The sequence below is a fragment of the Gossypium hirsutum genome, chromosome A10 (assembly GCF_007990345.1).
Source record: "Gossypium hirsutum isolate 1008001.06 chromosome A10, Gossypium_hirsutum_v2.1, whole genome shotgun sequence".
Taxonomy (NCBI): domain Eukaryota; kingdom Viridiplantae; phylum Streptophyta; class Magnoliopsida; order Malvales; family Malvaceae; genus Gossypium; species Gossypium hirsutum.
Window position 1 is genome coordinate 109,281,098 of NC_053433.1, and position 72,089 is coordinate 109,353,186.

The window sequence follows — 72,089 nt, forward strand, 5'->3', positions numbered from 1 at the left end:
GAATTAGAGGGTGAATGATATATGGAATTAAAGCTTGTTGAGTATATTTTCATGGAAAAATAACGGTGTAGAAAAAGGAAATTTATATTTTAAGATATGTGAATTTTAGTAAGATAGGGTCAGAACTGTTTTTGGAGTCCCCTGTTCTGAGTTTAGAAAATAATTACAAATTGTACAAAAATGGTTATGAGTTGAAATTTACATGCTTAGATTCCTTAATGAGTCTATTTTCTGTAGAAACAAGTAAGAACTTCATATGAAAATCCTACAGTGAGAAAACTTATTTTTAGTGACTAGAGGTCAGGGCAGTCAGGTGGTGACACAGGGGAGACTTTAACTAATAAACTGTACTAATTTGCTGAACCGAAAATTCTAAAAATTTTATGGTGAGTATATATATGAGTCTAGTTTCAGGGAAAATTTACAGAATTAAATTTCAAGTTCTGTAGCTCAAGTTATAATTAATTTAGTAATTGCTGCGCGATTGGACAGATTTGCTGCGAATAATGAAATAAATTTTCAAACCTAGTTTTTATGCTCCGAATTGGTAAGATAAGCTAAGTAATGCCTCGTGCTCGACTCCGGAAACGGTCTCGGGTAAGGGGTGTTACATAATGAATATAATCTTCTATCTTTGAAACTCACACATCTAGAATTATTTGACGCATACGCATTTGGGACCTTTATATCCTTCAACACCATGCAGAAAACTTCTTTCTCTTTCTTTGACATTGAAAAAATAGAAGGCGGCAACCGATATTTCCCATTCGGAAGTACTTGAGGATGAAGATCACGCTGGATTCTCATGTCAACTAAATCAAGTCGGCTCTGAAGATTGTCTTTAGATTTTCCATCGACATTTAAAATTGTCCCAATTATGTTCTCGCAGACATTCTTCTCAATATGCATGACATCAAGATTGTGGCGTAAAATGTTGTGCTCCCAATAAGGCAACTAAAAAAAATACTCATTTTCTTCCACAACTCCGCCTCATTAGGATCATCCTCTTCGTCAGATTCATCATCAGATTCATCCCTCGATCTTCTCCTTGTTTGCGTGATAGGTGGTTGATTCATCTTCCCGTAACTAAAGTTGATATCTTTTAACATAAACAAGATTTCAGATCCAACGGTCTGCTCAGGAGCTCCTCTGTACTCTTCAGTACCGTCAAATAGAGTCCTCTGAAATCTAAATTTATGATTTTCATCTAACCACCGACGATGGCCCATGTAAGAGAACTTCTTCCCATTATACAACCACTTCGAACAACTTTGCGCAGCACAACAAGGACAGGCATAACGTCCTTTGGTACTCCAACCCGATAAATTAGCATAAGCCGGGAAATCATTAATTGTCCACAATAAAGCTGCACGTAAATTAAAGTTCTCCTTTCTCGATACATCATATGTCTCAACACCCGACCATAATTGTTTTAACTCTTCAATAAGTGGCTGCAAATAGATGTCAATATCATTTTCGGGACCTTTCTCTCCAGGGATAATCATTGATAAAATAAATGAAGATTGCTTCATGCAAATCCATGGAGGCAAATTGTAAGGAACAAGCACTACAGGCCAAGTACTGTACGAAGTACTCATGATTTTAAATGGATTAAAGCCATCAGCTGCTAGCCCAAGCCTCACATTCCGAGGATCGCTTGCAAAGCTTGGAAATTTACTGTCAAATGATTTCCAAGCTAAAGAATCCGCAGGATGTCTTAATAATCCATCATCTGTCTGTTGATCATTATGCCACGTCATAGATTCGGCTGTCTTTGAGGACATGAAAAGCCTTTGAAGTCTTGGTATCAGGGGAAAATATCGCAAGACCTTGACTGGCTTCTTTCTTAATTGTGCCCCACCTTTATCCGTATTCACATCTTCTGTATTACTATTCATCCAACGAGACTTACTGCAAACATGACAAGATTGTTGGTTTTTCTGATCACCCCAGTACAACATGCAGTCATTTGGGCAACTATGAATTTTATCGTACCCAAGGCCCAAATCTTTTATTGGTCTCTTCATATCTTGACAAGACTGGGGAATTTTTGCAAATGGAAACATCTCTCTTAGAAACTCTAGCAGCATTGTAAAAGAGTTTCCGGTCCACCCTCCCAAACATTTTAAGTGAAATAGACGAATGCAGAAGGACAATTTCGAATATTTTGATCCGTCGTAAAGTTCTTCATTCATTTCATTAAGTAAATTGTAAAACTTAGCCGCTTCTTCATTTGGCTCCTCATTAGGTGCACTTGTTCCCGTTTCGTCAAAAACATTTCCACCAATATTACAATCATCGGATGCAATAAAGTCAGGTGGAAACGATTTCTCACCATGACTGTGCATATTAAATGCATCCCGCAACATGCCTTCCATGTCATCTTGTCTAACATACTGATGGTAATCAGTATCAGGATAAGTCGGATTAATTGTTGAAGAAGTTCCACTAGATGTACACTGTCCATGGAAAATCCATTTTTTATACCCCCGAATAAAGCCATCAACAATTAGATGTTCGTAGACAACTTCACGAGTATGCCAGTAGATGTTGCCACACTTCTTACACGGGCAAAGAATCATATTCTCTTGGCTTGCATTTTGAAATGCAAAATTTAGAAAAGTTTGTACTCCATTTTGATAGGCATTGCTTACCCTTGACAATTTCATCCAACTCCTATCCATTTTGTAGTTCTTGAAATCTAAAGTTCACAACATATTACAGTTACTTAAATGTTCTCAATTGAGAACTTCTTCCCATTATACTAAATATCAGGTCTCTAATGGGTATAAACTAATTCAGGCAAGTTGCGAGATTTTCAACTATAGATTTATGTATTATGTAAGTTAAGTAAATTTCGTAAACTAGTTATGTATGATATGATATATATTTAAGTATTATGTAAGTTATGTAAGTTATGATATGATATATATTTATGTAAATTATATATTTATCTAAGTTATATAAGTTATGTAAGTTATGTAAATTATGATATAAAATATATTTAAGTATTATGTAAGTTATGTAAGTTATATATTTATCTAAGTTATATAAGTTATGTACGTCTTGTAAGTTATATAAATTATGATATCAAATATATTTATGTATTATGTAAGTTTTTTATTTCACGATGTGGAAAATCACATGGATAATACATATCAAGTATCAAGTATCTACAGGTAAGTAGCAGGATTAAATAATATTTAATTAAATAATATTTATAAAAATTATTTTAATTAAGTGATATACATGTCGTTCGTTTTTATTTGACAAATCACATGTGCAGTTAAAATAGTCCACACTTAATTTAATTTATGTTTTACAAGTCATCTTTTCTTAAGTACATATTAATATAAAAAAAGAATCGTAATAAAAAAATCAAACATTATTAATATAAAAAAATAGTAATTTGAATATAATAATATAAAAAAGAATCGTAAATATTAAAATCAAACATTATTAATATAAAATAATAGTAATTTGAATATAATAATATAAAAAAAGAATCGTAGTTTAATTTTTATAAGTAAATTGGAAATAAATATTCAATAGTAAATGAGCTCGATAGAACTATTTTCAAGTCTTTTTGAATTTTTTAAGATTCATCATACGTGGCGTTGTTACACCTAGGGAGGATCCATTATATCTTGCAGCTCGATATAAGGCAACCTGTCAGGTTTCCAGCCTATATACTTTGAATCTTTAAATATTTAAATATTAAAATCAAACATTATTAATATAAAAAAATAGTAATTTGAATATAATAATATAAAAAAGAATCGTAGTTTAATTTTTATAAGTAAATTGGAAATAAATATTCAATAGTAAATGAGCTCGATAGAACTATTTTCAAGTCTTTTTGAATTTTTTAAGATTCATCATACGTGGCGTTGTTACACCTAGGGAGGATCCATTATATCTTGCAGCTCGATATAAGGCAACCCGTCAGGTTTCCAGCCTATATACTTTGAATCTTTAAAATATTTAAATATTAAAATCAAACATTATTAATATAAAAAAATAGTAATTTGAATATAATAATATAAAAAAAGAATCGTAGTTTAATTTTTATAAGTAAATTGGAAATAAATATTCAATAGTAAATGAGCTCGATAGAACTATTTTCAAGTCTTTTTGAATTTTTTAAGATTCATCATACGTGGCGTTGTTACACCTAGGGAGGATCCATTATATCTTGCAGCTCGATATAAGGCAACCCGTCAGGTTTCCAGCCTATATACTTTGAATCTTTAAAATATTTAAATATTAAAATCAAACATTATTAATATAAAAAAATAGTAATTTGAATATAATAATATAAAAAAAGAATCGTAGTTTAATTTTTATAAGTAAATTGGAAATAAATATTCAATAGTAAATGAGCTCGATAGAACTATTTTCAAGTCTTTTTGAATTTTTTAAGATTCATCATACGTGGCGTTGTTACACCTAGGGAGAATCCATTATATCTTGTAGCTCGATATAAGGCAACCCGTCAGGTTTCCAGCCTATATACTTTGAATCTTTAAAATATTTAAAATAAGGTTGGAGAGAAGGTCAGCCATTGTTGTAATTTTAATGGACAAGCAAGCTACACGGTAATAAAATTAATTCATACTTATTCATACTTAAGCTGAATCAAATAATAAATAAGTTGAACCAAATATTTAAAATTAATTTGGTAACAAAATAGTTTTGCTCCAAACAGAACCAGCAATTAAATCTTTACAAAATCGCAACCCCAAAATATTAATTTTTCCAAAATCATCATGATAAAACTATTATTGATTAGAATTTTGAAATAAAACGTACCTTAATAAAACGTACCTGGTCTACTCCACTCTCACCAGCAAACAGAGGCTGGAGTCAAAAAAGTAATATTTGTTAAGTGATTTAAAGTGAAAATACATAGAAATAAGGAAAAAATTTAGCAACGAAACCTATACGTACCTAGAACAAATGTCAATGGCTGTGGTGTATTTAGTTGCACCAAATATTAATTCAGGTGCTCGATAGTACCTAGAACAGATGTAAGATTATAAGAGTAGCACCAAATATATTTCAGTTTAAGCAAATATAAAAACTTTATCTATATCAGTACCAAATATTAATTCGAAGATTAAATGGCAGCTTCAGTTGAACCAATAGTTGCAGGAGGAGCAGGAATCAGTAACTGAAATACATACAACATTAATTCACTAATACAGACACATGTAAGATTATAAGAGTAGCACCAAATATATTTCAGTTTAAGCAAATATGAAAACTTTATCTATATCAGTACCAAATATTAATTCGAAGATTAAATGGCAGCTTCAGTTGAACCAATAGTTGCAGGAGGAGCAGGAAGCAGTAACTGAAACATATACAACATTAATTCACTAATATAGACACATGGAACTATATCCTAAAAGTCAAAACACAAGGAATTAAAGTATATGTACCATATTTAGTATACAATATAATTTTACTTCATATATATTACTTCATATAGCTATTATAGTAATAATTAAATTTATTAACAATCGTCATAGTACAAAAATAGGGAAGAAAAAATTAGGTGTTGGTTAAAAGCAGTCAAAAAATATTTTTGTACAAAATTAATTCAAATACTAAGTAAATCTTGACAGAATAACCCAAACAAGAAGGAATTATATAACCAACCTGCAGTGTACAAGAAGTAACAGATAGGCATTTGATACTTGATAAGGATGCTAACAAACTGATACAAAAATTATCAATCTGAATGGCTGATCATTTTTTCAATTGCTCCCTGGAATGCATTGATTTATCAAATTAGATTCAATACACAGAACATAAATGTAAAATTAATTAATAATAAAACTTACTTGCGTCTCAGAAACAGATACAGAAGAATGACCCTGAAAAAGTTTAAAAATTAAATGTCAACAAAATCCAACTAATTTGTACCAAAATAGATCATCTTCAAACTACAACCATCTAAATTGAAAATTGATATAAGGCATAATGTGAGTAATCCTTAGTAAAACTTCATGTCAGTTTTGCGATATAATTTAGTCAAAATAAACTTCTCAGCCCAAAAATATGCAGCAGTTGTTGCAAATGTTTTTACATTACATATATTTATAATCCAGTCAAAATAAACTTCATGTCAGTTTTCCTAGATATACAAAAAGGGATAGAAATGACATCCATATTTAGACATAAGTAAAAGTTTACAAGCTGCAGTGTTTGCAAAAGCTAATCATGAAAATATTGGTCAACAGATTGTTGCAGCACATCAAAATCTTGTTGTAAAAGATTGTTGATATTAGCAAGAAGTAAACTTTGGCCTCTAGCCTTAACAAGTAATGTGATAAGAGAAGTTTCCAACCTAAGTTAAGTGTTAAAAATATATATATAATAGGAAAAAGAAAATGGGGGAAGCAAATGTTTTAGTCGTTCACATCTGAGCCTAAGAATCAAAAGAAGTTTATAAGAAGAAACTCATTGAAAGACATTACAGACAATAGGCTAAAAACAAACAGATCTGATAATATGGGTCAAACCATCTAGCCAATGGAACTGATTGGCCAAGAAATTTTCATTAGACGTTTCTAACTTTATAAACTTTGAACAATGGATGAGGACCAGCATTTGCAACCCCATGACACCATGATATTTTACCATTAAAATGGGGTTTAAAATTTTAATCAATATCTTGTTAAGTGCATTGATTCAATTATGTTAACCATTGTATCAAATATCTACTACATGAATGAACTAATCCACCTAGTACTAACAAGAAAAATGAAAATAGATTTAATTATTTTAAATATATTTTCATCAAACATTGATAATCATATATATTTATATGTTTAAATATTTTGAATTTGGTATTTTTATTTCAATTCAGGGTTGATTTTGAGGTAACTTGGGTAATTTTTTAAAGTATGTTATGTTAATGTTAAAAGTAACTTTTTGTTATTAAACTGTGTACAAACTTTGAATCTATTCATATATATATCCCACATTCCTAATCATTACATAGTAAAAAAGAAAAAAGAAATTCTATTCCCAATAAACACATTTACTTAATTTTATTGAAATAAATAAAATAATTAAATCTATTTTTACACGAGTATACAAAAAGTAAAATATATATACATATGATTTCCAGTAAATTTAATTTGATGTTAGAGTTGCTTTGTAGCTTCTTCAAGTATCCCTTTAGATCTTATACTAATAGAAAGTTGAATCAGAACTTTTTTCCACATCTGCCCAGTTATGCTTATGTTAATATGTGAAATTCAGATGATACTAATGTCTTACAAGTTGTATCCCATGATGCATGATGCTATTTATATCATAAAACACATGGTGTCACTTCATCCAAATAGCTGCTTCTTAAACTAGGTTTGCATGCAGTTAGTGAATAAACAGCAAATTATTGAGGGAAGAAGAATAGTATCTCTTTAAATGCCATAGCATAAAGAATGGGCACATCAAGAAACAATACCATGAAACCAACATTTGAAGAATCACGTTTAAATCTAAGCCTCACTGACACACAAGTATACCGTACTAGATTTAACCAATTTTTTTAAATCACAACAATACGAATACAAATATGTCTTAATAATCACAAAGTTTAGAATCAAATTTTTACAGTGCAGCACAAACAAACTAAAAACTGGAATAATCTAAATTACAACTGAGTAATTGAACTAAAACTTGCAACTCATAGTGGGATTCAGATACCCTATATACTGAATTTTGAATCTCGATACTTAAAACTCAAACCTCCTCTCTTACTAACTATGCTAAGACTTTCATTAATGGAGATTTAACAACTGACATCAAAATTTATATAAAACAATTAATTAATATTACACAACCAAAACATGACTACCTAGACGATGAGTAGATCAAGGGGGCAAAAACAAAAGAAAGCATCTCAAAACTAGAAGCACCATTGACATAGTTAATTAAACAAGCATTTAGCAAGTTAGAAACATTCAAGTACCATCAGGCCGCATTAATCTTTTCCTTAACAATGGGTTGTGGTCCTGTTCAAAACAATAATAAAATATCAGAAATATACAAGCTTGATAAGGTTTTGCCTATGTTAGCAAAATAAAACAAGGAGAGAAAGGAAGATTGAAACAAGAAAAGCAGAAAGACCCAGAAAGCAGGAAGACGTTAAAACATACCTTGTAAAATTTGGGTGTCATTGGGAATCCATGGAAAAAGCTAAATCCAAGAAGATGCCCCCACTCATCTATAGAGACAGTTGATTTGTTTCCTTCTAAAACCGAGAAGATGCGCCGGATATTGGGAAACTAGGGTAAAAATTTTGGGGGAGAAGAAGTTGGGGGAAAGTTAGGGGAGAAGAAGTTGGGGGAAATCGGGGAAATTGACTTTGGCAGAGAGTAAAGCAATTTCGGGCCACACAGAAACGACGCCGTTTTAGTTAAAAAAATTAGATTTTGTGGCGTTTTTATAAAACGCCACTAATAAAATAACAACAAAGTATAAAACGACAGCATTTTGCTTCCATGGATAATTGTGGCGTTTTTCAATAAAACGCCGGTAAACTTTAATATCATTTAGCCTTTATATTTTTATAATATTATTAATTAATCAAAATACTTAATATTATTAACACTAATTAATCAAAACTCTATACCTTAAACCATTAAACTATATCCCTATAACCTTAATCCCTAAAGTATATCCCTTAAACCCTAAACTATATCCCCTAACCATAAACCACAAAATAATAACCCCTAAGCCTTAACCACAAAATTTGGGTGTCATTGGGAATCCATGGAAAAAGCTAAATCCAAGAAGATGCCCCCACTCATCTATAGAGACAGTTGATTTGTTTCCTTCTAAAACCGAGAAGATGCGCCGGATATTGGGAAACTAGGGTAAAAATTTTGGGGGAGAAGAAGTTGGGGGAAAGTTAGGGGAGAAGAAGTTGGGGGAAATCGGGGAAATTGACTTTGGCAGAGAGTAAAGCAATTTCGGGCCACACAGAAACGACGCCGTTTTAGTTAAAAAAATTTAGATTTTGTGGCGTTTTTATAAAACGCCACTAATAAAATAACAACAAAGTATAAAACGACAGCATTTTGCTTCCATGGATAATTGTGGCGTTTTTCAATAAAACGCCGGTAAACTTTAATATCATTTAGCCTTTATATTTTTATAATATTATTAATTAATCAAATACTTAATATTATTAACACTAATTAATCAAAACTCTATACCTTAAACCATTAAACTATATCCCTATAACCTTAATCCCTAAAGTATATCCCTTAAACCCTAAACTATATCCCCTAACCATAAACCACAAAATAATAACCCCTAAGCCTTAACCACAAAATGTATAGATTAATCATAACCTTAAACTATATCTCTTGATCCTTAAACCACAAAATAATAACACTAATTAATCAATACTCTGAACCTTAAACCATTAAACTATATCCCCTACTAAAGTACCGGCCTAAACTATATCCCTTAAACCTTAAACCACAAAATAAAAACCCCTAAGTATTAACCCTTAACCCCTAACCCCTAACCCCTAACCCCTAACCCCTAACCCTTAAATCATAAACCCCGACCCTTAAACCATAATACATAAACCTTAAAATAGTAACTCATAAACTTTAAACCCTTAATCATATAACCTAAATCGTAAACCCTAAACTTTTTAGCGGCATTTTACCAAAAGCGCCGCTAATGCTCTTATTTTTAGCGGTGTTTTACCAAAAGCGCCGCTAATGCTCCGATAAGCGCCGCTAATGCTCTTATTTTTAGCGGCGTTTTACCAAAAGCGCCGCTAATGCTCTTATTTTTAGTGACGTTTTACCAAAAGCGCCGCTATTGCTCTGCTTTTAGCGGCGTTTTTGGTAAAATGCCGCTATTGCTCTATGTTTTACAATTTTTTTGGCATTTTTTGAGAAAACGCCGCTAAAAACGCCTCTAAAGACCTGTTTTCCTGTAGTGCATACTATTTTTATCTTAGTACTGATACGTACTCACATATTTTGATATATCATTTAAACTTATTAATAATTTTAAATATTTTTTTACATATACATTTTTAGTCTAATTTTTAGTTTTTTTAATAAATTACATATATATATTTTTTTATTTTTTAAATAATTTTAAATGTAATTATAAAAAAAATTAAAATGATTAAGATAAAACTTTTAAAATTTGATTTAAAGTTTAAAAATGTTGTATCAATCGACATGGGCCGGTACAAATCGATATTGCTTGAAACTAGCTGAAACATACCGAAATAGCCAAAACAATCGATATTTTGATTAGAATGGAATATGAACTACTCCGTACTAGTTTAGAACTGAAATGCTACGTACCAACTAATACGACCGATACTAGTACGGTACCAGCTACCATGGATTTAACAAAAATGAGTACATCTATTAATATTTCTAATAAGCTAGTATTTAATCAACATCAATCTTTTATTAGTATTTGTATATACAATAATCAATATAGGTGGAGTGTGCCTCGCATTTCGTCTGAAACAAAGTTGATGTCCCCACAAGGAAGAGTCGACGTCTTGACGACGAGACACATGATGTCCCAATGAGAAGAACCTGTCGTCCTGACGACGTGATAACTGACGTCCCGACGAGCCGATAGGGACCTCATGATGTGGCGACATGTTCTCCACTCAACCAAGTTTCTTCTCCTAGTTAAATTCTGTTATTTTTTCCCAGTTGAACTCTAATAACTTTAGGATATTCTAATCAGGTTAATCATGAATTTTAGCCTATAAATAACACTTTTAACAATCCTAGAGAGTAAGATTTAACAACATAATTAAGAGAGCGTTTGTGGGAATTTTCGGGAGAACTTTGTATTTTTCTGGTTAGGGTTTTGTTTGTTTCTCCATCTTGTACTCCTCTTCAATTTTTTCCAGTTTAGTAAAGTTTTCTTTGCCTTTGGTTTTTTATCCTCTTCGGAAGGGTTTTCTATATAAATATTTGTGTCCAATTTTCTTATTTTTCATTCTTGTTCGTTGCATAATACGATTTTACCCCAACAAACAGGTATTAGAGTGTGGTTCGATTTCTACATACAACCTATTCAAAGATGGTAATGAGGTACGATATCGAGAAGTTCGATAGGATCACAAATTTTAGTTTGTGACAAGTTCGGATGATGACAAGTCTGGTTCAGAACGATTTGAAAAAGGTCGTTACAAGGCTAAAGCCCGCACATGCGAATCAGATAGAATGAGAGAAGCTTGATGAGAAGCAACTATCAACAATTTAGTTGTGCCTCACTAATAATGTATTGCAAGAGGTAGTTATTGAGAAAACGTGTAACACCCCAGATTTGGCAGTCAAAAGTTTTGGCATATAGCTGTAAATAGTTTGTCTGGCGTAGTGTTAACCGCTCAAATAATTGTTTTGGCATACACGTTTGGTCGTATAGCATTCGCCACATAAGAAAGTAAGAGCTTGACTTCTTGATATTTAGCTATATTAATGAGAAGTCCGTGTTAAGAGATAAATGGCAAGTATGGAATAAGTGGTCACCAAGATATAGCACGCCTGATTTGTCTGAAATACTTTGCTAATTAGATTTTAAGTAACTTGGTTAGAAATCAACGAGATAGCCAAGCTGAGTAATGATTTTTTTCAAGGTATTTATTTATACTTCTCTTGAAAACTATAGGCTATTAATAAGACAATTTTTGAAACATATGACACTTGTTAAACTCCACTAAGTAAGTTAAGTTATATATATAAGTGTGAGGGGTGAGTTTTGAAAGGATTTTTCTTTCTTCTTCTTCTTATTCTTTAAGTGGTATTTATTGAAACCTTCCTTCAATATGAATGTATCCTATTTCGATGATCTAGAGGCTATGGTTATATTATGATCAGTGATTATTCCATTCAAGGGTAAGTATTACTATTTTGCATGTTAAATTTAAAAGAGTAAGTCTGTAAAAGGTGCATGAATAGTAAGATATAAGTATAAGGCTTTGCATGGGAGTTGTTAGTGTTCGAATTGATGGTAAATTGTATACGAATGAGTCTTAATGATGTTCTTATGTTCTGAAAGTAGTGGTTGTTGTTGGTTTGAGATAGATATCTGGATCTGGAGTTTTGAACTGTAGTGAGTAAGAATCAGGTGAGTTAGATGCTGAGTCTTGCATGTATACTATTCATATTGAGAAATATTTGTAGGATATTGATTGAACTATGAATACGGAACTATGAAAAGTATAGTAAGTCTATTGGTAATGAATCTGATAAATTCAAGTATGTTATGATTGGTGTATGAGTCGTGAAACGTTGAAGTATGAGTGTATATGTATGTCTGGAATGTATGTTATGAGATGTATGTTCTGTTGGGTGTATGTTAGTAAATTAAATGTTGGGCTTAGATTGTGTCGATGCATGAAGAATTTGTATAGTGAGTCTGTGTCTAGTCACCATGATGGTATCTGATGGAGTCTGTTGGGACAGAAAACACGAACTTTGATATGAAACTCTGAAGGAAAAGTCCATGACCATGACACTCTTTGAAACTTTTATCTGGGTTTGCTTAAATTTTTAAATGCTCAACTTGATTTAATGATGAAGAACAAAAAGAGGATTTGGGTTTCCTTGAAAGGAAGTGTATTTCTTTTCTTTTTTCTTTTCCCTTTATAATTACAATCTTTATTACAACAATTATTATACATAGACCTAATAATGTGATTTAAAAAAAAATCAAAGTTTCCAATGTCATTTACAAAGGAAAAATCTATCATCAACAAAAATGGTAAAAAAGTTTATGTTAAGGAAATGTATATTTATTGGTTGTTCTTGTCTCATTCCAAGTATTCCTCGATGAGAGACTCGATTCTTTTCTTCAAATCGACTGGTTTTATCCGAAACTTAAGCCGTTGGAAAATTTGATATTTTGCATTTGTTTTACTAGTTTATTGTTGGAAAATATTTTCTTTTTTTTTATTTAACACTTGACGCACACAATTCATCATTTTCTTGAGAAAAAAACCAGAGAGAAAGTGAAGGAAAAAAGAAAACTGATATCAAAATTTAAAAATCAACCCAACACTCAATTTTCCATTTTCATTTCTTTTTCTAATTTTTATACAGTTCGAGCTTTTGAGGTAAAGGAGTTGCCTGCATCTACCAATTTTTTTTTCTTTCTTATATTTTGTCAGAAAAGAAATAGAAAAAAAAATCAACTACCCAAAAATTGAAAAAAAAAAAGAAAAAATTGTATGCAAAAATTCAAAAAAAAAAATGAACCCAAGCTCAATATATAAAACAGAGATAAACCCAAAACCTAAAAGCTAAAATGAAAGCAATATAAATAAAAGAAGAAGAAAGAAGGAAAAAAAAAACAGGAAATTAATTACATGACAAAAAAATTTGGGGGAAAATAAGTTTTTTTTAAAAAAAAATAGATTATGACATCAACAGGACATCATTTATGCCACATGTCACAATCTTATTTTGTCATCTATCTTGAACTTAATGACATTAGACTTGAGTACTAATTTAGTTGACGGAGAAAAAGTTCGGATACCAATTTTATATTTAATCCTTTAATTAAACATGACTAGCTACATAATATTATTTATAATACTATACTTAAATTTTAATTAGTATATAACTTTAATATTTTTCTATATATATTATGGTGCGGATTCTATTGAAATTAAAACTTAAATTTTACGTAAATCTTTTTATTTCTTTCAAATTACATTAACTAGTAATTGTAAATTGTTATTAATAAAAATATGAGGTATTATCATTAATAGAAACCTAACCGCTTTATATTTCGGATATCGAAATTAAAGTTATAAAAAAAAGTTGTGGTATGATATAAAATATTCCTTTTTGCATTAATTTGAAATGAACTCAAGTTCTACTTTTACTAAATTATTATTTAAATAAATATACATGCAATCAGCCTACAAAGTCCACTGAAGGCGGTTTATATTTGTTCAAAGTATAGGTTACATTAACATTCTGACAATTACTCAAATCTTAATATTTAAAAAATGTTCATCAGATGATGAAAGGCCTATCATCTGGCGCCAGAATTGCCTTATCTTGGTGCATATATAAGAAAATGTATGATGAGTAATCCATATCAAGTCACACAAACAAAAAGATTTAAAATGAAAAAAAAAATCATATACAGCCTTCCAAGAAACTTCTAGGTAGTTTATGCATGGATACTAAAACCATTGCCTGAAAAGTCAATAGGATAGAAAAGTCTGAAGTACAAAGTGTTGTAGGCCAATTTTGGCCCGTTTGCATCTAAACCCGAGTGGCCCAATTACTAAACTAAAACCCAACAAATTAAACCCAAGCCCAATACTTAAACTAACACAAACAACAAACTCAACAGAAGCCCACCTAAGCTAGCCCACCTAAGCTAGTCCAATCCCGAAACCCTAACCCTAACCACCTAGCTGAATTAGCCTCCTCACTTGCTTCTGACGACCCTGCAGCACCGGCCACCAAATCGGGTCAAATTCACAGTCCAAGCACCGCCACTTGCACCTGCAGATTAGATGAAGAAAAGACAGAAATAATAAAAGAAAAAGCTTGTATAATGGCTATATAAAGCCAATCAAAAATCTGTTGTAAAAAAAGAGATTTCGGATTGGAGAAAATACATACATTATTTTAAAAACAAAAAAAACAGTAGATCAATACCATAGATCGTTCGAATACCAAAACCAAGACCGAAAGTAAAAAAGGTGATTAAATTTTTTTTTGTTTACCGAATCTATTTCTTTTTTTTTTCTTTTTTCTTTTCTATTCAAACACATATCCATATACATATATATATCATATTATTTAACTAAAAAAAAGTTTTACCTTTTCTGGCCACCGTTGACGGTGGCCGACGACGGCGGCGCACAACGGTCCGTCGACCAGACGGCGACCGGCCTTGTGGCCGAAAATCGTCTCTCCTTCTTCCTTCTCTCCCTTTTTTTTTCTTTGCTCTGCAGAAAATGAAATTTTTTTGAAGATTTTGGCCCTTTTATAGCTTCCCAAAACGACGTCGTTTTGGGGGTTGCCCTTTAACCCCAAAACGACGTCGTTTTACCCTGGATCAGGTCGACCCGACCCTACCCACTCAGCATCCGCGTGTTTTTGCTCATAGGGGCTAATTGCGCGCGCGGTCCTTCCGCATTTTCTATATGTTTCAATCAGGTTTTTATGTATTTTAATTTGGCCTATAATTTGTTGCGCTTTCCAATTTGGTCCTCAATGCTGCTGCGCGTTTTGGTTGAAGGGATTTATTTCATTTTTAGTCCCTCCACTATTTATGCGCGTTGAAATAGGTCATTTTCTCTTCTTTTTTATTTCAGATTTCCCCCCAAACTTCATTTTTAATTCAATTTTGTCCTTTTTTTACTTTTTCTCATTATTTTATTTCAATTTTAATATTATGTATACTATTGTATTTTATTGCTATTATTATTATATTTATTATTTATTAGCATTAGTATTATTTTTACTTAATACTTATATGTATATATATTATATAGTATTATTAACAGTTTCTTTTTGTTATTATTATTTTTCTTAATATATATTCTTTTAATATATTAGGTATATTTTAAATTCTATATTACGTATATATATACATTTTTATACTATATTATGTATACATTCTTAAATATTATTAGTTATATATTTTTATATTATCATATATATATGTCTAATATTATATTACATATATACTTTAAACGCTATATCCAGTACGTATATATTAGGTACAGTTTTCTTAAATATTATATTATATATATTTAAATACTAATACTATGTATATATGTTTCCAATATATATATGTTTACGTATATATAGCGTTACTAATTTTCTTTTATTATTTTTATTTTCCCCTTACATATTGTCGTTTATGTGTTCTTATTATTACTATATCTATTATTTATTAGTATTTTACTATTACTATTATTAGTATTATTTTTTATTCAATACTTATATGTATATATTATGTTTTTTTAATACTATATTTTTAATACCATATATATATTGTGTATATTCTTAATACTAAATATTGAATGTATTTTTTAATAACTATATTATATGTATATATATTATGTACGTATCTTTCATATTATTATGTATTTTTTAATATATATATATGTGTATATTTATGTAGTATTATTAATAGTTATTTTTAATATTATTATTATTTCTAATATGTATACATTACGTATATATTTTTAATACTATGTACATACTTTTTAATACTATTATTATGTTTATATTTTAATATGTAAACGTATGTATATAGGTAACATTATTAGTTTTTTTTTTAACATCATGTTTCTGTCACTTTACGAACTATTATTATATGTATGTATATATTTATTGTTTTTATTTCGTGTTTAACACTATTATTACGTTTAATATCGCATGCATGGTTATTGTTTTAATATTATTATCATATTTATTATTTGCTTCGATGTATTTCTAATTCTTTTATTTTTTGTTTCTTACTCTCTGTATCAGCTTGCTTTTCTTATTATATTATTAGCATATCATTTTTTATTATTATTTTCTTTTTATTGTAAATATTGTTTTTATTATTATCCTAATGCTCTTATATTATATGTTAATTTTTTTATTCATTATATCATTGTTTGCACCGTTTATTTATTTATGAATTTTTATTTTAAAAATATTTTTATTCATGTTTTTTTCAACAAATAAGGCAATGTACCGATTTAACATTAAGTCTGCGATTTCATCGCTATGTTGGGTGAAATTTGTCGGCTTGTGTTAGAAACTGGACGCCCTTCAAAAGAAACTGAAATTTTAAAATTCTCGTGTTTTGATCGAATCACGATTAAAATTTAAATTGAACTCGTATTTTTGAGAATTAAGACAACGCGTGTTTAATGAGATATCAATTTTGGGCGTCGCGGGGGTGTTAATACCTTCCCTGCACGTAACCGACTCCCGAACCCTACTTTTTCTCTGGCTTTTGACGTAGACCTAAACTCGGCCTTATTTTTGTTTAAAAAAATAAATTTTCTTTTAAAAAAAGAGGATTTATTAGGTGTCCGATCAGACCCAGGAAAAAGGATTGGTGACGACTCCCTTTTTTAATAAAATCGAAAGTCGATTTTCAAATTTCCAATAAATCGCCTCAATTAGCGACCGAAAGCAAAAATCTTTAAGTCGCTACAGCTGGCGACTCCACTGGAGACCCATTTTTTAGAGTCGAGTCGAATTAAACGCGTGTTGTCAAAATTTTTGAATTTCCTTGTTCAAATTAATATTTAGTCGTGATCCTCAAATTTTGTTTTCAAAAAATCATGCATTTGCATCATGTTATAAATATTTTTCTAATTTGTTTTATCTTCTGCTTTTCATCTCTATGTTTTTATAGTTTTAGTTTCGTAGTTTTAAAATAAGATGAAAGGTTTGTGAGTTTCTCTCCACACACCGTGCACTTGCATTTTGAATGACATAAGCTCTCTACCCGGGCTCCGTCCGTTTAAGTGAAAGTAAACGCTATGCCTTCGTGAGTTAACTCGTCCCTCTGCACAGGCTAGTGAATACTTTCGAGTTACATATGACTTATGCTTTCGTGAGTTAACTTGTCCCTCCGCATATGCATAAGTAAATGTGATCCCTCGAATTGAACTCGTAAGCCTGTGATAGGCAATGACCGAGGCTTCGTACTAATCTTAGCAGATGGCAGTACGGACAATTCGAGTACCTATCTAGAACCGAAACCGCATATAGTGAACCATATGTGCTACCTAATTAGAGTCATGCCGAACCGCTGTCCGTTAATAGCCACCAAAATAAGTACATGGGAGAAACGCCTCTTACCTTTTATTTCTTTGACATTTACACTTTTTATTTGGATTTTTTATAATTTTCCTCTGTTCATATTTGTTGTACTAACCAAGGTATTTGTCTTTGTTTTTATTTTGCATCATGCATCATAGGCATCTTGATTAGGAAGGTGTTGATTAAAGATTGGTTGCCAAAAACGGGTTTCTGATAGAGGAGTTAATTACACTAGTGATCGAGAAAAATACCGTGATTCGAGACTGGTCTTTGAAGACTCAGAAAGCAAAAAGGGACAGTTTAATGGAATGATGTATCTCCAATCTTCCCGAGTAAGTAATTTCAAATGCTCGTCAGAATAATCTCGAAGATTTGACTCGGATTTGGAAATAATGGGACTCAGATACTAGGGGCATTTTCACTGAAAAGTACGGGGATATAGCTCACTTGATCGCCGTCAATGTAGACGAACAGTTGATTCAAGCCATAGTTCGATTCTAGGACCCAGCTTACCAGTGTTTTAGTTTTAATCAGGAAGATATGACTCTGACCATAGAAGAATATGTTGCTTTGCTTCGTGTTGACAATGTACAATTCAACAAGATATATGTGAAAGAGCCTAAGCCAATGACCTTCAAGAAAAAGCTAGTGAGGTTGACCGGAATGACCAATATATGGGCTGAAAAATAGATAAAGAAAAAGAATGAAGTCAGTTGTGTTTCGTGGTTTTCTCTGCGAGACTTAGTTCAAAACCATCCAGATATTGCGAAGAGAATGGATCTGTTTGCTTTGGCCATTTACGGATTGATCGTCTTCCCAAAGGTTTTGGGGCATGTAGAAGTCACGGTAGTGGATTTCTTCAAAAGGTTAGGGCAAGGGATCAACCCCGTCCCAACTATCTTGGCCAAGACTGTTAGATCTTTGAGTAGTTGTAGGAGAAAAAGGGAAGGACATTTTATCGAATGCGCGCAGTTGCTTAATGTCTGGATTCTGAGCCATTTCTAGAAAGTAGAATGCACACCTTTCCACATGTTCTCAAAAAAATTCGCCCCATTAAAGGCTTACTTTGAGAAAGATTGGTTGAAAGATGTCACCGAGCAGCACTGGGTTTCAGTTTTTCAAAACCTCCATGCTGAAGAGATAACCTAGAGAGCACCATGGATTCGTCCTTCAGTTCTGATGTATAAATGCGAAAGCCAAGATTGGGTGCCTCTACTCGAATTACGGGGAGGGGTTGGATATGCTCTATTAATGGTTCAAAGGCAGTTTGCTTCACGACAATTCATACCTGCCACCGGAGGGTTGGCACAGTCAGAGTTTGCCTTTACAGGTGAAGGTTACATGAAAAGAGTCCGGGATACTGCAAAAGCTTGGAAAGAAGTTCACTTAATGGAATTAGCTCTCTATGCTGATACTATCACTCAAGATTATGACATATGGAGAAAACGACGAGTGAATAGTCAACAAGTCTTATCGACGAATTACACTTTCCAGAATCCTTTCTCAGAAGAAATGCCATCCGAGTTGGAAGTAACAAGACACAAATTTGAATGTGAAAAGGCTAAGTTGTTACGGCATATCAGCTCTTTTCAAGAGGAAAACTACCAGCTAAAGATCGATGTTCAAATTGAAAAGTCCCAAACCGTGAAAATCCAAAGAGAAGCTGAGATCGTGAGAAATGACTTAAGGGACCTTCATTTGGAAAATAAGAAATTAAGAAGCACTATAAAAAATAGTGGGTTGGGAAAATCGTCGGCAAAATGGAAAGAAGAGCTAAGAAACATTAAAGGTGGGATGGAATTCTGGAAAGGGAAGGCGAAAAAAGAAGAGGAAAAAGCTGCGCGTGCTACGATAGAGTTAAGAAAGAAGAATGTTGAATACGAAACTATGTCTGCAGAACTAATGACTAATCAGTCTAAACATCAAGAGCTAAGAGGGAAAATACGAGATTTAGAAAATACACTGCAAGCTCATCGACAACAGTTGGATAATCTCCTAAAGGCCCTAGAAGAAAAGAATAGTCAGTACGACCAAGACACTCACACCTACGAAAGAGCTCTCCAAGAAAAAGAAATGCAACTCGACTTTTTGATCAATGAAATTCACAAGGTGGCTATGCAAGTTGTGCAATTATCAGATGAAGCCGAAACTCTCAGTTGCCAATTCCCTCCGAGTTAAAGATCAAGCATATCAGAATTTTTAGAACGAGTGAAGAAACAAGGTGATGTGGCTAGAAAATTTATGCAACTGTTAAATCAAAGATAGTGAAACATTTTGTAATAGACTCTTTTGATTAATGAAATGCCTAAGTAGGGGCTATCTTGAAATCGACACCAAATTCTTGCACATTCGTTCATGAGTAACATTCATTTGACATTCATTCATTCATTCATCCATTGCATGTACATATCTCCATAATCATTCACTGAGGCTAAAACCGTATAATTCGCAGTTGCGACACTACAAGTTTGGAATCACGCTATTCTTATAGGACGCGCCGAAAAGCTAGAATTATGGAAGCCGAGTTCAATGAGAGAATTTAAAGGATAGAAAGGACCCAAAGAGAATTGCAAGAGCAGTTGACCAAGTCACAACAAGAAGCAAGAGATCTGATGTTAAGATCTCGAGAGGAATGGCTCGAGCAAAGAGATCAGATGGCCAAAATGATGGAGACGATGACAGCTTTGGTCAAAGGAAAAGGACATATGCAGAGCCCTGACACTATGGAGCCTCAGCCAAGAACTAATCATGATCAGGATCCGCTCTATCCCCCAGGATTCACTCCACCTCATGCACATGTAACGCAAAGAGAATGTCATTGAGGAGAACCTGCAAGCTTGGAGCAACGACCCGTACTACTGGCTTATCTAGGGCAAGGTATATTCGTATCGAACCCCGAAGCTAATCCTGCTGATCCCAATGATCCAGATTTGGATGATCCGGTAGAAATAGCCAAGTTGAAAATGGGTGATCATGATTTCAGGATAAGTATAGGAGTTTGGAAGAAATACTCAAAGCGATAGAAGGTACTGAAGCCTCCTCTGCATTGAGTGCCAAAGAGCTTAGTTTGGTGCCCGATCTGGTTCTGCCTCAAAAATTTAAAGTGCCAGATTTTGAAAAATATGATGGAACGAAATGTCCAAAGGTGTATCTTGTCATGTTTTGCCGGAAGATGACTGGTTACATGAATGAAGATGAATTGTTAATACACTGTTTCCAAGACAGCTTGGTCAGATCAGCCCTTCGATGGTATAATCAACTCAGTAGAGAAAGGATTCGATCATGGAAAGACTTAGCATCAGCATTTTGTGAACAATACAAGCATGTATCCGACATGGTGCCTGATCGACTAACTCTCTAGATAATGGAAAAGAACCCAACGGAGACTTTTAGGCAATACACGCAAATGTGGAAGGATATCTCGGCTCAAGTAGAACCCCCATTGACTAAAATTGAAATAACAGTCCTCTTCATCAACACTTTGAAAGCACCGTTTTATGATAAGTTGGTAAGAAGTGCCACGAAAGACTTCGCAGATATTGTAATATCTGAGGAACTTATAGAAAATGCCATCAAAAGTGGAAGGATAGAAGGTTCCGAGAGCTCGAAAAGGGCAGCACCGGTAAAGAAAAAAGAGGTAGAAGCCCATATGGTAGGAACTGAGAGCCGCCACACTTCTAATCCTTACCCAGTCCAGCCACGACCTCGATATCGCCCACCTCCAAACTTTTATTATCCTCCTCAAAGCCCTTACTATCAAGCACCTCCTCTTTACCCCGTCTACGCCACAGATAACTAAAGACCATTTGCCATGTTCCCACCAAATACCATGCCAGCTCAAAGCCAATCCAAAAATGAACAAAGACCGACAAGATCCAATCCTGAAAAACCCTAGTTCACCCCAATTCACGTGTCATACGGAGAGCTGTACCCAAAACTGTTGAAAAAACAATTAATATCCCCACATTATATGGCACCCCTGAAGCCTCTATACCCAAAATGGTACGATCTTAATGCTAGTTGCATGTACCACACTGGAAACCAGGGGCATTCTACAGAAAATTGTTTGGCTTTTAAAAGGAGGGTTCAAGGTCTTATTGATGCAGGCATTCTACGATTTGATGGTGCTAGCAATACGGCTGAAAATCCGTTTCCTAACCACACTGAAGGGAACGTGAGCGCGGTGAAAAAAGAAGACAGGTTGCGTGCCAAAAGTTGTGTTTTTAAAATAAAGACGCCGCTGCCAAAGATTTAGGAGGTAATGATTGAAAGGGAGCTATTCTTTCACCCAACAGAATTTTCAAAGAAAGAAATACAAAAAGTCAGTGTTTTTGTGATTTTCATGGGATAGAGGGGCATGACATCCAGTCTTTTGAAGGATTCAGAAAACTACTTCAAGACATGATGGACAACAAGGAAGTCGAGATCTTCAACAAAATGAAAGAGGCCGATGAAGGAGGAGTATGCACTTTTGATAGTCAATCATCAGGTTTCCCTTATAGTGCTGATCGACCATTGGTGATTTATTACGATGCAAAAAAGGAGTTAAAAGGTCTGTGAATGAAGAGGAAGCACGTGAATTCTTGAAGTTTATCAAGCATAGTGAATATAACGTCGTGGAATATTTAAGCAAAAAATCAGCACGAATCTCGCTATTATCCCTACTGTTGAATTCAGAACCACATCAGAATGCTCTGCCGAAAGTGTTAAATCAAGCTTACATGGCAAGCAATATATCTGTCGAAAAACTTAATAGGTGGGTGAATAACCTGAACGCGGATAATTTTATTTCTTTCAGTGATGATGAAATACCGCCAAATGGTAGGGGCTTCATTAAAGCATTGCATATCACAACCCGTTGCAAGGGTTATATAATACTAAATGTGCTCATTGATAACAGGTTAGCACTCAATGTCATGCCTTTGGCCACGCTTTCTAGAATTCCAATTGATATATCTTATCTGAGGCATTGTCACTCTATAGTAAGAGCATTAGATGGGACAAGACGAGAAGTCATGGGAAAAATTGAAATTCCTCTAGAAGTGGGCCCATATATATATGACATAGAGTTTCAGGTCATGGACATCACGCCTTCGTATAATTACCTTTTAGGAAGGCCTTGAATCCACTCCGCTGGGGCAGTTTCTTTATCTCTCCATCAAAAAGTGAAGTTTGTCATGGATGGTCTCTTGGTCACTGTCGTGGGTGAGGAAGACATTATCACATCTATCTCTACTGATACACCATACCTTGAAGTAAGCAAGGATGCAGTAGAATGTTCCTTCCGTTCTTTCGAATTCATCAATGTTACATTCGTTGCTGAAGGAAATAAAATTCTCATGCCTAAGCTGTCAAGGAATAGCAAGATGAGAATTAAGCTGACTGTGGGAAAGGGAGCCCGAGCGAGGAAAGGTTTTGGAAGATATTAGCAAGAAATAGTTAGAGCTCTAAAACCAGTGCCCCATAAGGCTCGATATGGTTTAGGGTTCGAACCGGATATGCGACAAAGAAGAAAACAGGTGCAGAAAGATCGAGAAAGGTGGATTGTAAGAGCCTTAGGCCGAGAATTAGAATGGAAGCCCACAACGTACCCTCCTTTGTCAAAAACATTTATATCTGCAGGAATGATATACCCCAGGCAATATAATCTACGAAGTACGCTGCTATTAATTGAAAGGGGTCTTCAGAATGTCAGTATAAATGTCATTGTCAAAGGAGATAATGCAATTAAAGATGTTTCAATGATACGCCCTTGTCCTCCTGGATTCGTTTTGAACAATTGGACTGCTGCGGATCTCCTTGTAGTTTCTAAGTCTTCTCCAGAGTAATGCTCAATGTTAACACTCTTCTTTTTGTGTGTCTTTAAGTAATAGTAGAGATTCTTTTGTAAGAGCTTATGATTTGCTCTTTATCATTTAAACGAACATTAATGGAGATGCATTTTGTCATGGTCTTTTCATTCTCATTAACTTCATAATTTTTCCTTCTTCTCACAGTCTGTCATTGCATATATCTCACATAATGCCATAATACTATGCTTGTTGGTCCCAATACTTTGATGCTCCTCTATAGTTTTCTTCTCCATTCAACTTTCAGGTGCTCAGATATTAACGACAAACCCGTTACAAATCTTGAAATCAATTTCGAGAAAGCTATTTGTTTAGGAGAGCTCGAAGCTGAGGAAAATGTTGAAGACTATGTCTCGTCTCCTGACTTATTAAGAATGGTAGAACAAGAAGATAAACAGATTCTACTCATCAAGAATCTGTTGAGATAGTAAACTTGGGAAATGAAGAAAAGAGGCAAGAAATGAAGATTGGGACCTCCATTTCAGATAACACCAAACATGATTTGATCGCCTTGCTTCATGAGTACAAAGATGTATTTGCATGGTCGTATCAGGACATGCCAGGATTGGATGAGAATGTAGTGGTCCATAGACTCCCATTGAAACCAGAATGCAAACCCATTCAACAGAAGCTAAGGCGAACGAGACCTGAAATGCTGTTAAAAATAAAAGAAGAAGTCAAGAAACAATTCGATGCTGGCTTTCACGATCTAAATCGAGCAAGTCCTAAAGATAATTTTCCTTTTCCACACATCGATACATTGGTGGATAACACAGCCAAACATTCATTGTTTTCGTTCATGGATGGATTCTCGGGTTATAATCAGATAAAGATGGCTCTTGAGGATATGGAGAAAACTACTTTCGTAATGATGTGGGGAACATTCTGTTATAAGATGATGCTGTTCGGATTAAAGAACGCTGTGGAAACACATCAGAGGGCTATGGTGATGTTGTTTCATGACATGATGCACAAAGAAATAGAAGTCTACATCGATGATATGATCGCCAAATCCAAGGGGGAAAGAGAGCATGTTCAGAACCTCAAGAAATTGTTCGAAAGACTGAGAAAGTTCCAACTGAAGCTTAATCCAGCCAAGTGTACGTTTTGGGCTACCTCGGGAAAATTGCTAGGCTTCATCGTCAGCGAGAGAGGCATTAAAGTGAATCCAGATAAGATAAAAGCCATACAAGAACTACCACCTCCGTGCACGTAAAAAGAAGTCAGAGGATTTTTAGGAAGGTTGAATTACATCGCTCGGTTCATTGCTCAACTTACCAACCAGTGTGACCCAATTTTTTGACTCCTTCGAAAACATAATTTGGGAGAATGGAACGAAGAATGCCAAGTGGCTTTTGACAAGATAAAACAGTATTTTTCTAGTCCCCCAGTGCTAGTACCACCAACTCCAAAAAGACCGTTAATATTGTATCTGACCGTGTTCAAAAATTCAATGGGTTGCGTACTGGGGCAACATGATGAGTCAGGGAAAAGAGAAAAGGCGATTTACTATCTTAGCAAAAAGTTCACAGAGCATGAAGCAAAGTACTCGTCAATTGAAAATTTCTATTGCGCTTTGGTATGGGTAGTTTGGAAGCTCAGGCAATATATGTTGTATCATACGACATGGTTAATTTTGAAGCTGGACTTAATAAAGTACATGATGGAATCACCTGCACTCTCAGGAAGAATGGCACGATGGCATATCCTACTATTAGAATATGACATCGTCTATGTGAGACAAAAGTCGATAAAAGGGAGTGCAATAGCTGATTTCTTAGCAACTCGAACAACGGAGGAAAACGAGCCATTGATATTTGATTTCCCAGATGAAGACTTGATATGCATTACGGGAAAAGAATGTGAGGCATCCAAAGTGCATCAAATACATTGGGGCATGGGATTGGAGTAGTCTTAGTATCACCAAAAGAGAACCATTATCCGTTCACTGCCAGGCTGAATTTTTTCTGTACCAATAACATAGCGGAATATGAGGTCTGTATCATGGGACTTCGTGTAGCTATTGAACGAAACGTTGAAATCTTAGAGGTGTACAGGGACTCAGCGTTGGTGATATACCAAATTCGCGGAGATTGGGAAGTGAAAGATTCGAAATTAGTTAAATACAGTGATCTAGTGACAGGACTGATTAAAGAATTCAAAGAAATAACTTTTAATTACTTCCCACGAGACAATTGGCTGATGCCCTGGCCACTTTGGCTTCAATGTTCAAAGCGAACAGAGAAACAGAAATAATGCCTCTTCAAATGAGCATATATGAAGTCCCTGCACATTGTTTTAGCATTGAGAAAGAGCCAGATGGACGGCCATGGTTCCATGATATCTTAGAATATGTCAAAAATCAAAAGTATCCCGAACAAGCAAATGAGAACGATAAAAGAACAATCAGAAGAATGGCAGTAGGATTTGTTCTTGATGGGGACATCCTGTACAAAAGAGGAAAAGATCAAGTGCTCTTGAGAAGCTTGGATGATATTGAAGCTAGAAAAATACTTGAAGATGTCCATTAAGGAAATTGTGGGACGCATACCAATGGTTTCACTATGGCCAGGAAGATTATGAGACTCGGTTACTACTGGCTGACGATGGAAAGCGACTGCATTAGTTTTGCACAAAAATGCCACAAATGTCAAATTTATGGTGATAAAATTCATGTAGCCCATTCGCCCCTTCATGTCATGACTTCTCCGTGCCTTTTTCTATGTGGGGTATGAATGTTATAGGGCCAATTTCCACAAAAGCTTCTAATGGACACCAGTTCATTTTTGTGGTTATTGATTACTTCACAAAATGGATAGAAGCCGCTTCGTTTGCCAATATGACAAAGACTACAGTTTGCTGGTTTTTGAAAAAAGAAATCATTTGTCGATATGGTTTGTCTGAAAGAATCATTTCAGATAACGCATTGAATTTGAACAACAAGATGATGAAGGAAGTGTGTGAGCAATTTCAAATAAGACATCATAACTCCTCACCCTATCGCCCAAAAATGAATGGAGCAGTTGAAGTGGCCAACAAGAATATTAAAAATATTATTGGAAAAATGACCGAGACATATAAAGACTGGCACGAGAAGCTACCATTTGCTTTGTATGCATATCGCACATCTGTACGGACATCTACGGGAGCAACTCCTTTCTCTTTGGCCTATGGAATGGAAGCTGTGCTCCTATCGAAGTTGAGATCCCTTCTCTACGAGTCTTAATGGAGTCGAAATTAGAGGAAGCAGAATGGGTTCGAGCTCGATATGACCAGTTAAACCTCATCGAAGAAAAATGTTTGAAGGCAATCTGTCATGGACAGATGTACCAGAAGAGAATGATCGTAGCCCATGAGAAGAAAATACGGCCAAGAGAATTCCACGAAGGAGAACTCGTGCTGAGAAAGATTCTCTCAATACAAAAAGACTTGCGAGGAAAATGGGCACCAAATTGGGAAGGACCATACGTCGTAAAGAAGGCCTTCTCAGGTGGAGCTTTGATTCTCACTGAGATGGATGGGAAGGAGTTACCGAATCCAGTGAACTAAGATTCTGTGAAGAAATATTATGCCTAAAAAAAAGGATCAAGGTGAAAACCCGAAAAGGGCGTCTTGATTAACACAAAAGATTAGGATGAAAACCCGAAAGGGCATTCTAATGAAGCAAACCCAGGCTTAAAGAGCAAGGTGGTTGAACGGTGGGTCAAACAGCAAGTCTACAGTATTTGAAGCATTTTCAGCAGCTCGAAATCTTCTATGCAAGAACATGCGTTGAATATCTAGAGCATTTGTATCCGTTGAGTGCGATCCCTTTTCTCTTTATGACACTTTTTACTATTCTTGCTTAACTTTTTTTGTTTGTCACCTTTGAAATAAATAAATGGAGGTATCCTTTTCGTACCTACCTGACCATTTACATGCATCTCATTATGTGGTTTATTTAAATAATAAATAGTAAAATGACATACTCCGAACAAAAGAAATGTTAAGCATTACCCAGATAAGAATTTGATAAGTATAAGAGCCTCAAAGTAAGGACAAAGTTCAACCAAGGGCAAAAGAGTGATATCTGAGAAACGCAAATTGTTCGTGAAGCTTGAGGATGGGTAGAGGGCCTAAAGAGAAAGTCAAGAGCCGAAGTAATAAATGCAGATCATCATAAAAATTGTAACGAAAAAGGACATACGACAAACATGCCTAAGGCGCATAGCATAATCATGTAGGCATAAAGGCATTTAAGACAAACATGTGCATATAATGATAACATCATGCATGACATATACAGGTATTCCAGCAGAGCAAGAGGTTATGATGATAGCTATACTGAATCAAGGAAAAGACACCCAAGCTCCACCAAATGACATGTTTTGGTACTCGAATGTTTTAATTTCTGTCTTTCAAAAATCAACTCATATTGTGTAAAGTGAGTTGAGCCTCAGGTCACACGCTGAGGTATTTTCAATTTATGTTTTTCAAAAATCAACTCATATGGCGAGAGGTGAGTTGAACCTCAGACATGCCGAGGTATTTTCAGATTATGTTTTTCAATTTATGTTTTCCCAAAAAATCAATTCATATTGCGAGAGGTGAGTTGAGCCTCGGCTCACATGCTGAGGTATTTTCAATTTCTGTTTTTTATTTTTGTTTTCAAAAATCAACTCATATTGCGAGAGGTGAGTTGAGCCTTAAGACACGTTGAAGTAATTTTAATTTCTGTTCATCAAAAAATCAACTCATATTGCGAGAGGTGAGTTGAGCCTCGGCTCACATGCTGAGGTATTTTCAATTTCTGTTTTTCAATTTCTGTTCGTTAAAATCAACTCATATTGCGAGAGGTGAGTTGAGCCTCAAGATGCGCTGAGGTAATTTTAATTTCTGTTCTTTAATTTATGTTTCAAAAAAAATCAGCTCATATTGCGAGAGGTGAGTTAAGCCTCAGGACACGCTGAGGTATTTTTAATTTCTGTTTTTCGTCAAAATCAACTCATATTGCGAGAGGTGAGTTGAGCCTCGAGTCACATGCCCAGTTATTTTCAAATTCTGGTTTTTTTTTTAATGTCTGTTTTTCGAAAAATCAACTCATATCGCAAGAGGTGAGTTGAACCCAGGGTCATGGGCCAAGTAAAGAATAAAGATTGGAGCTGATTGAAGACACCAGATTTTGCCTCCCTAAAGTTGCAGCGGAACTGATCGAAGACACTAGATTTTGCCTCCTTGAAGTTGTAGTGGAGCAGGTCGAAGTTGCAAGTCTTATCTTCCTGAAGTTGCAGTGGAGCGGGTCTGAGGTATCAGATCTTACATTTCTGAAGTTGTAGAAGAGAAGACCACAAACCTCATCTCCCTAAAGTTGTAGCGGAGCAGATTGAAGATATCAGATCTCATCTCTCTAAAGTTGTAGAAGAGCAGATCACGACGAATCTTATATCCCTTGTAACAGCCCAAACTCGGCCCAGACATTACGGCTGAATCCTACATGTGGCATGTCACATTGAAGCGTTACTAGAAAAGTCTTGTTTTATCTAAAGTCTTTCTTAGTGTTTAAAGAATATCTTCATTATAGATTAAAGTGAATAGAAGCTGTGCACCAGGTAGGATGCCAAAAAATAGGAGGTGAGTCAATTAGACTGCTTAAGTACCCAGCTCTCCACGGATCCAATCCTAGACATGCACACAACCATTGCCACACTTTAACTGAATGATTGTTCAGGGAAAACCAATTCGTTTAAAACCATTTAAAAAGGTTATTAATTTTGAAAACGTTTTCCTCGCGGAAGCTTTGTTTTGTTATCGCGATATTTTGAAATCAAGTATCCCTTTTAAAACGCGCCCTAAAGTTATTCAATTTCAAACAATTAAAACAATATCATATCTAAGCTAACAAAACATACTAAAAGCAATTAAAAATAATTAAAGTGGCCTTATTACAAATTAAAAGCCCAAAAACATAAAGGAAATAATCTAAAATAAAAGTGAAGGTATAAACACTTATTTTAAACAGTCCACATGGCCACTTTGAATCCCTCCAGCTCCAAGTCCATCGATCTAAGGCTCACCTGTAAAGATGGGAAAAATGGGGTGAGTTTGGAAAACTCAGTGTGTAAAGTAAACCCAACTAGAGCCTAAATCAGTTCAAGCTCTACTGGGCCTAAGCCCTATTCAGAAATCAGAGTTAACTGGGCCTTAGCCCATATCAATATTAATCAGGGCCATAGCCCCTTACAGTATCAGGGTATACTGGGCCTAGCCCATATCAGTATCAATATGGGCCGTAGCCCTATTACAAGTCGAGATATATTGGGCCTTACCCATATTAACACAGTTGAGCCCATTTCAATACAGTTGGCCCATAACAAAATAGTCTCATATGATTAATGCATGATAACCCCATCCAACCCTGCACTTGCCTCCGTCCATCCTTACACTTCCTGTGGGGAATAAATCACCCACGCCATCCTTACACTTACAGTGTTAGCACCGGTTGCGGCACTAACTATAATCCGTAGCAAAGCTGCTTATACCAGATTATGTGGCACAGCCACCAGAACGGGTTCTTCCTCCATAACAAAATTCAACCCCATGCAGTATGATATGTATGCAGAATATATATAATTAACAAGGCATGCTTCAGAAAGACAGTCAGATTATAGCATAAGAATAGTTATTTACCCTCGAGGGGCGTAATCGTAAACTTACCCCTTTAGGGGTATTACGATAATTTTACATTACAAAGGTACTTTAGTAATTTTATCAGTCTTTTTAGGGTTTCATGCTCATTACAGTTATTAATGTGTCTTCAGAATACTTACTGAACATTTTTACCAAAATGGGCCCGTTAGCCCAAATTTCGGCCCATCGAAGCCCAAATTCACCGAGGTGCACAAAATTACGCACTTTGCAATCTAACTGTTGAAGTTACAAAAATTATCAATACAAACAATCCCACGAGCACTCGCACGCTCGCAAGTTCTCGTAATGCCGGCTTTTCAGCATTTCGGCTTTTTAGCTTTTGCCGATCTAGTCTACTAGTGGGTGTTGTTTACACACCTACTTTATGATGAAACGTTGATGAGTTCCACACACGAGCAGCCTACAATCGGTTACTATAACATTAGATTAAAACTCGATAACAACTTAACACATCAAACCCTTACCATTTTCGGTCATAGTCCATATCTTTAACCCTTACCTTTATCGATCTCCAACTACCAGATCTAGATGCTCCAACAGTGTCAACCCTCTATGCTCCTTGGTTGCTTGTCCTTAAATCCACACTAAATACATAACAGAACAATAAACAAAACCAATAACCCTTTAGTCTTAGTCGATAGCCACCCTATGCGTATAGGGGTTTTGGCTTTTCTAAAACCCGAAATAACGAATAGATCTGAGTACCTACCACAGGTTCTTTCAACCAAAACGATTCCACTTCAGTTTCTACTCAGATCTGATGCAGATCCAGCCCTTAAACACTAGCACAAATCGAATCTTAGAGATCTAAAGATTCGGCTATATGTCCCTAAAAACTATGGTGTTTTCGGCTTTTGGAACTGTGAAGAGGAAGATGATTTGGTATGGTGGTTTTGTAGTGGTATTACCAATAGGGGTTGAGGTTTAGAGGATGTGAAAATCGGCCAAAAGAGATGAAGAAAATAGAAGGATTTTGGCTAGAAGAAATCGGTACAAGAAACAACTTTCAGGATTTCGGCTTTTATGGCAATCGGCTATAGAGGTTTAGAAAAGAATGGGAATGAAAGAGGAAATGGGTAGAATGGTAGGAATGTTTCGGCTAGAGAAGAAAAGAAGGGGAAAAGAAAATAGAAAAAGAGAGGAGAAGAGAAGGAAGAATTCGGCACTCAGGAGATCTAACTTTGCGTTTTTCGACTGTCGAGACCATTTTTAAATCGAGTTTTGAAAAATGAGAATCGACTTTAAGAAAAACGAAAACGGGAGTCGCCACCAATCTTTTTAGGTGTGATTGGATCACCTTATAAAATGTTTTGTTTTAAAACATTAATTTGGTCTACGAAAGTCGAGAAAATAGATTCGGGAGTCGGTTACGTACGAGGAAGGGTTAGCACCCTCGTAACGCCCAAAAATTGGTACCTAATTGATTATCAAGTGTCTTTAATGTCGGAAATTTGAAAGTTTTAAGATGCAAACCTCTTTTAATTAGAATGTCTCAATTTTGAAAACTAAGGCTCACTTATTTTAAACGAGTCAAAACATCACATCCAGTAAGTTAGGACGCAACATTTTAAAACCTTCAAAACTAAGCTCGTCTTTCAAAAATTTCTATCTCGAAACAACAAAATGCCATATCCAGTAAGTTAGGACACTATGTTTTGAAATCTCGAAATAATCGTTTAAGTTTTGAAAACTCAAAATTAGAAGGGTGCTTGACTATTCGAATTCAACGAGAAAAGTCGCAACCCAGTAAGTTAGGGCACTACCTTTCTCGAAGTTTCCAAACATCAAGCATTGCCTTTTATTTTTTTTTAAAAAAACCTTGGAATATTATTTTAAATGACATTTTAGGATGACATATTAATGCATCATGAAGCATAGATGTACAAAATATTCTAACATTTCCATACAAACATAAATAATATCATTAAGACAAAACTAAATAACATGAACATACGTTTAATAAAAAAATCATACTAGGGTAAGTATAAGATAATAAACAAATAAAAACATGAGTAAACTAAAAGAAAAACATAATACATGCAAAAATTATACAACAATATATATCATAAAATAGCACATAAAAGAAATAATTAAACATAGCATATAAAAAAATGAAGCTATGCACAAATAAGATAAATGACATACACAAAAAAAATGAATAAATAGAACATTTACAAATTATAAAAATATAATGCAATAGTTCAAAATACATGAAATGATAATATAATATATATACATGCATAGAAAATATATATTTGAAAATAAACTATATAAAAAGGTTAAATATTATAATATATAAAATACATAATCAAATGTATAAAAGATAGGAATAAACATACATATTTGAAAAATGAAGAAATTAAAATAAAAAAAAGGTTGAAAAACTAAGATAGAGGAAGAATAAAATAAGAACAAACCACAGAGAGTAAGAACGCAAGAGGGAGGGAAATTTGAGTGAATGCTTTCAAGAATTCTTATTGCTTCCCAAAACTCAAGTGTTTTACAATGAAGGGAGAGGCCTCTATTTATAGTTGAGTCTCCCCAAATCCAACGGTACAGATCAATTACATCAACGGTTAAGATTAAAGGATATCTATAAATTAAATCTCCAAGATTACAAGATCATATCTTCAAGATTTCATATCATATCTAAGAGTGCATATCATATCTAAGATTGTATCATATCTAAGATTGCATATCATCTAAGATTGCATATCCTTAAAGATTATATTTCCATATGAGTCAAGCTTATAGATGGACCTTCAATCTTTTCAAGTAATGGGCCATTTCGATTGGGCCAAATTATATGTTTGTAATTTTGTACTGGACTTGGACATTTTTTTTGAAATTATTTCTAGGCCCGGGCAAAATTGAGTGTCTACATCGACTTTTTGTGATACTGAGAAGAGAATAGAATGAAAGGGAAGGCTTTAGGTGGCTAACCCTAATTCGGCAAAACAAAAAGAAAATAAAGCTTGCCCTAATGGTCATTCAGACCCACGACCCAACCTTCCTAAAGCCCTAGCCGAATTTCCACTTAAGCTCTATCACATGCCCGACACATGTACACAAAAATAAAACTAACAACACGCTTACCTTGCGACTTGAACTCTGACTCCCCCTAAACATCCACATGTCACTCCCCAAGCACCTAGGTGGCTCCACATGCCACTTTACCACAGATCCTTTTGTGTCCTATTTTACCACCTCAATTTTAAAAGCCCATATCGCCAGAACCTTCTTTCTCCAAAATTAAAAATTCAGGAATTGTCTCGAATTAAATTTACTCTTGGGCTTTTTAAAGGCCCACTAACATACTCAGACCCAAATTATTAATAAGTCCTACTGCCCAGATTCCCTTAAGAGGCAAAATTTAAGAATTTTGCTAAAGCTATGGGCCGAGCCCTAGACCTTTTTCCCACACCATAAACCCTTCGTAATTTATTTAATTACTACACTAAACATATGAAATAATAATAATAATAATAATAATAATGATAACATCCAAATTATTCGGGCCGTCTTCTACCCGAACCCAGACTCAAAACCTAATACTTTTAGGCCCAAAAATCAGGGCGTTACATCCTTGAAGATGTGAATAGATTGAAAATATAAGTTTCTATCTCTTTGAAGTTACAGTGGATTGAACCAAAGCTACAAGATGTGGTGGACTGGAAAGAGACTACTTGAACAAGAAAAGCACCAAAGATGTCAAGACTCAACAAGACCGGGCAAAATTGGCATTTCTTTGTGTCTTTGCTTTATTCCCGTTACACGACAATGAGTAAAGAGGGGCAGCTATTGTAGGCCAATTTTGGCCCGTTTGCATCTAAACCCGAGTGGCCCAATTACTAAACTAAAACCCAACAAATTAAACCCAAGCCCAATACCTAAACTAACCCAAACAACAAACCCAACAGAAGCCCACCTAAGCTAGCCCAATCCCGAAACCCTAACCCTAACCACCTAGCTAAATCAGCCTCCCCACTTGCCTCTGACGACCCTGCAGCACCGACCACCCTGCAGCACCGACCACCAACTCGGGTCAAATCCACAGCCCAAGCACCGCCACTTGCACCTGCAAATTAGATGAAGAAAAGACAGAAATAATAAAAGAAAAAGCTTGTGTAATGGCTATATAAAGCCAATAAAAAATCTGTTGTAAAAAAAGAGATTTCGGATTGGAGAAAATACATACATTATTTTAAAAACAAAAAAAGAGTAGATCAATACCACAGATCGTTCGAATACCAAAACCAAGACTGAAAGTAAAAAAGGTGATTAAATTTTTTTTTATTTACCGAATCTATTTCTTTTTTTTTCTTTTTTCTTTTCTATTCAAACACATATCCATATACATATATATATATATATATATCATATTATTTAACTAAAATTTTTTTTACCTTTTCTGGCCACTGTGGACTGTGGCTGGCGACGACGGCGCACGGCGGTCAGGTGACCGGACGGCGACCGGCCTTGTGGCCAGAAATCGTCTCTCCTTCTCCCCTCTGTCCTTTTTTTTTTCTTTGCTTTGCAGAAAATGAATTTTTTTGAAGATTTTGGCCCTTTTATAGCTTCCCAAAACGATGTCATTTTGGGGGCTGCCCTTTAACACTAAAACGACGTCGTTTTGCCCTGGATCGGGTCGACCCGACCCTAACCACTCAGGATCCGCGTGTTTTTTCTTATAGGGGCTAATTGCGCGCGCGGTCCTTTCGCATTTTCTATATGTTTCAATCAGGTTTTTATGTATTTTAATTTGGCCCTATAATTTGTTGCGCTTTCCAATTTGGTCCTCAATGCTGCTGCGCGTTTTGGTTGAAGGGATTTATTTTGTTTTTAGTCCCTCCACTATTTATGCGCGTTGAAATAGGTCGTTTTCTCTTCTTTTTTATCTCAAATTTCCCCCAAACTTCATTTTTAATTCAATTTTGTCCTTTTTTTACTTTTTTTCATTATTTTATTTCAATTTTAATATTATGTATACTATTATATTTTATTACTATTATTATTTTATTTATTATTTATTAGCATTAGTATTGTTTTTACTTAATACTTATATAGTATTATTAACAGTTTTTTTTGTTATTATTATTTTTCTTAATATTATATTATGTTTATATTCTTTTAATATATTAGGTATATTTTAAATTCTATATTACGTAGATATATACATTTTTTATACTATATTATGTATACATTCTTAAATATTATTAGTTATATATTTTTATATTATCATATACATATGTCTAATATTATATTACATATATACTTTAAACGCTATATCAAGTACGTATATATTATGTACAGTTTTCTTAAATATTATATTATATATATTTAAATACTAATACTATGTATATATGTTTTCAATATATATATATGTTTACGTATATATAGCGTTACTAATTTTCTTTTATTATTTTTATTTTCCCCTGTACATATTGTCGTTTATGTGTTCTTATTATTACTATATCTATTATTTATTAGTATTTTACTATTACTATTATTAGTATTATTTTTTATTCAATACTTATATGTATATATTATGTTTTTTTTAATACTATATTTTTAATACCATATATATTGTGTATATTCTTAATACTAAATATTGTATGTATTTTTTAATAACTATATTATATGTATATATATTATGTACATATTTTTCATATTATTATGTATTTTTTAATATATATGTGTATATTTATGTAGTATTATTAATAGTTGTTTTTAATATTATTATTATTTCTAATATGTATACATTACGTATGTAATAGCCCAAATTTGACCGGGCTTAAATAAAGAAAAAGAAATTAGATAAATAAATAAACATTTATTTATTAAATAGTCCATTGAAAGTCCAGGCCTACTGTTGCTACCCAAAGCCCAAATACAAAAACCCATATCCGGGTATAACCCAATAGCCAAAACAATACCTAATACCCCTGAGCTAAACCCAAACCCAAATAAGACCCGTTACATCCAGCAGCCCGTTAGACTCATTATCCCTGCTAGCCTAAGTCAGACCTAACCCATTACATTACAGACCTTGGCCCAAAACAAAACAGCCCAAAAGGCCTAACAGACTTAAGAGAAACAGGGAAACCCTAGGGTTTCCTGAATACTGTGACGCCGCAAACGTTTCTGAAAGCTTCAGGGAGTGTCTGCCAATCCCCAAATCGAGGCCACCGTTTAATGAGTTGTCCCAAGGGCCTTCAATGCTCATCAACGCCCCGATCATCGGTCGTCCCTTGGTCTGGCCCCAAATTACGTCATGAATGTCATGACCGTCACCAAGGCTCCATCAGCGCCGTGATCAGTGCACGCGTCTACACCAGCATGGTCACTGCCGGATCCCTCGCTCGATTGCCTTCACAAAAAGGAAACAGACAGCAGATAGCGAAAAAAACAGAGCAAAGAATGGCAAGAAAATCACAGCACATCAGGAGACATAGAATAGAAAGAAATCTTAGATTTCTTTCCCTGAATATGTAAAGGACAATAAAGCCTTTCTTTTCACCTGTAAAAGGGCATGCACTGGAATATACACAGAGAATCAATAAAAACTAAAGAATCAGCAAAAAAGTTTATTTTCGCACATATACACGCATTAAGCATTTCAATCGACTAAGTACTCAAAGGTGATACTTTTAAATACATGTATAAACTGTAAATAATGAAAAGGAGAAGGGTCGAACCTTTATTTGCGTTGAAAATCGGGGTTTGGACCTTCGACCACCGTACAGGAAGGAATTGGTGACGGCGCGTAGACGCGTGAGGCCGAGAACTAAGTTTCGGCTCGACGGAGGCCAGAACCCAGCATTCTCTCTCTCTCCTCTCATTTCAGAGAGAATTTTAAGTTTTTTTTAAAAAAAACCGGTGTAAAATGATTTTTAGGCTAAGGTTTTGGTTCTTATAGCCTTTGTGAAACGACAGCGTTTTAGACCCCAAGATCCGCGCGTTGACCCGATTACCCGAGAAGGATCCACACATTTTTAAAATTGGGTTAATTTCCCAATCAGTCCTTCTACCCCTTTAGTGTTTACGATTAAACTTTTTTTATTTATGATTCGGCCCTATTATTTTATTTTAGTTTTTAATTTGGTCCTGACAGTTGTTAAATTTCATTTCGGGAAACGTCGCCGTTTTGGTAATAGGGCAATTTCCCAGTGAGTCCCTTTAATTTTGCGCTTGTTTTAAATAGGTCCTTAATTTAGTTTTATTCCTTTCAAAATTCGCCCCATAATTTTGTTAAACTTTAAATTTAGTCCTATATTTATTATATTATTCTATATATATATTTTTTATTATTTGTTTATTTCTAATTTTACTTTTATATTATATATTATAAAATTATTTTATTATAAGTATTATTTTTAATTATATATTATTATTACTTATTATATATTATTTTTCTTAAATTATTATTTTACATCTCTTTTATATATTATTAAATTTTCATATATTATATTTATTAATTACTTATATATATATTGTTTTATATGTTACTTCATATTATATCTATTATTTTTTTCTTATATGTTTATATTACATTTTATTATATAATCTTTATTATGTTTCATTTTTATATTATTTTTTTATATATATGTTATGTATATTATGTATCACAAATTATATTTTTTATATATATTATTTTAAAAATGTAAATTATTATTATTAAATCATATTTTTAACTCACATTATATATACATTTCATTTTATTTATTTATTTACTATACATATATTATTTCATTTTAAACTAATATTGTTATACTATGAAATCTCTTACATACTTTCAAACCAATATATTATTATATAATTATTATTCTTTTATTCTTGTTACTATGTTATTATATTATATATTAAATACTATTGATATGAAATGTCTTGTTTTTAATTGTATGTATATTTTGTTAGTAATCAATCATTTTTTTATTAGTTCTTCTATATGTTTTGTATTGTATGTATCATGTATGTGTTAAATTTTTTATTATAATTATATGCATATTGACATTACATTTATTCTATTTGAATATCATGCATTATTTGATTATATTTGTTTTTATATCACGCATTATTTAAATATTATCTCATATGTTTATATATCTTGTTTATTCGTTCTCAATACATGCTATATATCTTTGTTTGCATTTTTTTTCTTTATATGTATTATTCTTTATATCGTAGTATTCATTTTTTATCTACCTAGTACAATAATATATTATTATGATTTAATACAATTCTCCACACATCATCTTTAAAAAGACAAGGCTCCAAAATTTTCAAAAAATATAAAGGCAATGCTTGGTGTTTGGAAATTTCGGAAAAGTAGTGCCCTAACTTATTGGGTTGCAACTTTTCTCGTTAAGTTCGAATAGTTAAGTACCCTTCTAAATTTTTAAAGGTTTTCAAAATATAAGTGACTGTCTTGGAATTGCAAAGTGATATGTCCTAACTTATTGGATGTAGCATTTTGTTGTTTCGAGATAGAGATTTCTAAAAAGGCTAACTTATAGTCAATACTTTGATACAAGTGAACCCAAAATTTTCAAATACTTTAAAGAGAATTACATCTTAAAATTTTTAAGATTTCTGACATTAAAGACATTTTGATAATCAATTAGGTACCAATTTTTGGGCGTTACGAGGGTGCTAACCCTTCCTCGTACGTAACCGACTCCCGAACCCGTTCTTTTGATTTTGTAGACCAAAACCAACGATTTTAAAACAAAATGTTTTAAAGGTGATCCAATCACACCTAAAAAAGATTGGTGGCGACTCCCGTTTTCGTTTTTTAAAATCGATTCCCATTTTCCAAAATTTGATTTGAAAATGGTTTCGACAACGTATATATTTTTAATACTATGTATATACTTTTTAATACTATTATTATGTTTATATTTTAATATATAAACGTATGTATATAGGTAACATTATTAGTGTTTTCTTTAACATCATGTTTCCGTCACTTTACTAACTATTATTATATGTATGTATATATTTATTGTTTTTATTTCGTGTTTAACACTATTATTACGTTTAATATCGCATGCATGGTTATTTTTTTAATATTATTATCATATTTATTATTTGCTTCGATGTATTTCTAATTCTTTTATTTTTTGTTACTTACTCTTTGTATCAGCTTGCTTTTCTTATTATATTATTAGCATATCATTTATTATTATTATTTTCTTTTTATTGTAAATATTGTTTTTATTATTATCCTAATGCTCTTATATTATATGTTAATTTTTTTTCATTCATTATATCATTGTTTGCACCGTTTATTTATTTATGAATTTTTATTTTAAAAATATTTTTATTCATTTTTTTTCAACAAATAAGGCAATGTACCGGTTTAACATTAAGTCATCGATTTCATCGCTATGTTGGGTGAAATTCGTCGGCTTGTGTTAAAAACGGGACGCCCTTCAAAAGAAACCGAAAATTTAAAATTCTGTTGTTTTGATCGAATCACGATTAAAATTTAAATTGAACTCGTATTTTTGAGAATTAAGACAACGCGTGTTTAACGAGATACCAATTTTGGGCGTCGCGGGGGTGTTAATACCCTCCCTGCGCGTAACCGACTCCCGAACCCTACTTTTTCTCTGGCTTTTGACGTAGACCTAAACTCGGCCTTCTTTTTGTTTAAAAAAATAAATTTTCTTTTAAAAAAAAGAGGATTTGTTAGGTGTCCGATCACACCTAGGAAAAAGGATCGGTGGCGACTCCCTTTTTTAATAAAATCGAAAGTCGGTTTTCAAATTTCCAATAAATTGCCTCAATTAGCGACCGAAAGCAAAAATATTTACCTCGCTACGCATAGGTTGATGGTTAGCCTATATAATAAATAGGGCTAAATGAACAAGTAAAGAGAAGAATAAATGGCGAGGGATCAGTTGGTAGGGTTTGGTGGCAGCGGCCCGGGGGAGGAAGCCGGAGGAGGTTTCATCATTCATACCTCAACAGGGTTGCTCTTGCTTTGCATGGTTATTTTCTCCCTCTCTCTTATATCAATGGTTATTTTTGCTTGTGGTGATGACAACTCTGGGAAACCTAAAAGACGTAGTGGATGTGGAGGTGGAGGTGGATGTTGTGCGGGTTGAGGTTGTGGAGGTGGAGGTTGTGGGGGTGGAGGTGGATGAGGGTGTCTTAAACATAAGCTTCTTTAGGATGCCAACAACATGGTTTGTTTGTCATAATGAATCATATCCTCTGCCTTTTTAGTAAAATAATGTATATAATATCGTCATCAACTTATGTAAAAAGGACATTGTTATCACTTATTTGTAAATACATACATAAATATTTGATTTGATATTTGGGTTAATACATACATATATGTTTGCAAGATTCATTGTAAAATTGTTGATTTGACTTTTGGATTAATGCATTTTGTCAACATGGGTTGATTTTAAAGCTTTTGATTGATTCACCTCTATAGTTGTAACGAATATATAGAATAAGTTCAGTGTAAAAATATTTTAATTTTATATATTTATAATTATCGCAAAATAATAGGTGAAGTAGTAAAAAAATTAATATTTATTTTATAATTTTTTTAACGACCTAAAGCTTACGGGGTATTGGAAAAATATATTTTCAGGTCTTTATTTTCGAAAAACGAATTCGTAAATATTTATTAAAAATATTTATAAAGTTAGCTGTGTGGTTAATTAAGTTTTGGCTAGATGAATTAACTTGAATTAAGATTAATTAAGTATAAAGATTAGATTGAATATAGTGTAAAAATTTAAATATAGACTAAAGGAAATTTAAGGGACTAAACTAGAATTAAACCATAAGTGCCAAGTGTGTGGTAATAGGAAAATACATGTGGAAAAATAAAATACATAAATTAGTAATAATTACTTATTTAATTATTATATAAGTAAATATTATTTTATTATTAAAATATTATTATATTATATTATTAAAATAAAATATAAAATAAAATAAAACATAAAAAAAAAGAAACAAAGAACAAAGAAACAGAATTGAAACCAAAACAGGGGAAAGAAAGGAGAAAAATAAAGAAGGAAAAAGAAAAATGGAAATTAGGGTTTTAAAGATTCTAAGTTCAAGTGGTAAGTCAATTTAATCTCTTTTCTTATAATTTTGATATTTTTGAAATACTAGAACAAAATACTATTTGATTTATGTTAAAATTTTTAAAGTTAGTTGACTTTTAGATGTAGTTTATGTTGAATTAAGTGAAGAATTAGGGGTTAAATTGATAGAATTTCAAGTTAGAATTGAGAAAAAGATTGAATTGTAAAACAAATCATAAGTTTTATGTAGTAGGGACTAAATTGAAAGAAATTCAAAATTAGAGTTTTATGGTGAAATTAGAGAATCGAAATTAGTTTTAAGTGATAGTTGTATGAAAAATAGAGAATAAAATTATGAAGAAAATGAGGTTAGATTTGAATAGGGATTAAATTGAAATTTAGGTAAAAGTTGTGTATAAATTAAAATGTTCAATATGAAATTTTAGTGTATTCATAAATTTTAATTGTTTTAATTCCATAGCTAATGTTGAGCCGGAGCCTCGACTAGGAAAGGAAAAGAGAAAGTCAATAGAGGATTAGCTCAAAAAATACGGTTTGTATTTCTATAATCCGAAAACTAAAATTATTTGTTGTATTTATTATTATGTATGGTAAGTGAAATTGAGGCGAGTTTCATATATTGACATTGAATTTAATTATTTTGTGAAATTATGTTTATGATTGAAAAGTCTATTGAATTGGAATGGGTTGAAATTGTATATTGATTGGAAATTGAATTTGGAAATTGAATTATGTATTGAAATACCCTATTAATAATGTCGGGCTAAGTCGGATATAGTTGGCATGCTATAGGACTAGAAGTGTTCGGGGATACTTCGATTTCGAGTTGATGAGACACTATGTGTGATATTATTATTGCTTTGGATAAATCTGATGAGGTACTGAGTACTGTATTGTTTTACTTCGACATAGCTAATGAGGCACTAAGTGTCGTACTGGTGTGTTTGGGTTGGATCCGCGTATCCGTCAAAGTCTGAGTCGTGTTAATAGGGATGTATGAATGAATTGATCAAATGATTGACATTGAATAATATTGAATACGAAATGGATATTGATATTGAAACTGAAATTGAGAAATTTATTGTGAAATGCTATTGAATAGCAATTGTGAGATTGAAATAGAAGATATGATAAGTTTATAAAATTGATTATTTATTGAATGATTTTTATTATGTATGATTATGTATATAAATATTATAATTTTTTGTTTAATAAGTATTCGGATTATAGAAAAATCACTGAGTATATATTCAGCGTACGATTTGATTCCGTACGTAGGTTAGATAAAGTCCAATTGTTGAATCAACATCCAAAGTTGATCCCGAAATTAAACACGTGGTGAAAATATGAAGTATTTTCTCTTTTGAGAATGACATATACCTAGATTGTCTTTTGATGTGATTTTGAGATGTGAATATTAATAGTGTATAAGATGATATTGGTTGATTTATTTATATAAACATACGATGAAACATGGTTATTGTTCTCACAATTACTCAAATTTTAATATTTTAAAAAATATTCAGATGATGAAAGACCTATCATCTGACGCCCCAACTGCCTTATCTTGGTGCATAAGAAAATGTATGATGAATAATCCATATCAAGTCACACAAACACAAAGATTTAAAAAGAAAAAAAAAAGTCGTATTCCAGCCTTCCAGGAAACTTCTAGGTAGTTAATCCATGGAATACTAAAACTATTGCCTGAAAAGTCAATAGGATAGAAAAGTCTAAGTACCTAGGTTGATGGTTACCTTATATAGCTAAATGAACAAGTAAAGAGAAGAATAAATGGCGAGGGATCAGTTGGTAGGGTTTGGTGGCAGCGGCCCGGGGGAGGAAGCCGGACGAGGTTTCATCATTCATTCCTCAACAGGGTTGCTCTTGCTTTGCATGGTTATTTTCTCCCTCTGTCTTATATCAATGGTTATTTTCGCTTGTGGCGATGACAACTCTGGAAAGCCTCGCAGACGTTATGGAGGTGGAGGTGGAGGTGGAGGTTGTGCGGGTGCAGGTTGTGGAGGTGGAGGTTGTGGGGGTGGAGGTGGAGGTGGATAAGGGTATCTTAAACACAAGCTTCTTTAGGATGCCAACAACATGGTTTGTTTGTCATAATGAATCATATCCTCTGCCTTTTTGGTTAAATACTGTATATAATTTCGTCATCAATTTTATGTAAAAAGGATATTGTTATCACTTATTTGTAAAATACATGCATAAATAATTGATTTGATATTTGGGTTAATACATACATATATGTTCACAAGATTCATTGTAAAATAGTTGATTTGACTTTTGGATTAATGCATTTTGTCAACATGGGTTGATTTTAAAGCTTTTGATTGATTCACCTCTGTACTTGCAACGATTATATAGAATAAGTTCAGTGTAAACATATTTTAATTTTATATATTTATAATTATCGCAAAATAATCGGTGAAGTACTGAAAATTTTGATATTTATTCTACAATTTCATCAAAAAATAATTAATAATTAATTTAATGTGAAGTATGTACTAGTGTTTTAACCTGTTTAATCAAATAGAATTGCAGCAAGTAGTAAATTGAGTTACTCACCCACAAAATTATTTAAAAAACACCCTTCAAATTAAAAAATATCTAATTTTTTTTCTTATTTTCTTTAAACATTTGTAATAAGCTAATTTTAGCTTGACCAGTTGATAAAATAAAAGCCAAACAAATAAACAATTAACCAGTCCAAAATGAATGTCCATTTATATGTTGAACCCAAACCAAAATTAAACCAGCCCAAAATTTAAAACCCAATAACTTAAACCCTAATAGCCCAATTAACCCAAAACATTTCAGCAAAATAAACTCTAGCCCCCTTGACTAGCGTCGCACATCACTCTGCCACCGCTGCCCGCATGCCATCGCCGACCTCCATGCGCGTCTAACACTTGCAAAGAGAGATCAACACGCAAGACAGAAGAAACAAGAGCAAAAAGACAAAAAAAATAGAAGCAAACAGTCTTAATGTTGGCTATAAAAGCAAAAAACAATTTCTTTGTAATTTTTTTACGCACATCAGTAAATCAAAAAGCAGAATAGAGATTTGGAAAGGTTGTTGTTTTGATCTTTTTGTTTCTTTTATTTTCTTGTTTCTTTTTTTTATTTTATTTTTTACAAATTTATTTTAAGTATAAAAAGCGAAAAAATAAAAAGAAAGAAAAGAGTTACCTGAACTGACCCGCGATCTCGTCATTGGGAGCCCTTCCCCACGCCGAAATCAGACCAATAGGGGATCCGGGGTCCTTTTCTTGCGTCTTTCTTGGGGAGAGGAGATTCGGCCTTCAAAGGGTTTTAGAAAGGGGTTAAAAAACTCTCATTTTTGTGCAGCTCCGACCACCATCCATTGTGGGTCGCGATAGTCTTGCCACGGTGGGTTCAAGGGGACAACGGCAGACCAAAGCTGGGTTTGAAACCCTAGTAGAGAAAAAACGAGAGTTTTAAAAGTTTTTTTTTAAAAAGAAGCAACAGAATGAAATTTAAATTTTTTTTGCTTAAATAGCTGTGTAAAACGGCAACGTTTTGCACCCCCCACACGTATCAAAAAGGTGTCGTTTAGGGGGGAACCCGAGACCCTACCCGCTAGTGGACGAGGTCTGCGTGTTTCTAAGGCCAAATGGGCCATTTTCTGTTTAAATCCTTCCATTTTTTTACACTTTTCAATCCAGTCCTAATATTGTTTTATATGTTTGAGATTTGTCCGCATAATTTATTTTTGGTTACATTTCGGTCCTGTATTGAAACGCTGCGCACAGGGGTTGGGGAATAATTTCCCAGTTAACCCCTGTGCCTTCGCATGCGTTCTATTTTAGTCCCTAGCTGCTTTTTATTATTTACGATTTACACCCCATGGTCTTCGATTTCAATTCAATCATTGACCTTTTATTTTAAACTGTTTCGTTATATATTTTTTAACTATTTTACATATTATTTATTTTAAGTTTTTATATATATTATTTATTTTAAACTTTTACATATTATATATTTTAAATTTATATACATGATGTAGTTTAAACTATTTTATATGTTATTTATTTTAAACTTTTTTATGTTAATTATTTTAAACTGTTTTGCATTATTTAGTTTAAATATTTTTTTATGTTATTTTTTAACTATTTTTATATGTGTTATCTATTTTAAATTTCTACATGTTATTTAGTTATACGGTTTTATATGTTAACTATTTTAACTTCTCTTTTATTATTGTAAACCCTTTTATTATTATTAGTTTTAAGATTTCACATATTACTTATATTAAACTCTTTTTTATATGTATTTTTATTATATTATTTATTTTAAATTTCTTTTCACATGTTATTTAACTTAGACTCTTTTATATGTTATTTTAAAGTGTCTTATACATTATTTATTTTAAATTACTTAGTATATTATTTATTTTAATATTGTTTTACATATTATTTTTCTGAAATTGTTTTACACTATTTACTTCAAATTGTTTTATACATTGTTTTGTTTTGTTTTCTTCGATTGTTAATTTTGGTTTCAAATAATATACATTGCGCGAATATTACCATTATATGTTCAAGAAATTATTTATTAACATCTTCATATTGTTGACATTTATTAACATTGCATTTGATTGGTGTTTTTATTATTCCATGCTCTATGTTACCTTCTTGTTTTATTTAGTTTAAATCACATCGTGTATTAAGCTCAAATGTATTTATCCAATATAGACCATTTTATTTTACTCCAAACAAAATAAATGCACATCGTTTAAGTATTGTACTCGCTATTATTCAAGGAAGGAAAAACTTTAAAACAATGCAATATTTCGCGCTTTGGAGATTCGAGGAGTCGTACCCTAACTTACAGGATTTCAATTCTCTCGTTAAACCTAAATAGAAAAATATCCTTTTAAATTTCAAAATACGCGAAATTTTAATAAAATTAAAGGCTAGCTTATTCTCGAGGGTTCCAAGGGTCGTGTCCTAACTTACGGGATGTGACGCTTTGTTACCTCGAGACGAGAGGGTCTTTAACATTCTTTTCAATATATTCAAGCATTTTATATTAATAAAAAAAGGGTTCGTATTTCTAATTCTTTCCAAATTTTTAATATTCAACATTAAGACATTAATTAATTGATTAGGTACCAATTTTGGGCGTGACGAGGATGCTAATCCTTCCTCGCACGTAACCGACTCCCGAGCCCGTTTTCTCGAATTTCGTAGACCAAAAAAAATATTGTTTTAATAAATCAAACATTTTATTAAAACGATCATTAGGTGATCCGATCACACCTCATAAAAAAGGATTGGTAACGACTCCCATTTTTCGTTTTCAAAATCAAGTCGACCCCTTTTCAAAAATGGTTTCGACAACATTCATCATTTTTTCTCAAAATTTTCTTATTCCTTGTACTTTCTCCATAAATTTTACAAGATAGATCATCAATCTTTCAATGTTTTTAAGTAGGTTTCTCTAATTTGGTAATTCTTCTTCTTTTCTTTTCAACCTTTAATCTTTAAAAATTTAAAATTGTGGCTTTACTTGTTATAAATTAGGATTTTTATGCAAAATCAAGTTTTTATTGATGGATTTTTATGCAAGATTAAGTTTTTATCAATGGAATGATTTTGGGATATTGATTTTGTATGGGATCACTAATATCTTGATTGATTTATATTTTTTAGATAACATTAATGCAAATCATTAAAGAAATTAGACTTGATTGTTCGTATAATCTTGTATTTCGTAAATATAGATTAAAAATTAGCATTTCTATTTAAAAATTATTATTGCTGGTGTGATTTTTGCATCTTGTGTTTTACATATTGCATTCTCATGGCACCAAAAAGCACTTAAGTATTTTTTATTGTTGTGAAGGGAATTATATTTTATCTTGTAACCGTTGGATTAAAACCCTCAATTATGGACACATGTATAATGCATGATGCTATTACAAACTATGATATAAAATTAAGTGATCAATTATGTTAAAGTGTCATAAGTATTAAAGTGTCATTAAAATAACGTGTAGATACCATAAGTTGTATTTATAATTGGGTTAAATATAATATTGGTACATTAACTTGTCCACTTCTCCTAGATTAATACTTAAGGTTTCTTTTGTCCCAGATTGGTACCCGAACTTTTTCTCTATCAATTAGTTTGATACTTTTTTTATGTTGTTAAATCTGAGATAAGTGGCACAACAAGATTGTGACACTTGGCATTATGACATCATCATGATGTCATAATTTATTTTTCTATTTCACTTTTTTCTTTTTCCCTTTCCTTTTATTCTTTCCCTTTCCCTTTCCTTTTCTTTTCTCGTTCCAGTTTCCATTTTCTTTTATTTGTTTTTCTTATTCTCTTCCTCTCTTTTCAAACCCTAGCCGTTGCCGACATGCACCATAGTCGCACTCCGATGCTATCACCGGCATTTGTTCTTCCGTCCAAATAACGGCACCAGTAAAAAAATTCTTCTTGCTCTTTCATTTCTGGTTTGTTTTCACAGAGAACTCCTTGAAATCCCATTGGGATTCTCCTCCGCCGACGACCTTGCTCCGATGTCGTCACCGCTTATTTCAGTTTCCTCACCAATTGGAGAAGTACTGAATGGTTTTCCTTTCTCTCTACTGCTTCTACTCCTATTTTTTTCTACTTTATTTTTGTTTTCAAAGTCTTTGGTTGTCGCTTCATTGTCGCTGCTCTTAGACGTCAAACTGAGCCACCACCATTGAATAATTATGGAACTTTGATCGTGGCTTCTCCTTATCGTGTCCAACGTCTTGACCATTTGGATTTATCGACTGTGGCCTAAATCTTAAAAACCCAAAAACTTGAAATGGGTCTTGGTTTTGATTTGTTTCTCATTATTTTCTTTTTGTTTGGTTGTATTTTTATAGATTGATGAATTTTTGTTTGTTATGTTAATTTTTTAATGGATTTTTTTTGTGATGTTAGTTTTCTTAATTTTTTAATGTATTGATGGGTGTTCTAATGTGTTTGTGATGTTCTGGATTTTGTGTTTTAATGGATTGATGAGTTTTATAATTTTTCTTTTCAATGCGAGAAATGTTAAATGAACCTAAGAATATTTTTTTATTACAATTTTTTATTGTTTTAATGTTTTAGCCTAGAAATGTTGAACGAACACAGGAAAAAAAAAAGAAAAAGTGACAAGAGGAAGAAGGAAAAAGAAAGGAATTATCGAAAAAAAAGAAAGAATAAGAAAACAAAATGAACCTAGGAATGTTCTTAATTTTTTTTCAAAGCAATTTAGCAATGTTGAAAGAACCAGAAAAGAAAAAGAAAAAGTGACAAGAGGAAGAAGGAAGAAAGGAGTATGGGAAAATGAAGGAAATAAGAAAAAATTTAAAATATTTTTATTAATTTATAATATAATTTTTAGATTATGACATCATGCCATGTGTCACAATCTTATTGTGCCACCTCTCTCAGATTTAACGACGTTAAAAAAAATCAAATTAGTTGACAAAAAAAAGTTCGGTTGCCAATCTGGGACAAAAAAAAACATATTGAGTACCAATCTGGGACAAAAAAAAACCTTAAGCACCAATCTAGGAGAAGTGGACAAGTTTAGGTATCAATATTATATTTAACCCTTTATAGTTTGATGAGGGGTTAAATTATAAATACCAAAAACTGATTTAATAATCATTTATTTAAAAATAGGTAACGTTCCCAAGAAATGGATATATCTCTTTTTTTTTTTATCCTCATCAGAGAGTTATACTAAGAGATAAACTATTTTTTGGAAGATTAAAACCTTTTGGGTAATCTCCAACAATGGATTTAGATTAAAACCTTCTGGGCAATCTCCAACAATGGATTCTAGTATGTTTTCGCGTATAGTTTTGTTCTTAATGATCTGACATGGTAGATCCTAGTTTGTTAATTTTATATCAAGTCTTATTTTACGGTTCTAACAAGTGGCATCCGAGCCTTAACATGTCGAATACTTTAGAATCAATTTATTTTCTGTTATTTTTAGATTAATTCGTTGTTGAGATTTTATGAATTTAATTAATATAGGAATTTGTTGTTTCAATCATTCATATATTTAATCTTTTAGGATTTTAATTTTTTTTTAAAAATTTTGATACTTTTTAATCGAATTCCATGCATATTAAAATTCAAGCTGATTGAATTCAATATATATTTACCAATGTTTCGAAAAATTGGTTTTCGTATGAATTGCTTTGATGCAATCCATAAAAGTTGCATTGGTTTTTAATTATGTATGTATATATCATGATTAGTGCGATGGGAGTCAAAACGGCAATACCAATCCTGTATTAATTAGTAATGCTTGGTATTTTTTAATTATAAGAATATAGAATTCTCAAAAGACATGGATTGCTAATTAGTTTTGGAAGTGCATTCACATGATATTGAATGCTAGTTTTTTAAGTCTTTTTTTTTAAAAATAAAGTTATTTTACTTTTTAACACCTAAATCTTATATATTTTAAGCATATGGAAAATTGACTATTCATTGATAATTTATTATTTATACATGTTAGATGCTTGAGTGTAAATTTAAATGAATTACGTTTTGTAAGTATCAATCATGATATCATAATGATGGAATTAGCTAGTTGGTAAAGGAATTATTTTTATTCTATGGCTAATTCATCATTATTATTTAAATCAGTCAAAAGTTAAGGTTTTTAGTTCTGATTGTAGCATTAAGACAACCTCATTTTTGGATAGAGTAATAAAAAAAATAGTTTTGACCTTTAACTGTTATAGAAATTCTTAAATTTGAATATTGATATATTTATATATATTTTAAAATAACTAAATTGAAACAATAAGTTGTCGAAGTTACCTCTGTTATTGAAATTATTTTGTTTTAAAATATAAAAGGTTGTATGCATGTAACTTAAGGCACGTTAATACTGATCGACCCAAAGGAAGGTTGATATGTAACAAAATTAAATGTGCAATTGTAATAATAAACATGTGACGATTATTCGGTTTTACATGTGATCAATAAATTGGCCCTATATGTTTTTTCTTGTCAGTCTTTGATTACTACAATAAGATATCACTTACAAGTTAATATTTTTGTCCAAAGATGAAATATTAATAGAGTTCTTGGTATCTTGAGATGGAGTTTTCCTTTATTCAAATTATTTTGGTTTAAATTTGAAGTCTTTTACGAGGTTTTTTTGATTTATTCAACTATTATTATACTTGCTAATATTATTATATGCATTGAAACATTCAACTATTATTATACTTGCTAATATTATTATATGCATTGAAACATTCAAATGTATTATGTCTGATAAGATTACCATGACTAAAGCATTCATGGTTGACATTGAAAAGAGATTTGTCAAAAACGAAAAAGGTTACATCTAATTTCAATGTGATATATAAAGAAAAATAAGAAAGTTGTGGATACAACATCACAAAAGAAACAACAAAATGATTCAACTAAGGATGGTTATTTATTTATTTTTAGTATATATATTTCGATACAAATTGTATATTTGTATTATATTTAACTTTGATGTATGATGTTTTGGAATAAATATATGTACATAAATATACATTATCTTTTAATTTGATTGAAAGATGAAATTAAGAGAAATATTTTGAAATAAATAAATTTAGATTTTGGCTTTGAGTTTTAATTAATGATGTTTAATATTTTAAATATATTAGTTGGAACAAAATGCCACCAAAGTGACCTATTTTGCATAGATTACTTTATTTAAAATATCAATATGATTATATGTATTTGTGATTCATGCATTTATTAATTGACTAAAATGCAAGTTAATATTTGACAGAATTTCAACGACATCTGTGGTGATAAATGTGTGACAGATTTCTACAACAAGAGTATCGCTTATTATTAATATTACTGTCCAAAAACTTGATATTAATGTTGTGTTTGGTACCTTGAGATGGAATTAGTCATTATTTTAAATTTATTGTTTACTTATAAATGTTGATATAAGCTTGTTTTTATTTATTTATGTTCTATATTAAGTTAGCTTATCTTCTGTTGCCACAATATCTGTTATGTAACACCCCAAACCCGGCCCAGACGTTATGACCGGATCCGACATGCCACATCGAAGCGTTCAAAACATTTTATATTGTTGATCCAGAAAAACTTACTTAGTGTTTTAAAAGATAATTTCATTATAGGTTAAAGTGAATGGAAGCTGTGCACCAAGTAGGAAACCGGAAAAGAGGTGGTGAGTCCATCGGACTGCTTAAGTACCAAGCTCCCTTCGGATCCAATCCTAGACATGCATACCGCCATTGCCACACCTTAACGTCATGGATATTTCTAGGAAACCTATTTGATTAAGTCATTTTTAGGAAAAGTGATTAATTTTGGAAAATACTTTCATTGCGGAAGCTTTGCTTGTTGTCGTGTTATTTTGAAATCAATTGTTGTTTTTGAAAACGCGCCCTAAAGCTATCCAATTTCAACAGTTAAAATAAGTAATACCTATCTTAGTAATACATATTAAAACCATCAAAAATAATTAAGCGGCCTTATTACAACTTAAAACCCAAATCATAAAAATAAAAGAAAAGATGTCCAATTCACCGGAAGAAAACAGGAATTTGCAGAACGTGTGGCCACTCTGAATTCCCTCACAGTTCCAAGCCCACTATGGTTGGGGTTTACCTACGTGGATGAAAAATAAGGGGTGAGTTTGGGAAAACTCAGTGTGTAAAATAACCCAACCATAGTCTAAATCAGCTCAACCCACAGAAACAGAATAAGTTTGCCTTAGCCCAGAACAGAAATTCAGAATAAAGCCCATAGGCCCATAATAAAACAAAACAGATATTACATGTTTATGCAGAAACCCAACCCAGATTAATCCATAACACCCCCATACTAGCCTTACACCATGTGGGGAGACTACTCGACCCACCCAACTGCTACACACCATAGAAATCGCAGCGAGGCTGCCAGATATTGTGACGAAGTCACCAGATACAGATATTGTGGCAGAGCCACCAGATCAGATAATTGTGGCATAGCCACCAGGACGCTTCCTCCATAGGATAACCCAAGTCCCCATGCAACAGATATATAATCATGGCATACATCACACAGAATCAGATCGTCATGCTTTTCAGTCAAAAGTAACTCTAGGGGTATAATGGTAATTTTGCATACATAGGGGTATTCAAGTAATTTAACTATTCTTAAGGTTTTCATACATAACATAGTCATTTACGTACGATCAGAAATACTTACCGCGTTTTCTTACCAAGTTGGGCCCGTTGGCCCATTATCCCGTTTTTTGCCCATTAAGTGCAAAAATATCGAAATGCACAGAATCGCGCACTCTGCAGTCTTATCACTTTAATTTACCATATACATCAAACTATTAATCTCATGAGCATTCACACACTCGCAAGATCTCAAAATACCAGCTTTTCGGCATTTCGGCTTTTCGGCTTGTGCCGATCTAGTCTATAAGAGGGTGTTAGTTACACACCTGTTTGCGACGATATGCTGACGAGATTCACACACGAACCGCCTACAATTGGATTACTAACACGTTAATCTAACTATTCAAATACAAACTACGTATTAACCCTTACAATATTTGGCCAACCACACCTACAGATCATAGTAAGCTTATAAGAAATCAATAAGCAACTCATTAACAAATTTTTGTCAATGTTTACCACATAATCATAATTTCACTGCAAGCTGTCTTCCTGAGCAACAGTCACTAAATCATTTATAACTGGAGCTACGAAACTCCAAATCAAGTGCCGTTAATTTTTCCTAAAAATAGACTCATATATCTTCTATCCATAAAATTTTCAGAATTTCTGGTTTGGCCAATCAATACCAGATTTTTCTTAAAGTTTCCCATGTTTCACTGTTTGACTAATCTGACCACTCTTCATTACGAATCAAATTTCTCATTGTACAGAATTCAAAATATGTTCTCGTTTATTTCATTTGAAACTAGACTCAACAAGCTTTAATTACATAATTTATTCAGCTTCTAATTCATCTCTCATAATTTATGGTGATTTTCCAAAGTCACATTACTGCTGCTGTCCCAAGCAGATTTATTACCAAATTCACTCTTTCACACATAACTTGCATGCATGTTATTTAAACATGTATATCACCAATCAATCATCACATATCTATTTACTTAAGTATAATCTCTATTTCATCATTTTAAAGCACAACATGTTAGCCGATTTTTCCCTTTAGCATCTAAGGCACATGCATACTCATTTGTTTGGCTCAACTTCACCTATCTTCCATTTTTCATCAAAAGAACATGAAACAACAACCATTTCCTTCATTTTAATTCATGACTAAATGCTCACAACACAACTAAAAACCAAAATATGCTTCAAGAGTTAAGGTAGAATCAAGAAGAACTCATGAACATCAAGATAGAAGCAAACTACCATGAACTTACCTTCAATTTTCTTCCCCAAGTGACCGAACATTCAAGAGCTTTCTCCTCTCCTTTCTCTTCTCTAACTTTCGGCTATGATGAACAAAGATGGACAAAACTTTGTTCTTTTCACCCCTTTTTCTTTTAATAAAATTTCATATTTCATCCATTTAATTCTTTAATACAAAAGACATGAAATGCCCATCATGGAACATTTACCTAACCCATTATCATGGAATATTTACCTAATCCATTATCATGGAACATTTACCTAACCCATTATCAATTTGTACCATGAATTATGGATATCATGTGCTCATATTGTCTACAACAACATGATGGCTGGCCACTTCATGTAAAATGGGAGGTTTGTCATGCAAATCCTCCTATTTTGCACACCTATTTATTTGGCCACTTCAATTTAGCCTATAGCATTTTCAAACATTTTCACATAGGTCCTATTTCATAATTTCACCCCCTTTTTCTTATGGAACAAAAATTAACTAAATTTGTCGGGTTCTATCTTAAGCTTGGGCCTTCTAGAGGCTCACTAACATAATTAAACCTATGCCAACATTCACAGAATTCCCGAAAATTGGAGCGTTACATGTTAATACCAATTTTATACTCATGCTTAATGGGACTAATTTCAAGGAATGAAAATGACAATTACTTATAGTGTTTAGCTATGTGGACATAGACCTTGCACTAAGGAAAGAACAACTTGTACCTTTCACTGCTGCTAGCACCCCTGATGCTAAAAGGGATTTTGAGAGGGGGGATTGTTCAAACCGTATGAGTCTAATAATCATGAAGCACATCATTCCAGAAGCCTTTAGGGGCATAGAATCTGAAGAGTTTACTCAGGCCAATGATTTCTTTAAAAGACCTCCTAGTCATTTTACTTTCCAAGAAATATTCACATTGTGGAAGACTAACTTCCTTAAGCGTACTTAAGGGACCATCTTTCACGAGTCTAGTGATTCTTTCTTAGTTAATATGACCAAGTCTTAAGTGTCATAGTTACCCCTTATTAGAGTGTGAAGTTTTAAGCTTTTTATTCACTATTTCAATTTAAACCATTGAGTAGTTATTTGGTTTGATAAAGTTGAGATTGTTTTCCATCCATCCATTACAGATTAAAGAATGATTTCTGTGAATAGTGATCCCTTTATTAAATGTCACGGTATAACCATCATAAAATAAACATGCTACAGAAATTAAATTCCTCTTAAAATGAGGTATATAAAATATGTTTTTAAAACAATCTTCCTAAAATTATCAAAATGTAAAATAATTTCTCTCACTGCTTCTACTGGAACATAACTCCCATCTTCAATCCACAATGAGAGGCTCCTGCCACGCAGACTTCTAATTTCACTGAACCCCTGTACAAAAACACACACACATGGTTAGTGGCTCTAGAATTAATAACCCAGTTGACAATTGATTCTTCCACTAAACAAGCTTCAACCACAAAGATTTTCATACCTTTGCCCTTTTCAACTAGTTAATTCAAATACTCCTTATAGTTTGATATGAAATGCCCTTTCCTGTTGAAGAAGACATATTTAATCTTTTTAGGATCTTTTGACTTCTTAGCCTTCTTCCTATCCACATGAGATGGAACTGAAGACTTAGTTGGCTTCTTCTTTCCTTTAGCTTTTTGCTTTCCCTTAAAGGACGAGAGGCCCACAACTAAGTATGCCTCAAGTTTCTCTTGAACCGGCTTACCACCATTCAGCATCAACTCATAACATTGTAATTCCTTTATGAGTTGTGTCAATGTAAATGTCTTGTTCCCTAAGTTGTAAGCAGCCTAAAACCAACAAACTCTTTGGTTAAGATTGACACTATTTTAACCTGAATGTTCACATCTAGTTCAGCCCCATTGTACACTGCTTCCGCAAAGAATCCTATAAGCTTAAACATATGTCCTTTGACTGAAGTGTCAGGTTTCTGCTGAGAGTTCATCAAATTTGTAATAACGGATTGTCTAGCCAATGCAAATTGGCCTCTGAGCAAATCTTCCAAATTTTTCATGATCTCTTTGGTAGTACAGAAATTTTCGTGTTGCTTTTGCAACACACTACTCATGCTCGGTAACATATAACATCGAGCAATCGAGTCAGAATCTCTCCATCGATTTTTCACTTTTGGCTGAGCTTCAGGAGGATACGTTTCGTCAAGAACGAATTTGTGTTTCTCACAGATGAGAACTATTAGCAAGTTCTGTTTCCATTCTCAAAAGTTATCCCAATTCAATTTATTCTCAATACGAATGCTAATAAGAGGAGTAGGAGACATATTTGAATTGAAAAAAAAATAAAAATTCATTAATTATTATCTTTGTATTAAACAAATATTTTCATTTCAACAACATATCAAGAATGCAGTATGATATATGGGTCTTGTATTAAAACCTTGAAAAACATTTTTCTATTGCTAGAATCATTCTCACACCCATGATTAACTAGCAAGAACATGGATTACATCTAATTAGTTTATGAATCTTAATTCTCAAGACTCCACATGAACCGTCGACCGTTTAACGTTTGGTCATCATATCTAGCTTATATCGTTTATTGGGAAACTATTTAATAAGTGAAGATCTTGAGTGTGTAACCATTGACTTAACACCCATCATGAACACGCTTTCATTTGTGACTAATTTTGGGACAATCTCACTGAGAGTCATGTATGACTAGTTATCTTTAAAAGGAAATCTCATCCAGTAAACCCACATGATAAAGTTTACCTTGGGATGCGGTCATGGTAGGAATCGACTCGAAACTTTATCATGCTATCACTTAGGGACCATCAAAGAAGGTCAAAGGTATTATTCAAGGACCTTCTCCCACTCAATATTTTAAAATAACATGCAATTTTAATCTCATATTTCATGTTTTTACAATATTCCTAATTGCCTTCTTACCTAATCTATATGACATGCTTGTAATATATGCATGGCATGCTATGAAAATTTTATAATATTCACATTCATTTATTCACAAAAATCCATCAATCATAAAACAAACAATTTTGATTAGTCATAGTTTTTCTTTTGAGAGAAAAACCTAAGAAGTGAATGTGAACCGTGCACCAGGTAGGGTTCCAGGAAAGGGAGGTGAATCAAATTTGACCGCTTAAAAACCAAGCCTTTCCTAGTTGGAGTCAATCCTATACATGCACCTTCTCATTACCACACTCCTCACAGTAATTGAATAACCTAAATAAATGAATAGAACAATACAACATATGTATTTTCTCATTACCACACTTCTTATTTTTTAATCGGTCAGCCATGGATCATCTCATATATATATCAAAATTATAATAATGCATAATATAAATATTATAAAAAATATATAAAATAGATATATAAGGAGATAGGTAATTAAAATAAAATTGCCAGCCAAAGTTTCCATGGTTCTATTTCTAGAAAATAAATGAAAAAAATAAAATTACATAGTTTTTCGCCACAAGACATTCCTTGGGTCTTCAACCGTCATCATTCTATCTTCTCTTCGTCATTGACTTCTTTTGAAAAATTACATTTAAATCCTATGTCCGTTTCCGGCTCACAAGAATTCTATGAATTAAAAAAAAAAAAGTCATACATGAAGATGATAGTCCACGGTCTATTTCTTAAGAACCAAAACATTGGTAAAAAAATAATTATATAAAAAATATATAATATTGCATCAATTCTCATATATAACTCAAAACATGCATAAGATCTAAAGAATATCACTTTCTATGTAATCAAATCATTCAAGAAGAAGATAAAATTATTATGATTATCTATTTATATTTATAGATAGAGCACAACTTAGCTATGATACCAAATGTTGGAAAATCAAGTTTGGAAAATGCAACAAAAAATAAATTTAGGGAAAAACTAGAGTTTTAAATTTTTTTCTAAAATCAGAACTTAGTTGTGATATCTAAAGTAATAAACAAGCAATCAAAATTGTACATTTTCAATTCGTCTAGGATGAACACTTCGAGTGAGAAATCTTCTCCGCTATCCTCAAGCTCATATACGTCGAGTGTGGGTCCGCTTCGAATTAGAAAATCTTTCACAAAAATTACCAGTGGGATAATTTCACAACTTCTCCAAACTTTTGAGTCAAGTTGTAAATAAAAAAAATTTTATCTCTAGAAATTTTCTATAATAATTTCTTTAGAGAATTTTCTCTCTACAACTTCCTCTTAAATTCAAGTGTATATAAATAATAACCCCAAACTCTCTTTATATAGGGAGAGTTTAGAGAGTTTAACTATGTTTAAACTTAATCACATTAATATTAAATTAATATAATATTTATCTAGATTAAATTTAATATTAAATTTTATTAAATTAATAGAATATTTATCTACAAGATAAAAATTAAATTAAATTAAATATTAAGATAATCAATTAATATTAAATTAATAAAATGCTATTAAAATAAGTATTAAATTAAATTTAATATTAAATCTATTAAAATAATATTATTTTTGAAATAGTTAATCTGAAATCAAATTCTCTAATAGAGTTTCAATAGGAGTGTAATTCTTCCACTACTCAACCACCGAAGAACCACTACCGCTGACCATTTTCAGGCCCCAGAATGCTGCCACTGACACCCCGAGCAGGTTTAGTTGCTGTAGATTTGATCTAGGCTAGTGACGGCCCGGCCGGTCTAATCCAACCACTACTTGGAGCGTCAGCCCGATTCAACTAATTTTTGAGTCTTGGTCTCGATTTTGGGCTCTTGGGCCCAATTTACGATTTCAGGTCTAATTTTCAAGTTCAATTACCCATTAGGTCAATTGTTTGTCTTGAAAATTAATTTCCAAAAACATCATATTACTTTTTATTAATTTTATTTTATTTTATCAAAATTAATTTTTCCCAAAAATCACTTAGATTTTCCAAATTAATTTTTCAAGAAAATTATTTAATCAAATTCTCTAATTGAACAATTCTTACGACCGCCCAATTTAATTCCACATCGAATAAATTCACTCAATTAAATTATTTGCAAAGTCATAAAATTTTCTTCTGATTCAAATATAGTCCGATCGAGCTTTTGTTGAGCTAGTAGAAGGACCAATCGAACATATACAATTAAGTTCTAGTAATTGCAAATATATCTAGAAGCATCGTTTCGATAATTCGCAATTACTTAATCATGGAGTCAATCCACAAGAAGTACAATAATTGAAAACTCCTTATTGTATACTCTTTATAAAAGCAATTCATCCAACTGTTTTGTCCAATGACCTTGTCATGTGTGTGTTACCCTCATATGATATCCTTAATTCCTTTGAGTTAAATTCGTTCACTAAATACAACCATATTTTATCTCATTGTCACCTTTGTGTCTTTTTAATGATTAATATGACCACTGTTAACAAATGACTGTGATAAATTGCTCATTCTAGAACTAGCAACACGTGGTCACGTTCCATATTTATCAATCCACACAATGCCAATGTGCGAATATCGTTAACTCTTTAATTTAGCTATGAATTTCACTATTGCTAGTAAAGTCATGCCATACACAAGTCATGTACCCAACATACCAGCTATCGGCTTGATCATCTTTAGAGCATAAGCCCCCACTTATATCAAAGCACATGAGTTATATACACATGGTTAGTGACTAACTCAAAATTTAGGTAAATCATACCATGAATGTCACAAGTGAACTAATTTACAAATGGAGTCAGAATTAATTCATCTTGGATCCAATCCAATGTATCATTCTGCCAATGAATACATCTATGTCTCTACCCATGGAGTCAACTGCTCCGGTAGCCAAGATTAGCCATCTCCTCAATTGGAATTGTAGGCGACATAATAATCCTCCTCAGTATTTGAATCAAATACTCACTTTGATTCTTTTATGAGATTATGGATTTGTTTAGATTATCTACTGAAGTAAGTTATCTTTCTCGCAATGTAAACGTTCTTACAATGACACTTATTATCAGTTTGAACTTAGACAATCAATAAACTAATATTTGCTTGTCACAATTTCGTTATGCATGTAAAATATGAAAGACAGAAATACAAAAGATATAACAATGAAATATGAAATTTATTTATTCATCGTTCAAATACATAAAAAACAATTATATGTTTACTACAATATAGGCACATTTCCCAACAGAACAAAGTTTGTAGCATGCTTTGAGGTACCAAACCATGGAATATGGTTGCGAAATTTTGTCATTGGGCTGCTTATTTTGGGGAATGTAGAAAGTCCACTCAAATTATTTTGTGACAATAAGTCAGCATTGTTGTATTCCAACAACAACAGGAGCTCATCTAAGTCAAAGCATATTGACATATAGTTCCTAGTTGTGAAAGAAAGAGTGCAAAGTGGATAAATATCCATAGAGAACATTGGGAGAAACTTCTTGATAACAGATTTGCTCACAAAAGGTTTACCATCCAAGGTCTGTCATGAGCATACTGCTCATATGAGTGTTATATTATTTGAGGACATCATGGTTTAATGAGAGTTTGTATTTTATTTGCTTCATGTTTGTTTTCAAACATTTACACATTTGGTTATTTTCTTATTAGAAATGAAATATTCTCAATTATGGACACATATGTATAATGTATAACGCTATTATAAAGAGTGATACAAACTTAAGTGACCAAGTACCCAAAACTGATTTAATAATAAGTTATTTAAAGAGAGGTAGTGGTCCCCAAGAAATGGATATATCTCATATTTCTTTTTCATCCCTATCAAAGAGTTATACTAAGAGACAAACTATTTTCTTGGAAGATTAAAACCTTTTAGGCAATCTCCAACAATGGATTCAGATTAAAATCTTATAGGCAATCTCCAACAATAGATTTAGGTATGCTTCCGCATATAGTTTTGTTCTTAATGATTTGACATAATAAATCTTGGTTTGTTAAATTTTATATCAGATCTTATTTTACGGTTATAACAGTCACTACTTCTGAGAATTACGAAATGAAATTTTCTTGTGATAAAAATGGTATGCATAAAATCTAATTTTATTTGTATTTAGTAATTAGAAGATTTAGCTTGTAGAAATTTCTATTAGTCTAATCATATCACACACACATATATATATATATATATATTAAGTTTTAATGTGTTTACACTATAAAAGTTGAACATGTGGCAAGAAAAAGAAGAAAACATTTGTGGAGGAGAAAATTAAAACATAAACCTCGTCTCTTTTTTATATAATTTTTAATGGTATTTTGCAAATTATATTTTATAATAAATCCTCCCATTTTACTTAGATTCAATAATTTTTTGCAACTTTTTAAAACTTTTTTTTAATAAATCCTGCAACATTTTAAAAAAAAATTATATAATATATTCAATATTTCATAATAAATCCTCCAACATGCTTTTTTATATTTTAATTTTTCTCACATCTTTATATAGCAATTTAAAAAAAATAAAAATACTTTTTAAAATTAAAAATTTTAAAACGATTTAACTAGTATATTTTAAAACAAATTGTTTAAAACAACTTTTTTTCCCAAATTTTATAAAAGTTTAGATAAATGTTTAAAATATATTAAAAACACTTTACAATTTGTTAATTAAATATGTATACAAATTAAATAGATTTTCTATTGAATTTTATTTAAATAAAAATTCCATTTAAAAGTAAAAAAAATTGAAAAATTATTATCGTACTAATTTACGATTCTATTGGTCCGATATCATTCTTTAGATCCATACAACCCATTCAAACATCATTCGTGAAAATAAAATTGGATGGAACTACCGAAATGCTGGAAAACCAAGAATAGTGAAACAGTATTCTCTCCGAAGGCAAACCAAAACAATTACCAAAATAGGCATACTAGAATAGACCATACCATCGACAAATTCAACATCAAAGCACGAACCATACAATGGCACAGCATCATCCTACCAAAATAAGACAACGCAAGATGGTAATGATCCTCAAACCTTCACCCCCACCAAGAACGTATAAGCCAAACCTAGTGTGATCAACATTGAAGCCACATACAAACCAGATGATCGAAACAGTATCACAATTGCCTACAAGTGAAAATCGATAACACCACCCAAACAGCTGTCATGAAGGGACTGCAACCAGACCCTCTTAAAAACACAGACCTCAACACACATACCATTCAAATTAAACAAGTTGAGGTCAAGCCACCCTCTTTAGCAGGTTGTATTCTTTTGAAACTCTTTAGGCTGCAATTTGTGTTTCATGTGTGTGTACAGATAACAATAACAAAGGACCATGACAACAAGCACAAACCTCGTCTAAGCTAACAACTTCGTACAATAAAACCTTTTGTTCTTGGCAACGATCTTCTCATGAAAGCCTCCCTTATTTTCATGGTGTCGATGATTTGGAAGTGAACTATTCAACTGCCAATTTTGACTGAGATTCAATCATCTTTTTACTCTAATGTCTTCTTCCTCCAGTATTAAAATTCATTTGCTTAGCAAATGAATAAATAATTTCTAATATGTTTGATTATTTATTTTTATATTTTAATTATTTAATACTTTTTTTATTTTTATTTCTTTATGTTTTGATTTTTGATTTTTTTAATTTCTTTTTATTCCAATTTGGTTTTTTTTATCTGATTTTTTTTTAAATTTAATGAATATCTGCTATGCAGGAAGGAGACCAAGGGGATCCACACTAGTTAATTAAAGACAAAAATCATATTTGGGGAAACCTTTAAGCTAGTTGTTGCATGTAAATTGTAATACAAAAGTCTCAAGTGCATTGATTGAAGATGGAGGCATTGCCGTTTAGTAGCTTGCATTATATTAAGTTAGCGGATTATATGTTTATATTAAAGAATAAATTAGTTATTTTGTTAAAAAAGTTATTTATTTTTATTTTTAATTGATGATGTGATGAAATAACCAAATAATAATATATTGTAAGCAATGTGTACCTCATACTAGTGTGACACATTCTGGCACAACAAATATTTAAAAATTTTAAAAATTTTCAAAAATAAATAAACAAATTTTTAATAATTATTTAAAAAATCATGTTTAAATTGTCCAAGTTCATCCTATACATTGTTTTTTAAAATAAGTATACAAACATTATAGAAAATTGTTTAAAAACTATTAAAGTTTATAAGAATTTTTTTTGAAATTATTAAAATTATTTAGAAATTATAAAAAGTAACATCTAGAATGAATTTAGATAATGGTTGTCCAGGTTCAAATGAGCCTAGACAACCATTTGTTTAAATTCATTTTAGAGTATTTTCTTAAATAATTGTAAAAAACTTTATACATAATTATAGAAAATTATTTAAAAGTTATTATGAACTATAAGAAATTAACAAAATAAAACTCATTCGTATGACTAATTAAAAATTCAACTTGATTAAGAAGAAAGATATGTGTATGTGTATATTTGAATTCTTTAAATATGCTAAATGCGTATATATATTCAACTTTTTTAGAAGTTAATCAGTATTTCTAATTTCTTAAAGTTCTTAATAATTTTTAAAGATTCTTCTATAATTATTTAATAATTATTTAAGAAAATATTCTAAAATAAACTTGAACAAATGGTTGTCCAGATTCATTCAAGATTGGACAACTGAATCTGGACAACCATTTGTCTAGGATCATTTTAGATGTTGTTTTTAATCGTTTTTAAACAATTCTCTATTTTTTAAATTATTTTTTTGAAAAACCATATCCAGGTTAAAATGAACTAGGACAATCATTTGTTTAGGTTCATCTTGGATGTGGTTTTTTAATAATTATATAAAAAATTAAGAATTTTTAAAAATATTATCACGTCAACATGAGTTATACATGACATGCCACATGTTAATGTATGGTTTTTCCATTAGCCACAAAAGCATTTAACAATATAAATTGATAGAATTTTAACAGAATGACGAGTTTGTTCTTTAATCTAACCTATAATGATTAATTTGCTCATATTTTGAGTAGAGGAGATAAAATGCAATACAACTCCTCATACAGTGACATTTATAGTACGTTTATCTAATCCTACATATCCTTTGATTCCAAGTCACTTATTAAAAAAAAAGAAGCCAAATCATCACTTAATTGCATTTATGAATGACATTTCAAATGAATTGTCAATTTGTACTTTTTTTTCTTAACATACAAAAATTAATTTACTCATATTTTATTAGGATGAGTAAAACATAATCGATTTTTTAATATATGTGCTTGTTGACCTGCTATACCTAAAATTAAGGTAAGAGAATTAGAAAAATAATAATAAATGGTGATGACTTCTCTCTCTTTTATGAATGCTTATTTTCACTTGTGGTGTGTTGTAGGCTAATTTTGGGCCCTTCTACAAAATATCCACAGCCCAATAAACCCAAATATTTAAACCACTGACCCACAAAACCCCAAATACATTACAATACCCGGATGACCCATTTAATAACCCCTAAACCCTTACAAACCCAAAACCCAATACACAGAAGCCCAAACCCCTTACAAACCCAAAACCCAAAACCCCAAAACCCTAATCAGCCGAACCACTCGTTGCCCCATGTGCGCAATCACTCAGCCCCCACGCGAGCTGCCAGACCACTTCCTCCTCTACCCGAGACCTGGCACTGCCCATACCGTCTGACACCCCCACCACCAACACCGGCCATGCCCTGCAAAAACAACAGACAAGCAAAGCAGAAGCAAGAATAGCAAAAAAAATAATAACAAAGTGTGTAACAAAATAGGCTATAAAAGCCGAATAAAAAACTGAAAGGGGACCTTTTTTTCTTCTCTCTTCCGATTTCTTAACAAAAAAGCAAACAATTGATATCGAAAATACTACGATCTTAACATCAAAAGGCAGAGATTCGAACACCCAAAATCAGTGAATCAACAAGTCAAAAATCAGAACCGGAAACCTAAGGTGATTCTGAATCTATTCTTGTTTTGTCTTCTGTTCTATTTTCCCATATATATATACTAAAATATATAAAAATAATAATATAATACAAAAAAATAAAAAAAAATTGACCTTTTCGAATTTTCGGCCACCGGGCACGGTGGCCGGCACTTGCGCCGGTGAGATTCCGGTGACCGGACCGGTGACCGGCCCGTGGCCGGAGCTCCCTCCTCTCCCCTCTCTTCTTTCTTCCCTCTCCCCTTCTCTCTTTTTTTTTTCTCTCCACGGTACAAAATGAGTTGTTTTTAGAAAATTTTTGACTTATATAGGGGTCCAAAACGCACCGTTTTGGACCCCCTCCGTTTAGACTAAAAACGACGCCGTTTAGGGCTTCGGGTCGGGTCGACCCGACCCGTCCGGCCAGGGTCCGCGTGTTTTTGAAGCGGAAGGGCTAATTGCGCGATCGGCCCTTCCGCATTTTTGCTATTTCACAATTAGGTTTTTTTGCTATTTTTAATTTGGCCCTAAAGATTTTCTCGCCCTACAATTTAGTCCCTCTGTGCTGCGTTGCGTTTTGGTAATGGAGAATATTGCGCCCTTAGTCCCCATTGCTTTCACGTGTGTTCATTTTGGTCCTTTATTTCTCTATTTCCTTTTAAATTCGCCCCGAAATTTTGTTCTTAGTCCGATTTAGTCCTTTTCTTCGTTTATTTTCATTTTTTTACATATTATTAATATTATTATTTTTATTTTTATTAATGTACTAATTATTTTTAAGGTATTATTATTACCAATGATTACTATTTCTAGTTCTAACATTATTATTAATATTAATATATGTATATTTTACATGTATATATCCATACATTTATATATAGTACTATCTTAATTACTTTATTTTAATATTACTATTATATTATATTTGTCTTTTTGATATACTTCATTATATTTCTATTATTATTATTATTAGTCGCTATTTGTTTCTAATATGTATATACTATGTAAATATTTTAATATTATGTGTATTTTGCACATACGTTATGTATATAAGTTTTTAATATTATATTTCACATATATTATTAGTTATATTTTAATATTATTAGTTATATTTTTCTTTTATACTATTATATATATTTCTAATATTATATTGTATATTTCTAATACTATTATTTATATATATGTGTGTGTATGTATTTGTGTAGTGTATAAAATAGTTTTATTATTGTTATTATCATTTCTAAGGTATGTATGTATTGTATATGTTCTATATATGTTATGTGTATATTTTTAATATCACTAGTTATATATAATATTTCTTATACATTTCCACATACATATTTTCTTCTATATATTATGTATATACCTTTAATATCATATTATTTGTATATATTCTTCTATATATATAATTATGTTAAATGCCGTGTCATATATATATTATGTCATGTCTTGATACTACGTATATACTTTAACATTAATAGATGTACATTTTTTGCCACTTCATGTATAGTTCGAATAATATATATAATATATTTCTAACGGAATCACTGCTCATATATAGATGTGTTTTGACGTACATATTCTTAATGTTTTATGTATGTATATTCATTATTTATCGTATTTGATATGATAATTACATTCGATCTTGCATGCATTATTAGTGTTTTCCTTCAACATTATTGTGATATTTGTTATTTGTTTCAAATATGTTTATATTTCTTCCACTTATTGATTCTTATTTCATATCAACTTCGTTTCATGGTATTTCGAAAATCATATTATTGTTTTGCTAATTAATTTCAATAATCAAGGCAATGTACCGATTTAACATTAAGTCATCGAGTTCATCGCTATGTTGGGTGAACGCCAATTGACTCGTGTTAAAGCGATATATCCTCCTAAAAAAAACGGAATAAACTAAAATTTCTCGTCTTTTCAATCGGATCACGACTAAATTTTACATTGGACTTGTATTTTTGAAAATCAAGACAACACGTGTTTATGAGATACCAATTTTGGGCGTCGCGAGGGTGCTAATACCTTCCTCGCGCGTAACTGACTCCCGAACCCTATTTTTCTCTGGATTTTAATGTGGACTTAAATTCATTTCTTTTCATTTCAAAAATCAATTTATAAGGTGTCCGATCACACCTATAAAAAGGATCGGTGGCGACTCCCCTTTTATTTCAAAATCGAACTTCAGTTTCCAAACTTTTTCACTAGATCGCCACAATTAGCGACCCCGAAACCAATTTTTACGTCGCTACAGCTGGCGACTCCGCTGGGGACCGCCTTTTTGAGAGTCGTGTCTGGAATTAAACACGTTTTGTCAAAATTTTCAAATTTCCTTGTTCAAAGTAAATATTTGGTCGTGATCCGAAAATCTCGTTTTCAAAATTCATGCATTTGTATCATGTTGTAAATATTTCTTCTAACTTGCTTATTTGGTTGTTTTTTAGTTTTCAATTTTTATGGTTTTAATTTTGGTTTAGTTTCTTTAAGTAAAACGTAAAGGTTTATGAGTTTTTCCCCACACACCGTGCACTTGCATTTTCGCATAACATGAGCTCTCTACCCGGGCTCCGTCCGTTTAAGTGAAAGTAAACGCTACGCCTTCGTGAGTTAACTCGTCCCTCCACACAGGCTAGTGAATACTTTCGGGTTACATATGACTTATGCTTTCGTGAGTTAACTTGTCCCTCCGTATAGGCATAAGTAAATGTAATCCCTCGAATTGAACTCGTGAGCCTGTGATGGGTTATGACCGAGGCTTCGTGTCGATCTTAGCAGATGATAGTACGAGCAATTCGAGTACCTGTCTAGAACCGAGACTGTATATAATGAACCATACGAGCTATCCAATTAGAGCCATGCCGAACCTCTGTCCGCTTATAGTCACCAAAATAAGTACACGGGGAAAATGCCTTTTGCCTTTCATTTACACTGTTTATGCAAAAGAATTGGTTTGGGTAGTTTAATTTGTTTGTTTTTATTTTTATTTTCATCATGCATCATAGGCATCATATTAGGAAGGTGTTGATTAAAGGTTGGTTGCCAAAAAACGGGTTTCTGATGGAAGAGTCAATTACACAAATAACCGAGAAGAATATCGTGGTTTGGGACTGGTCTCTAAAAACTCAGAGAGAAAAGGGGGATAGTCTAGTGGAAGGGTGTGTTGCCAATTTGCCCGAACATATAACTGTAAATGTTCGCCAAAATAACCTTGAGGATCTGGTTCGAATTTGGAATCAGTGGGATTCAGACACTAGGGACATTTTCACTGAGAGGTATGGAGCTATAGCTCACCTGATCACCATCCGTGTAGACGAACAGTTGATTCAAGCCATGGTTCGATTCTGGGACCCAGCTTATCAGTGTTTCACCTTCAATCAAGAAGACATGACTCCAACCATAGAAGAGTATGCTGCTTTACTCCGCATCGACAATGTACAATTTGGCAAAATATATGTGAAGGAGCCTAAGCCGATGACCTTCAAGAAAAAGTTAGTGAGACTGACAGACATGACTGATGCATGGGCTGAAAAACAGATAAAGAAAAAGAATGAAACCATTTGCATTCCATGGTCCTCCCTACGAGATTTGGTTCTGAACCATCCCGACATGCTGAAAAGGGTAAATCTATTCGCTTTGGCCATTTATGGTTTGGTCATTTTCCCAAAAGTTCTCGGACATCTCGAAGCTGCAGTAGTTGATTTCTTCGAAAGGTTAAAACAAGGAGTCAACCCTGTCCCGACTATCCTAGCCTAGACCTTCAGGTCCCTAGTACTTGTCGAAGGGTTGGAAAGGGACAATTTAGTGGATGTGCTCAGTTGCTCAATGTTTGGATTTTGAGTCATTTTTAAAAAGTAGAGCGCACTCCGTTCCATATGTTTTCAAAAACATTTGCCCCGCTAGAAGCTTACCTCAAGAAAGAATGGCCGAAGGAAGTCACCGAGCAACATTGGGTATCAGTCTTTCAAAATCTTCGCACCGAGGATATAACATGGAGAGCACCCTGGATCCGTCCTTCAGTTCTGCTATACAAATGTGGAAGCCAAGATTGGGTACCTTTACTCGGGTTATGGGGAGGAGTTGGATATGCTCCGCTATTAGTCCAAAGGCAATTTTCTTCGCGACAATTCCTGCCCGCAACTGGAGGATTAGCACAGTTTGAGTTCGCTTTCGCGGGTGAAGGATATATGAAGAGAGTCCGAGACACTGCAAAGTCTTGGAAGGAAATTTATCTCATAGAATTAGCCTTGTATGCTGATACCCTTACCCAAGATTACGACATATGGAGGAAGCAACGGGTAAATAGTCAGCAAATCTCGTTAAGAAACTACACTATCCAGAATCCTTTCTCGGAGGAAATACCGTCCGAGCTGGAAATAGCTAGACAAGAATTCGAACGAGAAAAAGCTAAGATGTTTAGAGACCTTAGTACCCTTCAAGAAGAAAACTATCAGCTGAAGATTGAAGTTCAGGTTGAAAGGTCCAGAATTGAAAAAATACAAAGAGAAGCCGAGATCGTGAGAAACGACTTAAGGGACCTTCATTTGGAAAACAAGAAATTAAGAAGCACTATAAAGAATAGTGGGTTGGGCAAGTCGACAGCAGAGTGGAAGGAAGAAATTAGCAATATCAAGGGAGGAATGAAATTTTGGAAGGGAAAAGCAAAGAAAGAGGAGGAAAAGGCTGCGCGCGTTGTGATAGAGTTAAGAAGGAAGAACGCCGAGTATGAAATGGTGACTGTAGAATTTGCGAATAGTCAATCTGAACATCAAGAATTAAAAAGGAAAACACGAGATCTAGAAAATATGCTGCAATCTCGTCAACAACAATTAGATAACCTCCTGAAGGCTCTAGAAGAAAAGAGTGAGCAGTACGATAGGGACATTCACGCGTATGAAGGAACTCTCAAAGAAAAAGAAATGCAACTCGACTTCTTGATCAATGAAATTCGCAAAGCGGCTATGCAAGTTGTTCAATTATCAGATGAAGCCGAAGTTCTCAGTTGCCAATTCCCTCCGAGCCAAAAATCGAGCATATCAGAGTTTTTAGAGCAAGTGAAGAAACAAGGCAATGTGGCTAGGAAATTTGTGTAACCGTTGAAAAAATGGAAACTTTGTATAATAGACTATGTTCATAAATAAAATGCCTAAATATGGGGCTATCTTGAAATCAACACCGAATTCTTGCATGTTTACTCATAACTAACATTTATGCATCATTTATTCTTTGGACATTCATCCATTCATATACTCATTCATTCATTCATCGCGTGTACATCATCCACCGAAACTAAAGAACCGTATAATCTGCAGTTGCAAGATTTCAAATCTGGAACCACGCCATTCCTATAAAACGCACCGACAAGCTAGAGTAATGGAAGCTGAATTCAATGAGAGAATTGAAAGGATGGAAAGGGCTCAAAATGAATTACAAGAGCAACTGGCCAAATCGCAACAAGAGACGAGAGACCTAATGGTGAGATCTCAAGAGGAATCACTCGAGCAAAGAGATCAGATGGCTAAAATGATGGAGATGATGACAACTTTGGTCAAAGGAAAAATGCAGAACCCCGATGTTATGGAACCTTAGTCAAGAATTCACCACGATCAGGATCCACTCTATCCCCCGGGATTCACTCCACCGCCCGTATATTCAACACAAAGAGGGTATACTCAAGGGGAACCCACAGGCTTGGAACATCGACCTATGCCACCTGCTCCACCCACTAATTTGGGGCAAGGAATATTCGCGTCGAACCCAGGGGCTAGTCCTACTGATCCACTAGTTCCAGATCTGGATGACCCAACAGAGGTAGCCAAGTTGAAATTGGATAACCATGACGCAAAATATAGGAGTCTAGAGGAAAGAATCAAAGCAATAGAAGGCATTGAAGTCTTCTCCGCACTAGGTGCCAAAGAACTCAGTTTGGTACCTGATCTAATTTTGCCTCCAAAGTTCAAAGTGCCTGATTTTGAGAAGTATGATGGGACAAGGTGCCCAAAAGCACATCTCATTATATTCTGTTGAAAAATGACCGGTTATGTGAATGAGGATAAACTACTCATACATTGCTTTCAAGATAGTCTAACAGGGTCAGCTCTTCGGTGGTACAATCAACTTAGTAGAGAAAAGATTCGATCCTGGAAGGACTTGGCGTCAGCATTTTACGATCAGTACAAGCATGTATCGGATATGGTGCCAGACCGTATGACCTTGCAAATGATGGAGAAAAAGCCATAAGAGACTTTTAGACAGTATGCGCAGAGATGGAGAGACGTCTCAGCTCAAGTGGAACCCCCATTAACAAAAAAGGAGATAACCGTTCTCTTTATCAATACTTTAAAGGCACCGTTTTATGACAAATTAGTGGGAAGTGCCACGAAGGATTTCGCGGATATTGTAATATCCGGTAAACTCATAGAGAATGCCATCAAGAGCGGTAGAATGGAAGGATCAGAAGGCTCAAGAAAAGTAGCACCCTTAAGAAAGAAAGAGCTAGAAGCCCACATGGTGGGAACTGGGAGTCGTTACATTCCCAATTCGTATCCTAACCAACCCCGACCTCGAAATTATCCACCCCCGAATTTCTATATCCCCTCAACCCTACTACCAAGCACCACATCCGTCCACCTCGATACGTCACGAACAACCAAAGACCCGTCACACTTCCTACAAACACGTACCCGCCCAAAGCCAACCCAGAAACGAACCAAGACCAGCAAGGCATAAGCCTGAGAGACCGCAATTTACCCCCATCCCTGTGTCGTATGGGGAATTGTACCCAAAACTTTTGAAAAAATAGCTAATTTCTCCCCATTACATGGCACCCCTTAAACCTCCATACCCAAAGTGGTACGATCCAAATGCTAGTTGTGCATACCACGCAGGGAACCAGGGGCACTCTACTGAGAACTGTCTTGCTTACAAAAGGAGAGTTTAAGGACTCATTGACACGGGTATCCTACGATTCGATAGTACCAGTAACGCCACGGGGAAACCGTTCCCTAACCATACCGAAGGGAATGTGAGCACAGTGTGGAAAGAGGATGAATGGAAGGTCAGAAGATGTGTTTCAGAAATAAGGACGCCTCTGTAGAAAATCTGGGAGGTATTGGTTAAGAAAGGATTGCTCTGTCACTCTGATAGAATTTTTGGAGAAGAATGTCAAAGTTTTGCAATTTCATGGGATTGTTGGACATGACATTCAGTCATGTGAGGACTTTAAAAGGTTACTTCAAGACCGGATGGATAATAAGGAGATCAAGGTCCTTAACAAGAGGGAAGATGCCAACGAAAGAAA

At 33.0% G+C, this 72,089-nt stretch overlaps 3 long non-coding RNA genes across 3 annotated transcripts; all 3 read right to left on the reverse strand.

The window, feature by feature from the left end:
* Positions 1-4,826: 4,826 nt before the first annotated feature.
* LOC107960347 (uncharacterized) lies at positions 4,827-8,018 on the reverse strand. Its single transcript, XR_005902800.1, has 6 exons — positions 7,988-8,018; positions 5,850-5,882; positions 5,285-5,356; positions 5,102-5,173; positions 4,951-5,019; positions 4,827-4,860 (listed from the first exon to the last, which is right to left on the reverse strand). It is a non-coding gene; the product is annotated as an uncharacterized lncRNA (long non-coding RNA).
* Positions 8,019-36,176: 28,158 nt separating this feature from the next.
* On the reverse strand, positions 36,177-37,246 carry LOC107960348 (uncharacterized). Its single transcript, XR_001701144.2, has 2 exons — positions 37,057-37,246; positions 36,177-36,728 (listed from the first exon to the last, which is right to left on the reverse strand). It is a non-coding gene; the product is annotated as an uncharacterized lncRNA (long non-coding RNA).
* Positions 37,247-44,148: 6,902 nt separating this feature from the next.
* LOC107960349 (uncharacterized) lies at positions 44,149-45,134 on the reverse strand. The gene is made up of 2 exons (XR_001701145.2): positions 44,641-45,134; positions 44,149-44,353 (listed from the first exon to the last, which is right to left on the reverse strand). It is a non-coding gene; the product is annotated as an uncharacterized lncRNA (long non-coding RNA).
* Positions 45,135-72,089: the final 26,955 nt, after the last annotated feature.